Source organism: Trachymyrmex cornetzi, unplaced genomic scaffold (genome assembly GCF_001594075.2).
Source record: "Trachymyrmex cornetzi isolate Tcor2-1 unplaced genomic scaffold, Tcor1.1 scaffold97, whole genome shotgun sequence".
Classification (NCBI taxonomy): Eukaryota; Metazoa; Arthropoda; class Insecta; order Hymenoptera; family Formicidae; genus Trachymyrmex; species Trachymyrmex cornetzi.
The window spans coordinates 1-52,494 of NW_017300322.1; the positions used below are offsets into that span (position 1 = coordinate 1).

At 32.8% G+C, this 52,494-nt stretch overlaps 6 protein-coding genes across 7 annotated transcripts in view; 5 read left to right on the forward strand and 1 right to left on the reverse strand.

Moving 5' to 3' along the window:
* The first annotated feature begins 6 nt into the window (after window positions 1–6).
* On the forward strand, window positions 7–754 carry Faa (fumarylacetoacetate hydrolase). Its single transcript, XM_018521171.1, has 4 exons — window positions 7–58; window positions 163–308; window positions 471–588; window positions 663–754. The coding sequence occupies exons 2-4, from the start codon at window positions 210–212 to the stop codon at window positions 734–736; spliced, it is 291 nt and encodes a 96-aa protein (XP_018376673.1). The 5' UTR covers window positions 7–58; window positions 163–209; the 3' UTR covers window positions 737–754.
* A 496-nt stretch (window positions 755–1,250) lies between these two features.
* Window positions 1,251–2,899, forward strand: LOC108769943 (fas apoptotic inhibitory molecule 1). 2 transcript variants are annotated; one of them, XM_018521170.1, is made up of 5 exons: window positions 1,251–1,273; window positions 2,087–2,319; window positions 2,389–2,514; window positions 2,578–2,627; window positions 2,738–2,899. In XM_018521170.1, the coding sequence occupies exons 1-5, from the start codon at window positions 1,254–1,256 to the stop codon at window positions 2,897–2,899; spliced, it is 591 nt and encodes a 196-aa protein (XP_018376672.1). In that variant the 5' UTR covers window positions 1,251–1,253. The 2 variants fall into 2 exon arrangements, with proteins under 2 accessions (XP_018376672.1, XP_018376671.1); XM_018521169.1 differs by having other exon boundaries at window positions 2,087–2,514.
* A 538-nt stretch (window positions 2,900–3,437) lies between these two features.
* LOC108769923 (coiled-coil domain-containing protein 113) lies at window positions 3,438–5,245 on the forward strand. The gene is made up of 7 exons (XM_018521146.1): window positions 3,438–3,483; window positions 3,547–3,669; window positions 3,792–3,990; window positions 4,069–4,305; window positions 4,404–4,636; window positions 4,703–4,902; window positions 5,126–5,245. Exons 2-7 carry the CDS (start codon window positions 3,549–3,551, stop codon window positions 5,243–5,245), a joined length of 1,110 nt encoding a protein of 369 aa, XP_018376648.1. The 5' UTR covers window positions 3,438–3,483; window positions 3,547–3,548.
* Window positions 5,246–7,107: 1,862 nt separating this feature from the next.
* On the forward strand, window positions 7,108–14,362 carry LOC108769960 (angiotensin-converting enzyme). The gene is made up of 15 exons (XM_018521217.1): window positions 7,108–7,239; window positions 7,332–7,490; window positions 7,672–7,771; window positions 7,862–8,005; window positions 8,123–8,426; window positions 8,526–8,678; window positions 8,813–8,937; window positions 9,000–9,175; window positions 9,413–9,573; window positions 9,682–9,804; window positions 9,887–10,071; window positions 12,261–12,555; window positions 12,632–12,777; window positions 12,855–12,934; window positions 13,250–14,362. Exons 1-15 carry the CDS (start codon window positions 7,168–7,170, stop codon window positions 13,340–13,342), a joined length of 2,316 nt encoding a protein of 771 aa, XP_018376719.1. The 5' UTR covers window positions 7,108–7,167; the 3' UTR covers window positions 13,343–14,362.
* Window positions 14,363–16,143: 1,781 nt separating this feature from the next.
* Window positions 16,144–23,537, reverse strand: jub (LIM domain-containing protein jub). Its single transcript, XM_018521216.1, has 6 exons — window positions 21,147–23,537; window positions 19,642–19,732; window positions 17,401–17,570; window positions 17,246–17,308; window positions 16,976–17,158; window positions 16,144–16,876 (listed from the first exon to the last, which is right to left on the reverse strand). Exons 1-6 carry the CDS (start codon window positions 23,067–23,069, stop codon window positions 16,655–16,657), a joined length of 2,652 nt encoding a protein of 883 aa, XP_018376718.1. The 5' UTR covers window positions 23,070–23,537; the 3' UTR covers window positions 16,144–16,654.
* Window positions 23,538–43,515: 19,978 nt separating this feature from the next.
* The window catches only part of rau (RA domain-containing protein rau), a 33,649-nt gene continuing 24,670 nt past the window's right edge, over window positions 43,516–52,494 (forward strand). The window contains exons 1-2 of the mRNA XM_018521157.1: window positions 43,516–43,956; window positions 45,548–45,767. Coding sequence (XP_018376659.1) covers window positions 45,564–45,767 — 204 coding nt within the window. The 5' untranslated portion in view covers window positions 43,516–43,956; window positions 45,548–45,563. The remainder of the gene's footprint in view (window positions 43,957–45,547; window positions 45,768–52,494) is intronic.

The window sequence follows — 52,494 nt, forward strand, 5'->3', positions numbered from 1 at the left end:
TATTTGCAACATAAAGAGTCTTGTAACTTCGATATCAAATTGGAAGTTGATCTTAAACGTAAGTTGTCTTTTTTATTACTTTTCTTATAGTTATTCATATTCCTGTATGTATTGCTTAAACATTTTATTTTATTGTATAAAATAATTTTAATTTTCTTGTAGCATCAAGTGGTGTAGTCACGACCATATGCCGGAGCAACTTCAAACACATGTACTGGACTCCACAACAACAACTGGCGCATCATACTATTACAGGATGCAACATTAAACCTGGAGATTTAATGGGGTCCGGCACTATAAGTGGAAACGTGCGTTTAAAATTTAATATTGCTGTAATCGGCATTATTAATACAATTAATGTATTAAATTAGCTTTTGTCATATTTATCTGTTGGCGTAATTTCTATTTTTTTTAAATTACGTAAATTATGAATTTTATTTTACATTTTATGATATAAAATATTTATTTAGACTTCGGATTCTTATGGTTCAATGCTGGAATTATGTTGGAAAGGCACACATACCATTGCGCTAAAAGATGGTACAACAAGAAAATTCCTTCAAGATGGTGATGAAATAATTATTCGTGGTAAGTAAATAAACTATTTATTATAATATATGTCCATATAAAATTATATAATTATTTATTTGATTGTTTTCTAGGTTATTGTGATGGCGATGGTTATAAAATTGGTTTCGGAACATGTACGGGTAAATTGTTATCTGCTAATAACTAACAAGTGAAATTGGTGCACAAGGCAAAATTATATTCTATATGTAACTGTCTTTTATATATTTTATATTAAATTTTTAATACTTTAAAATAAATTACTTATTATACACTTATTTCCTATCTAATTTATTTTTCCAGTTCATTAATAGCGAGATTTGAAAAAAAAAACAGCATTTATTCTTAAATTAAAATTAAATCGAATTTAATTATACACGTATTAATTAAACCGCGAATTTTCTATCAAGAAACCCTATATATATACATAAAGATGTTTACCAATTATATTTTTCGTTTCATTAATTATAAAATGATTAATTATTTATATATATAATATTTTGCATTTGCTAACAAAAAAATTTATATAGCTAAAATATGTAAAAATTAAACGGTTTACCACAATGTGTTTAAAGAAATAATATGTGTGGTATGACGTACAAAATAACCCGATTATTGATTGCGAGGATAGTCACAGTAAAGTCGATCAATAAGGAGGCCAGTACAGGTACAAGTATAGAAGAAACATGGCAGGCGTTCTACTTCGGTAAGTAAAATACACAAATTTGAGTTATAACGATGTTCTTATTCTTAAAAGATTATTTAATATACATTATTTTAATCTGTCTCGCTGTGTTATCAATATCTTTATTTTCATAAATGTAAGTTACGCAATATTAAAGAGTTAATGCACTTGTGCTCGTAATTGTACTGTAGCAACAATACATAATTATCTTAGTAAATGTATATTTCGTTCGTTTAAACACACGCAAGCACGTATATGCACAGACTTTCTATTATTTATAGAAATAAAATATATATATACATATACATATTTTTAGAGTTATATTTTTGGAAAATAACATATTATTTGTAATGTCATTAGTCATAAGCACTATAGATCTTATTCGATCAATTAGTGACATAGATAAGTGATTGTCACACTAAAAAACCGTTATTAAAATTTGATGAAAAAATAATGAAATTATAACGATTCATCAAATTTTAAATAACGATAAAGAGGTAATAAATTATTTTTTAAATTAGCAACGAATAACGGCAACAAATTACTTTTATAAAATAACTTTCCTAATTCTGCACATTCTAATCATTATCCTAACTTTAACTTTATTACACAGTCTTTAACGTTGTTTCCTGTAATTATTGTCGAAAGTGATATATTGATTGCTACATACAAATGCTGTTTGTAATAATACTTTATGTTTGGCATTAATTTACAATATCAGCATCTACATATAATCTTTTTATATGTATATGCAGTATTTATATTACATTATACAGTATTTTATTATTATTGAGTTTTAAATACTATATAGCGTTTATTTTAACGTCTATTTAGAGGTCTTAATAATCTGGAAACTTCACCAAACGAACCTACTGCCAAATGGACCGTTCCTTTGAGTGACGGGAATCATGTGGTAGAGTTTGAACATGGAACAGCAACAGGCCGACGTGTGGTAAAAATCGATGGAAATAATATACTTCATAGAGATTGGATGTTTCGTCTAGTCGGTGATGAAGTTTTCATGTTTAATAATATCAAATTTATAATCAGAGTCGATCCAATGCCAGGTAAAACCTTGTTATTATTTTATCATTGCGATGATAAATGTATTATATCGTTACAACGATTATATATAGGTCTGAAGTATTCTTATTCGTTGTGGGTGAATGGAAAGAGCTACAAGCAATTTGTTCAGTCGCAATCAAAAATACTAGAAACTTGGTTAGCCAAAGTTGGGAACGAAGAATACAGAGTTGTATTAGGTAATTCATCAAAGCAGTTAACGTATTGTATACAGAAATTTTTCTATTTTATAACAATTGCAGATAAACACGCTCACAGCGTTTGGGTGAATGGACAAGAAGTGGAAGTTGAGGTAATAATAATAAGAATAGAAATATCCATCATTATGCTTTTATGTATCCAATATTTAGCAAATGTTGCTTAATATATAAATATATAAATGAAATAACGATTTGTACATAGAATGAATTTATGGACGGCGGCGCAGAAATTCTTTTCTCCGTTGGTGATTTACCGGCCGCTATTAGATCTTACAGTTCGGAGCAAAAAGAAATCGGTATAGCGTACGTTTTATACATCAATGACGTTGAAATACAACAAGAAGCTTTAGTAGAAGAGTCTTAGATATGTTTTAACTCTTCTAACTAAATTTTTCGTGTTTGATATTAATCGATAAGTCGATGCACATCATCGATAATTAGAATTTATGTGCATCATTAAATAACTATAAATAACTAATAAATGTTAAACACAGTATTAAAAAAATGTTATTCTTGTAATATTTAAATTTAATATTAGCACTATCAAAAATGTGTGCCATATAATTTGTGTACGTTTTTTAAACTATAAAATAAAGTTGCATGTAAATGTACTTGTGTAAATGTACTGCATTATAAATGTACTTGTTTTAATTTACCCAAAAATATATTTTATTATTAAAAAGTAATACTTGAAGATAGTTGGAATTTATATTTTTGTTTGCGTGACATAAAAACTGTGACATAAGCAGAATTGTTCAAATATATATGTGTATTATATGTAATTTTAGGTATTTATAATAAAATGTCAAATTTTAGATGATCTAAAAAGATTATGTTATGTAAAGATTAAACGTGAAAGACTAAACATGTTACAACAACAAGATAGTGCTTTTAGTATCGGATCTTTAGTTTTAACTCCTAAACAAGATGAATTCTGTTATTATGAAGGTATAAAGAAATCTATGTAATTTAATTATATCTTAAAAATCACGAAAAATTTTGTTGATCCAGATATGACGGAAACGGAATTACGACAAGTACTTGAAAATGTTATTTATTCGAATCTATTCCTGAGGTTAGAAAATGACATTTTTGAACGGTACCTTGCGCGTCGAAATCCTGAAAGTGTTCAAAGTAAATTTTTATTTAATTCATATATATTTCAAGTTTTTCTGAAATTCCGATATTCCCATTTTAGATTAAATTTTTCGCAGATATATTGATATTAACTTTACCTTTTAATATATCTTGTCTAGCAATAGCGCAAATCTTAGAAACCACTAAACGCGTACAAAAAATCGCACCTCAACACAGTCGCACATCACCCGTTATGAGCGCAAGCGGAAGTCTTGTGAATGTTTGCGACAAAGATTCAGCGAGCGTCTCCAGCGTCACGCCAAGTCGACACGTCACGCCGAGTCTTTTAACAGCCACAGTACCAAGTGGAGGAACAAAGTCCGTCCGCTAGACATTATAACTTCTGCTACAGTTTTATCAGTTACAATTACAATTACATTTCTTGCTGAACCGTAGAATTACATATATGGATCGTATCGAAATGGTACACACCGAAATCCGGGAATTACAAAAAAAACTAGAAAAAACCGAACAAACGTCTACAAAGAAAAAGATATATTTGCGAGCACGAATGGAAGAAAATCAGATCAGCATTCGTGAAATTTTTAAGAATAGGGAAGAATTTGAAGAAAATGTTGTACAGAAAGGCATAGATAGCATTACGGGGAAAATACCGGCTGAAAAATTTATCAGGTGTTATAATAAACATCTTACAATTATATATATGTTAACTCTTTGATAATTATAGATAGATCATATAAAGACATAAAAGATCTAAATTTATTATGTAGATTTATAGAAGATTCCTTGAAAGTAGTCGACATAATAACAGAACAAATCAGATTGAAGATGGCTACCATAAAGTGTCAGATAAGAAAAGTCAAGTTACAGCTGAGGCATAGAAAAGAACTGGGCGAGGCTTTACGCGTCATAGACTTCGAACAATTGAACATAGAAAATCAAATTTGCGTACAAAAAATCGACGAGAAAAATCAGTATTTGCTCGAAATGAAGAGAATCGCGGGTAAGAGACAGATTAGATTTTTTTTGCAATAAATAAATTAAATCAACAAAGTTGAATTTATTATAGGCCGTTATAACATTACATTAAGCAAACATAAGAAAAAAGTGGATGGCCTAATGTTAATTATGAATCAAGTGAGAAACAAAATTGTTTCCAAGAAACAAGAGATTGTAAAATTGCAATCAGAACAAATTGCTACAAAAATTGAAATAGATAAAGAGGAAAAACAACTTAAATCGATAATGGAATTAATAAATAACTTTGAGGTAACATTTGTTTTTATTGTCTGTAACTTGATATATTAAATCTAAATATATATATTTTTATAGAGAGAGAGAGAGAGAGAGAGAGAGAGAGAGAGAGAGAGAGAGATTTCTTTTAGAACAATATTTAATTTTTTATATAAAAGATTATAGGACTTGTAAAAATAAAAGAATATTCGTAATTATTTATTAACCCATTAATTATAAAAAAATATTGTATATGCAGGTTCCGAGTGTTATAGATTCTATTAAATTGCGTATAAAGCTACAAGAATTACAAAAAATCCATAAGCGACTAAGCAGACGACGAGAAATTCAACGAATAACACTCAAGTCTCGGAAATAAAATGCCTTAAATGCATTTTAATATGCACAGTAATAGATTTTCGTAATTGTTAAGGAAATATTTAATAAATTTAAATAATGTTTTATGTTGTTTAACAAATGTAGTATTGCTAATCTTTGTTCCCAGAGCTTTTTCTGTTTTTAAGAAAGAGTTAAAATATTTATCCGCTATACTGTATTGACAATCTAAATCGCATAAAATAGTAGACACAATTACATGAAATCAAGAAGATATAAGTCTCTCTTTATTTTTGTACCGTAAAAAATAGATTTAAGTATTTTAAGTATACCGTTGTAGAAAATACTCTGAACAGTTGAAAGCAGTGTAGTGTAGTAATGTAGCAGTGAGTTAAAGTCTTGTTACGAACTTACATTTAAGAAATCGCAATATATCTTTTAATATTATTTAATCGATTTAAAAGTGTATTGTAAATATATTTAATAACTGAAGTTAGCTATCTGAATTTATTTATTAAGTTTTATATAAATAAAATTAAAGAAATGTGTTTCGGTTTTTATTCAGTAATATAGTACAAGCATAGGATTTATATATATCCAATTACTTCTAATACATTTTATTGAGAATAATTTATTTAATTTTAATAAATATATACATGTTTATTTATATACGTATATGTATATAAGAAATCATTTTTATTAATTAACTTTATTATGTTGTACTTTTTGTTTTAATGAATATGTCATTTTAATAAATTTTCTGTAGAGATACAGGGTTGAAGTTAACATCAAATGAAGACTTTTTATTATTAGTTATTGTAACACATATATAATGACGTAATTATAAAGTTAAAGCGATGTAGAAAGATTTTGGCGTGTGCTACGATGCGTTAGGCAGTTACGCTTCACGCACCGATAGTGCCTGTCCCTTCCTCTTTTTGCCTATGGAATATCCGTCCCGGAAAAGCCCATCTCTCTTTCTGCCACGATTCAGTTTTACCGCGACGACAGCATCGAGCCTTGGCTCTTTAATTCAGTTGTCGAACGACTGATTGATTGTTGTGCTAAAGTCTATAAATTTAAGGAACATTGTGTTTATATAGTAGGATGTCGCTTATAATAATTCAATTTTCTTCAAATTTTTGATACATGACGTTATCTGAGTTTGATTTAAATTATGGTTTAGTTTGTGTTGGAAACGGCATAAACTTTTATATTATGCAACTTATACAAATATTAACGAGAAATATTATTCTTCTGTTATGTAATTTAAATGTGAAACAATTGATATCAGAATATTGGCGCAATAAAAAACTCTAAATAGAATTGTTTATGCATACTTCTCTAAGTTATTATTGTGTTTATGTGTTTATACTGTAGTAAACTATAACTATACTATATAAGTATAATTACTATAAATTGTATAAGATTTTTGTTGAGAATGAAAGACATCTTAAAATATATACAAAGAGGTTTGTCATGTCAATTACTGGTGCAACGATAAATTTACTACAGAGAATAATGAAAATAGGAATTCGAAATCTTATTACTCTTTTCGTTATTCTGTTATATGGAGAGACATATGGAAAATATTTGGAGGTAAGACTGTGTGAATCAATTCACTATCATTATTTTAATTGTTAAAGTTAGATTTCCGGTTATACTTGGAAAATTATAGTTTTTATTTTCCGAAATGTGCCAGTTAACTTATATATTCGAAATTGTTATTATTGTACTATATATTTAATACAGTAGATTTTTTAGCTTATTTATTTAACTATCTTAATTTTTTTCTTTCAAAATACAACTTTGTTCGATTATTTGATACTAATAATAATTCTAATAAACTAGTATTGAAATATTCTTCTAAATATTCTTTCTTTTTTACGTCATTTAAAGGGCCTCAACGTGAATTTAGGAGATGCTCTTGTATTCCTTAGAGAATATGATAGTGCAGCTTCGTTAATGTGTACGAGAGTGATGATAGCCCAATGGAACTTTGCGACAAACGTTACTGATGCAAATCACCAAAAAATGGTGTAAAAACTTTTTAATTAATACGATATAAAAATGATTTGCTTTATGAATCTTTTAGATATGACATTTAATCTTATCTAACATCTTATTAGGTAGATGAACAAACATTAAAATTAAAATTTGAAAGATCTTCTTGGCGGAAAGCAGTTACTTTTGCTTGGAGTCGAATACCAGATCCTTTAGCAAGAAGGGAACTTAAAATGATCGCTACGAAAGGTCGAAGTTCCCTGACTGATGATAAATTCAATGAGGTAGCTAAATGTCTCTCAATAAAAATAACATTAATTTTTAATTCTTTACTCATCATGTAATTGCAATTGTTTGATCAATTACTATTATTAAATGTCAAAAAATAAATGCTATTAAATGATTATGATCTGTGATTCTATCTATTACTGCTTTTATTTATGTACAATTGTATCCAATTTACAGATACATCGTTTGATAGCAGAGATGAAAGAGATTTATGTTAAAGCCAGAGTATGTTCGTACAAACAAATTGATGGCGAATGTAATTTGAGTTTAGATTACGGTTAGTCAATCAATTTAATTTATTACATAGCACATAAAAAAAATAAATGTATATATAATACGTTTTTATTCAGAAGTAAATTATTTTTAGATTTAAATAAAATAATGGCAACGTCAAAAGATTACGACGAATTATTGTATTATTGGCATGCTTGGCACGAAGTAATTGGTCCACAATTACAAAATAAATACTTGAGATATGTTCAATTGACAAATGGAGCAGCTAAATTGAATGGTATGAAAAGCTTTGATCCTAAATATTTTTATTCTGCTACACAAAAATATTTATTAAAAGTATATTAATAAAAATGCATATTTAAAGAGCTAATAATAAAAACGTATTTCTTGGAAGGTTTTGCTGATGCTGGTGATCAGATGAGAGAGTTATTTGAAGATGAATATTTCCAACAAAATATGGCGGAGATAATGTCAGCCGTAACTCCACTCTATAAAAATCTTTTCACTTATGTGCGATCAAAACTGATTGAAAGATACGATGATAGAATACGCGAGGATGGACCTTTACCAGCACATGTTTTAGGAGATATGTGGTCTCAAAATTGGGAAGGTTTGTTCGAGTTAGTGCAACCATTTTCTGTAAGCCAAAAACTCGATGTAACTTTGGATATGATGATTCAAGGTATTACTCCAATAAGGTATGTTTCAAATTATACAAACATTTCATAAATATGTAAATTTATATATATATAAAATATGAATAATTTTCTAAAAGAATGTTTTCGTAATATTAAAAGGATGTTTCAAATAGCGGAAGAGTTTTTTACTTCGCTTGGAATGAAACCGATGCCACCGGAATTCTGGAAATTCTCCATATTAGAAAAACCTATTGATAGAGAAATTAAGTGCACTCCTAGTGCGTGGGATTTTTGTAATAGAATTGATTACAGGTGGCTATTTTAAATATTTTTGTCACACGGCAAAAAAAATTAATTTTTAATTCTTATTTTATTTTAATATATCTTTCTTTGTATTATATCAAATGGCAGAGTACTCCAAACTGCATTCTGTTACATAATTGCAGGATAAAACAGTGTACTAGAGTTACAATGGAAGATTTATTATCTACCCATTATGAAATGGCCCATTTGCAATATTATTTACAATACAAAGATCAGCCGTTGCTATTCCGAAACGAAGCAATTCCAGGTATACCTATTTTATATATTTCATGGAATTATATATTCTATTATCGACAATTTTATAACTAGGATTCCATGAAGCTGTTAGTGATGCCATTGGTTTATCCATTTTTACTCGTCAACACTTACATAAAATTGGGCTGCACAATAATTTAACGGACGATTATGATAGTAGCATAAATTTTCTGATGTTAATGGCACTTCGCAAAGTGGCTTATATGCCGTTTGCTTATATAGTTGATCAGGTAAGTAATAAATAAACAATTAAATAATTAATAATAACATAATTTCTGTATATGATAGACATGTTTTTATTATTACTTATTCATAACTAATACATAATTTCCGTATATGATAGACATGTTTTTATTATTACTTATTCATTTATAAAATAATTTTTGAAGATATAAAAATTGGAATATATGAATAAATAATTAAATCATGAAATAATTAAATCATAAACGTATTTACTTTTTCAAAAGTGGAGATGGCGTGTATTTAGTGACGGTGTGGAAAATATGACAGCGCATTGGTGGGAATTAAGATTGCAATATCAAGGCATTGTTCCACCTGTACCCAGATTTGAAAGGAATTTTGATCCAGCAGCGAAATATCATATCCCAGCAGACAGTCCTTATGCCAAGTAGAAATATAATAAATGTTAAACTATAGACAGTATTTATATAAAAATACGTATTTTTATATAAATACCTGTCTATACTTACATTACTTTTATATCTTTCATTTCTAGGTATTTTGTAAGCACTGTATTACAGTTTCAATTGTTCGAATCTTTGTGTGAAATTTCTGGTCATACTGGCGAATTGCACACTTGCGATTTTTATAGATCACGAGAAGCAGGTCGATTACTATCGTATGTAAAATTTGCAAAAATATTATTATAATAAAATAGCAATTACTAATTTATAAAGAACATGCGATTTTCGTATTTACAGAGATATTCTGTCAATGGGAGCTTCTAGACCTTGGCAAGACGTTGTTAGACATATGACAAGAGGCAGGACGAATAGAATAGACGCTGATGCCATGCTCAAATATTTTGAGCCTTTAAATGCATGGTTAAAACGACAAAATAAGATGCAACCTGTGATCGGTTGGATCACAAGTCGCGATGACAAAGGTTAGTTTAATATTAATATTTATTAAACGACTTAAAATATCATCCAATAAAAAGTGCAAAGTGTATCTTGTGAAAATAGGAATTTTTCATTTTATTTCAGAATTATTCGTACAATGGTACGAAAACAGTGCACGGAGAATTGAATTGTGGAGTTTATTTTCTCTACTGCTAACTTCTAAAATTATTATTTATATTGATAATTATATATTACATCCAGTGATTTAAAGTCTTTATAAATCTTTTTGCATATATGTTATGGAGAGGAAAAAGTTATTTTAGCTTAATTAATTATGTATGTATTATAAAAAGTAGTTTGTTTGTAAAAAGATCCTGGTGTTTTTGAGATATATTTTTACCACCTTTGCTTAATTTAATTCTTATTTTTTACTCTAACTGCAATATTTTTCAAGAAGAATTTTAAATTACATTAATTCCTGTAAAAAAAACAATGATCTTTAATATTATTGCGTTGATAATACATTTTGTTGCATCAATCTTTTTTATTTCCTTTTTTATTTATAGTTATCCATTTTTCTTAGAACATAGTATCTCTTTTTCTACTTCCTTCTTTTTAGTTTTTTAAATTTGGCAGAAATTAAAAAAAATTTTACGTAAGATGTATGTACACTCATTAGCTAAAAAATTACAACGCTTTTTTCGATGGATTTAGAATGCAACCTGCTCACCAATTGCTTCTTATGAATCTAATCATTTACGTGCTCAACATGCACGTATTATAATTGCATCAATTTATTATCTACTTCATTCTTTTTCATGGATTCAGATGGATTCAAATATTTGTATACTAATCAGTTATTTAATTTATGTCTAAAATAGCCTCAGGATTTTTGTAATCTTCTTTTAGATCTTTAGGCTTAACTCTAGCTCGCCAGTGTTATTTTTTGTTATCTTTCCGGCCACATCAAGATCTGCGGAATCCAGCAACTTTGTCACACTATATCTCTGAACTGAATGCATATTGTTTAGCTCAAAATGTGTGAAATTTATATTACAAAGACAGATAAATCAAAGAAAAATGAATCAAAGAAATAATACTTTTATTTTCAATTAATTACTATCGTATGGTTAACAAAAATTTTATTGGAAAATTTCATTGTAAGAAATTGAACCGATTGAATTGTGAGTGTAAAAAATATTTGTTCAGAGGAAATGTTTTTTAAAAAGATTTTGTTTTTAGAAAGAGTAAAAAACATTAATTAGGAATTTATTAACAGCTCTAATAATAGAATAAATTGTACAATATTTTTCGAAATTACCCCCAATGAGAAATGAAATCGACATCGAATCGATGTCGATTCGACGTCGAAATCATCAAATCGACATCGAATTGACGTCGATCCCCAGTGAGAAATGATAATGGAATCGACATCGAAATCATCAAATCGACATCGAATTGACGTCGATTCGACATCGATTTTATTGTCATTTCTCACTGGGTCTTATCTAAAAAGATACAATTATTAAAATATGTCACATCTTCTAATTAAGAACATTAAAAAATTGCTTCTTGAGAAAAATGGCAGTTTATTTTATTCAACCATCACGCGATTCGTTTTCGATATCCAAAAATCTGTAAGAAATACCTTGTCTGATTCGAAATTCGTATTGGCTACAGCAGGATTATATAGTTAAGCGTTATTCAGCAATTTCTGAACCACAGATGTCACTACTGATGCTATTGACAATATTGACGTCTAGTCTGCCGTCTGGTTGCATCATTCGAGAATCGAGTTCAATGCAAAGTGTGGTTGTGATATGATATGTCAAGGTATGGAAGTTTTGTGGTGACTGTAGTTTGAGTATTACGCGATCAAAATCGCAAACGAGCAACAATTGTAAAACTCTTATAAGTTTTCAATACTCATTTGTTGAATTCTTATTACACACGTGGCATTTCACGAAGATATAAGGTTATTATAATTTTTGGTTAGGGGGGAAAAGAAGCGGCGTTTTTCGAACATGGATGTATTTTTCGCTCGTGGACTGAGACTTAGTGTTGAATTAGGTAATGCCTCAACATTGTTAACAAAATATCTTCCATTGTCAGCATGTTGCACATGTCGTGTCAATACACGTTGGAAGTCAGCATTTCCTGGTAAGTTCAAACATGAACATGGTGTAGTTCAGTAGATTCAATATGGATTATCAAGCTTATATTTCACTTGCAGAAAGATATCATCGTTATAAGGCCGCGTCGTATAATTCCTTGGGCCTTGTAAATAATATATTTGTTTATCAAAAATCATTGAAACAAGAGATTAATAAAAATGGTATTACCCTGGCATATTATTCGGACTTTAAACAAAGCTCTGATGGTGATTGCCAAAAACCTCAAACAGAACAAAAATTGACAGTATTTCAAAAAATGAAACAAATGACTAAAGATTACTGGCATGTGTTAATACCTGTGCATGTGATTACTTCTATAGGATGGGTAGCTATATTCTATACTGCTGTTAGGAAGTATGTACTAATGGAATTAACATATCACTGTTGTTTGAGTTTAGCAATTAATCAACTTAAAACTATATATTTTTAGTGGTGTGGATGTAGTCCAGTTGTTGGAATATATGAATTTTAGCGAAAAATACATAGATTTAGTACGTAATTCGAGCGCTGGTGACTTTGCCATTACTTATGCTCTTTATAAGATATTTACCCCAATCAGATATACTGTTACTGTTGGTTTGTAATTTTAATATTTTATGTGTGTAATAGATAATTTGCGCATTATCTTAAATATTAATACTAAAATATAACAGGAGGAACGACAATGGCAATTCGATATTTGAGCAAATTAGGCTACGTGAAGGCATTGTCATTCAAGCTTCAATCAGTAGAGGTGAGTAATGTACCTGAAATGCAATGTCATTTTCTGAAATTGAAGAAATAAACTGTTTAACATATAATTATATCTGTGTTTGTATTTGAAATATCTTGTCTGTTTTCTTTTTACACGCACACGTGGTGCAGCCTGCGGGCAAAGCTATGAGTAGGTTACCGATCACGATTAATCTCAAGTATATCATACTGATCTCTCTTGCTTTTATTTTTGGCGAGGTGCTCTTATCGCGTAAAGAGTAGTATTTAGTAGATTTTGTTCTCGATTTTACGGCGACATGTATACTCTTCGTAATCGCCTTTAATCGTGTTGTAGCCAGTACAGTCAAATAAATGTGCAGCAGAAAACAAGAAAAAATTCAAGGCAGAGTGTAAAACGGATCGACACTCGGAATCGTCAAAACCATAAATTACTGCCGCACTATGTCGGACTTACTGGTCGGACTGGGCTTGACGTAGCTCGGGGATTTGTTGTATATTTCTGTTCATAAATATATATTATATCATTGTAAATCATTTCCTGCATTAAATATTCCTTCATTATTTATCCCGTTCATCATTCCTCATACAGTCAAAGTATAATATATCAAAGAGTACAATGGATCAATGCAAAATATCGAATAAAAAGTGCATTTACTGCAGTTTGTCTTTATTGAAGGATAGTCATTTATACACACTGCATATGCAATTTAAATAAGATTATACTAGTTATCTACAATATGCGCGCGAATTTAAAATTGTATATAACAATTACGCTTAGACCTGAAGAATAACAATAGTTATTTGGCAGCTCGAGTTGTGCGTCTTTCAATGCTATAATATTGTATATTGATCGTTATAGCACGTTTACATGTTTTTCCAGTCTCGATTCTATGCTTTGTGCGAAAACATTAAAGCAGTCATTAAAGACTACGAAGTGTATTTTGACGAACTTTAATATTACGAGTACTCGCAGCGAATCGATATATCTGACTTAATAAATACTGTCAATGAATGCTATATGAAGTACAATGAAACTTAATTGATAGAGGAAATTTGCAGGAATGTTCCTGAGATTCATATTTCCGTCATAAATTTGTATAATATTACAATAAACTTTAAAAAATGTTATATACACATGTTAAAAAGTATAAAGTTTTTGCTTAAAAACGCATAATTATTATGCTACTATATCACAGTTGCCTGCGCAACTAGTCGTTCTAATGAAACCACTGCATTCGCAGAATAGTACCTTTACTAAATATAATAAATAAGAATCGCATATATTAAATGTACCACTTATCTAGATTCTAAATTATCTTCGATTAAAAAGAACTTGTACTCATAATCATATGCTACGTGTACTGACATGTCAAATTGATCCCAGAAGACAATATAATATTGCAATTTCCTAATTGAAACTAGTTTTATTATTTCAAATTTATTTTGTTTAAAAATCGGAATAATTAAAATCACATTTTTTCCTACAACAAGTGTTCCTATAAGGACGCGACAGATTAAATATTTTTATCGTACATTAATTAACAGCCTATTATGTATTGATTCGATAAGAAATATTGATAATTATTCAGATAGCAAGGTGTTGTCTATTTAATAACATTAATTAGTCATTCTTATGACGAATGTGATGTTTAAAATGATGTCCAAAAATGACGTGGATTTGTCACAGGTACATAACGTCATAAGTCGACGTCAAAAATATGTCATTTTTTTCGTGTTATTGACGGTAGCAAGGTGTCGTCCATTTGAAGTTATTAATTAGTTATTCTCTTATGACGAATCTATATGGTTCCTGAGACAAAGTGAAAATTACAAAAATGAACAAATTTGCTAGGTGTTAAAGTTATAAATATTCGAGTAAATTCAATTACTTTTGTAATTTTTACTCCATTTTAAGAAACACAATCAATACTAGAAAAATGCCTATCACGGTCGAAGCTGAATCTTCATTGCTTTAAATAATTCAATGTTGAATTATTTATTTTGTTTATAAATCGGAATAATTAAAATCACATTTTTTCCTACAACAAATGTTCCTATAAGGACGCGACAAATTAAATATTTTTATCGTACATATACCAATATACACTATATATGTACTTACATATTATTATATTGTAGTCTTTTCAAACTGCGCGTCGAATTGTTTTTTCGAACTATAAACGCAATTAAAACTACTCTAGTAATCGCGAATTAAATTGACAAACAATTTAATAATTTGATGCTACCATCAAGCATCATATTATAAAGATGTTGATATGTTGAAACTGTTAATAAATTTATTGCGAAAAATATTACCTCGGCCGGGACTTGAACCCGGATCTCTTGTATTCCGTACGAGCGTTCTAAGCCATTAAACCACCGAGGCTTCATTTTAAGAATAATAAATTCCTTGACGTTTAAATATCGTAAAAATGACGTGAATTCTTATATTTCTTATCACTCACGCAACGTCATAAACTGATATAAAAAATACATCATTATTTTCGTGTTATTAACGGAACAAATGTAAGAAGTTATTAATTGATCACTAATAATTATGTTACTAGTACGTCGACAATTGGCCATTTATTCGATGTTATTAAGTATGTCATTGTGAAGATGTCAGAAATAAATGACGTCATTATATCTTAAATATCACATGACGTCAATAATTTAAAATGATTTATCAATGTCAAAATAACGACAGCTTGCTACCTGGGTATATTAGCACATACGCGCCGTGATAGATTAACAGTGACAACTGATAGCAAGAATCCTGTGTGATAAGTAATGTAAAACGTGATTAAACCGATGATCAGTTTTTACTAACGTTATGAATAAATATTTAAAGACTCATGGATAATCGTATTTGTTGCGAATGTCTTTTATACAGTTCTATTTCTGCCGATCTGTGTCAATATTCACCAAATATGTCAAAGGTCAGTTTCGTAGTTCGTTTTTATTTCAAGATATTCAATAATATCTTGAGATGCTAATACACCTAACAAGAGATGACCATCGAATCGACACATAATTGATATCCTACCATCGATATTTGTATTGATGTCGATTCGATATCAATTTGATGAGTCATTTCTCACTGGGACAAGTCTGTAATTGATTTACGATATCTCAAGATTGATTTAGGACAATCTTGAATATAAGAATGTACTGTATAAATACCATTCTTGAATATAAGAATGTACTGTATAAATACTAGTCAGTCTACTTGATTTTTTACCATTAATCTGCTTTTAACAAATTTTGACATGTTTCTTGCTAGATCCTGTATCTGTAACTTTTTGCCATTTTCTAGAATCTGTTGTCGATAAATTTTGATTGTCTGGGAGTAATCGAGAAAGTTTATAATTAAAGCGATATGATAGTAAATAGATCATACCAGTTTTGCAAAAAGTTTTATCTTAGCTGTTTTTGATGGTCTAAAGATTAGAATTGAAAGCTCTTATCTCAATTACATTAAAAACATTAATTGATATCACGCACTGTCGCTTTTTCCTGTTTTCTAATCAATTTTGTTGAGAAGATCTATTTTCAAAGCTAGGCCCTAATTATGTATTACAATATATACGTATGTATGTCTTGATTCTATAACATTCAGGAATATATGTTAACATTGATTCCTTCGTTTTATTTAACTGATTTTCATAGTATTCTTTATCGGATTAGTGTTACGTGCGCAATTCGAAAAGCTCCGACAGATGCTTGAACGTCAGTACACTTAGCCCATAAACTGATAGCTAGCGGACACTGGTTGCGGTGCCCTCGGTTGCATATGCGATATGCGTTGGATGTGACACGCACGACACATAAGTCTGCCATCAAGTGGGTAGCACCGTTTATCCGGCTCGTCGGTCAACTGCATGCCACAATCCTCACAAACGTAGCAGTCCACATGAAAGTCCTTGTCCATCGAGACTACCCTGACCGTTTCCTCAGTTCCCTAAAATAGAAAAGAACACAGCTCGTAAAAAGAGATTTTATCGGAAACGCCTGCCATGCGCCTTAATGACGTAAGCGAGTTAATTTCCAGCGCGCATACCTCAACCGGCGTGATTCCCTTTCCACAAGATGCACACTTAGGCGCGAACATTCTGTGGTAATCGTTTACACAATAGATCTTATTGTCAACATCGACCGTAAAGGGAACGCCATCGAGACATTCGTTGCACACGCAACACCTGAAGCAGCCCGGGTGATACGATTTGCCCATGGCTTGCAGTATCTGCGGAAAGCAAAAGGTGACGTTACACTGAATTACAATAGAAATCTAACGGATAATAATGATCGACTCTCCTCTCTCGTCGCTTACCATTTCCATGATAAGGTGGCCGCAAATCGCGCACTTCTCGGCCGTCTGTTGGAAACCAGAATACTGCGAACCCAACAATTTATATGAGTTACGTGAATTAAGTGTGATTTCAATAACTGTTATTTCCGTCATCAGTATTAAAATAGCTCACATACCAAGTAATCCTCTTCACAGTAAACCCTGCCATGAACGTTGTAGAAAGCTTTACCGCGGAGAGCCCTTCCGCAGGAACAGCATATGAAGCAATTGGTATGATAGAGATTACCCATTGCTTGACAAGCCTGTCCGGCACCGGTCACTTTCTCACCACATGTATGGCAAATACCTATCATCAAGAAATATTAATGTGAAACTTTATGCGCTACTTATCATGAAATAATAAAGAAGAAGTATGAATTCTTTCGTTGCAATATATACATATTTATCAAAATTGTCGAACAACATATTACAAATGTTTCTAAACTTTTACACTTTTACAAACGAATTATAAAAATTGCCTATATCCAACAATTCATATAATTCAAATGATTATAATAAACTAGAAATATAAATCTTAATTCAGTGGAAAATTGATTACATCACGAAGCGATAAGTCCGAAAATCATTTGTAGCGCAACGTATTCGTGCGGAGTTTAAGAACACGAGAATTGAGGTTTACCCATTGGGGAGTTAAAAATATACCCATCGATGAACGTGACAATGCGGCACATTCATCATGTTCGCACGTTCACACACATAATTTAAAAATCGTTTAAAAATCACCCAGTTTATTGTGAATGAACAGATAAAAAATGCGAACTCACAGCTCTCGATAGGCAACAGCAATCCTGCCATCCCTTAGCACAACCGTTTCCTAAAACTGTACCCACACTGTTTATTGCAACTTGGTTTCGTTAGACTAGATTGGACTAGAATCCGAGTTGGACTGGTCTATCTATAATGAGATTTGCTCCCGAGCACAGCGATACGGCCACGCGTATAGGACGTTACACGAAGACTACTAGCTGTCTAAGTATGAAAGCGACTAGAGAGACATTACATTCGCCTAAACGCTTGCCACTTCTCGACTGACATTGCTTCGCTCAACCGAGGTTCCTGTCTGGTCGTGCTCCATTCTTTATTGCGCGATTTTAGGCTGCGTTCACATTTATTTTCTAAAATTATTGTGATAATTTTCTAATTATCTACATTATAGCATCTTCCTTTGCCTTTCTTTGTATTGCTAGTTTAACATTTTCGAGAAAGCAAAGTTAATAATCTTCATCATTTTGATACAATATTTTATTAAATTATTGTAGTATCGATAATTTTATTCTACTATAATCGAGATTTTATCCTATTAATAATAGATTTATTTGATCAAATTTTTTTTTTTTTATATCATTATTTTTTTGACACGTAAATATTTAAAATACATCATTTAATTTCTTCAGATTTTTTATAGTTCTTAAAAGTGAAGAAATTAAAAAACTATCTTATTTTTAACATCAAAAATAATCTATTATATTAAAGCGCAAAAAATATTAGATTTAAAAAAATATATGATAATAATAACAACATAAAATGGTTTATTACGAACAAAGAATTATAGGAAGAAATAGATTCAACAGAATATTTTTATGAAGTAATTAGCATAAATAGATATAACAGAAACAGAGGAAGAGAGAAAGACAGCAAGGGAAGCAAAAAATTTAATTCTTCATTCTGCGTCAAGCGTAATATTGTAAACTGCGTAGTTGAAAAATATATACCGTTATCGTACTTGACACGAAGAAGTCATAGAAACTACTAATCGCATATTGTTGTATCGATTCAACACGTTGCGTCTACCGATATTAGTACGAGTGTGACTTTAAAGAGTCGTAAGATTCAAGTAAGCTATCTATTTGTGTATGCACCTATGCATCGCATTCGTCCTCAGCCCTTTACGCAAGAGAAAGACGTGAGAGAGGTACGTGGGTGGAAGCTAACACAGCACGTAAGAGAGTGAATGTCAACGAATTGTCGCGCTAAAAAGTATTGCGACGCACCGAAACTCGATTCCGTTTTCCGAAACCGGTCTACTGCGAACTCACGCCGTGAGAATTGGCACAGCCTTCGTATCGTGCCTTTTAGCGTTTCAGAGAAATATCTAAAATTATGGATTTACTCGGGGCGATCGTACCGTGCGAACCTGCGATCATCGTTTCCTTAATATTTCTCTCTTTCATTACAAATATAAAAGAAAAACAAAACAAAAATGTAGATAACGCCAAAAAGCGTTCGAAAGCGATAATTTAGATTTAGATTAAGTAATACGTCTCTAGAATAGCTCGTTATCGCTTAAAAATATGAAACACGAGTCTCGGTTTACTGAGACGAGTGAATAAACATTGCGTAAGCAAATTTTTTCTTACCAAAATATTCTCCTTCTTCCTCTTGTTTTTCCATTTCTTCTTCGAGTTGTCTCGTTAATTCCTCTATTTTTCTTTCCGCTTCTGTTGGTCCCTGAGAGAAGTAATTTGTATGAAAAACATTAACTATTAACATTAAAAATTAATCATTAACAATTAAATATCGAATCTATGCGTACTTAATGTATACGACAAAAACTGTTGCCTACACTGAAAAAAAATATAGTCAATTTTAATAAATATTTAGTTGAATACATGCCAACTAAATATTTATTAAATATAAAGATATATTTATTTGATACAAGAAATATTAATTTGATTTAACAATCATTTTTTTACTAAACAAATATTTATTTACTGTAAATAAATATTTAGTTGGCAGTATTGAACTAAATATTTATTAAGATTTACTATATTTTTTTCTCAGTGTAATTATTATTTTATATAAAATTGAGTCAAGAAATTAGATAGTAGCGGTTATTATTTATCATTTTATTATATACAGATTACTTATAAAGCAATATTAAAATTTTTAAAAAAACATGGATTATTATATTTTTTATGCTTAAACGCCTGATATAGTACTCCAAATATTATGAAACGCTATTTTTCTTTTAGTTTCCTCGTTGTTTTTTATTTTGATGTGTGAAATAAATAGAGAAGTAGAGAAAAACGAAAAGACGAAAACAGAAAATGGTAAAATAAACTTACGTGTAAAATATTCGGTGAATGCACGTCGCTGTCAGCGATGAGCAATTTACCGGTTATGACTCATTGAATATGTATTCAAGAAGAAGAAAGAATTTTTTGGGGATGAAATCATAAGCACTTTTTCAAATTTTATTGCGTTACAGAATGCATTATGTATACTTAAGCAACAAAGAAGTATAAAATGCTAAGAAATAAATGTAGCATTCGCAAGTTATATTTTTATTTCAAGTACGAGATAAATGGTAGATTTGTTTTTTGTATTTAAATTAATGTACACTTTTTGCACTTAAAATAAAATAGATATATTTGATAATTGCGAAAAGAAAAATTCTAGTGCGGTGTAGCAATAAGAAATAAGTCTCTTATTGTCACAGGGCAGACGTAAAATAAATAAAACTATCGGTATTAATGAGATAATCGTTAAAACAAAATAGAAAAGATATCTTAAAAATTATCATGATCTTTAAGAATTTGAACAAATTACGTTAACAAGTGTCGATAATCTTTACTTTTTAAATAGATTGCATTGAATGCGATAAGACTAATTGAAACGGAGTAAGATTACGCTTTGTTGTGTTAAGAACATCGCCTATCTTTCTTGTAGAATATAATGTATACATCACAATAATTCAGTTATAATTATTTTCATTAATTTTTAGTAAAACATGAAATAATATATGATAAAAGTATAGAGAGCAGGAAAAAATACGTAGATATAGGATTTCTGGAATAAATTTGTTAAGTAAATAAGAACACATAGTTTTTAATGGACATTTTGCAAGTAATAATAAACTTACCGAAGGTCTAGAAATGACGTTGTAGGGTAACAGTCCCTTGCCAGGTGCTGGCTTGATTGGCGGACTAACAGATTTTCTCTCTTCTGCTTTCGAATCCGAAGGTCTTTGCAACACAGGAACACCAGCATTTAAGAGTACAGGTCCTGCAACTCCACTAGTAACACCAGGAGGAAGGCTCGTGATCCTGGGACCAGCATTAGCATCAATTTCATTGGTTGTAGTTGAAGCACTATTGACAGGAGCTTGTACCTGTCCACGTATAGGACTTCCAATAGAATTGGTAGATGAAAGAGATAGTCCGTGTCTTGGCGAATTAATTATATTTTGCGAAGCAATATCTAATGGTATTTGACCAAGCGTTGGGCTTGTTTTCGGGGATTCTCTCACTGCATTATTGTTGGCAACAATAGCTCTAGCAGGATCACTTCGGTTTGGAGAGTATAAAGATGAACTCCTTGCAGGTGGGAGATCTGACACATCTGATATGTAGTTTCTATCACTTTGTTGTAATATGCCTAATCTCAAATGTTCTGCTGAGCGATTTGAAGAATAAACAGGAGAATTTCTGGCAGGGAAATTTTCTTGATGATGATAGTTTCTGTCACTCTGAGGCATTGAACGATTTGGAGAATAACATGGAGGATTACGACATGCTGTCTGTTCTCCTGGACGAATTCCATATACTGGAGAATTTCTGGTTTGCGAGTCTCCTGTGAAATTTGTATTTGTAGTCCTTGAAGAAACTTCATACGGTTTATAATTGATTTGCGAATTATCCTGTCGAAATTGAGGAGGTTGGTTATTATCAACCTGATTTGTAGCACGAAATCCTTGTTGTCCACTTATAGTATTTTCCAATGAACCGCGATAATGATGAGGTTCTGGTGGTAAACGTATCGGAGGGGATTCACTATGGTATGGTAAACCAGATCTCGAAGATTGTTGCTGCTGCTGATCAGTGCTGTAGTTAAAGTTTCTATTTGGTGGTTGCAATTCGGAGGGAGGTACGTAAGCGCTTCTACCAGATTGAAGATCTGAGGAAGCAGAGGATGAGCTCTGTAAGTACTTAGCTGTAGATGAATCGATTGATCGCTGTAAACTTGAACCATCGTAACTCTGACCGCGTATACTTCCACTTCTTTGTTGGGTATACGATAAACTTTGAGTCATTCCACGTTGATTTTGAGATTGACCTACTTTTCCAGTCATAACAACGTAGTCACCGCCATTGATGTTTGCTGGATGATAATAATTCGGTGGAACTTGAGGTCCTGGCTTGTTCTGCATGCTCTCAGAAAAATGCACTTCCTGTATGTTTTCGTATACTGGTGGTGCTTCATATGGCGGTAATTCTTTTGCTGGTGATGCACTTTGATAACGATTGCCAGTTGGTACTTGCGGTTGAGCTTTCCTGTAATTGCCTTCATAGGAATCGCCAACTAGAGAACCTCTAGGACTACCTTTGGGGCTTTTCCTACATTCTATTGGATGGTAATAAGGAGGATGTGGTTGACTCTGCTGCGGATAGTAATCTATATTCTCATAAACAGGAGCCTGTTGATGGCTTGCACGAGTCTGATTTTGTTGTTGTTGCTGTTGCTGCGCACTGATTTGTTCTACTGGTTTCGGTGTAGCAAATCGTGAAGCAGCTATTATGTTTTCACGCTCATATAATTTATATTCAGTGGCGGCTGCCTGTCTAGAGATATCCGAAGAATTGCTTTCAATAAAGCTTTCAATAGCGCCGACCGGTCTGCCAGACACTCTAGCATCGTTTCTGTTAATCGCATTTCTTGACACGGGTACTTGGGCTTCGGGTCTCGAACCCGAGCCTCTAGCGGTACCACCAGCATCCGCAGTATCATCTCCAAGATTCAAATAACCTAATTTTTGTACGTAAGAAGTATCTGCCGAATTGCACATTGGCAGTGATTCTCGTTGGCACGATGATAAGTTAGAATGTCGTCAAATCTTTCGCGTGCACTTTAATCGAATTTCAAGGCACTGTCGACGAATTCGATTCAAAGCTACTGGACATCATATATGTAATGTTACAGTAACTAGGTGATTTGTTTGTCAAAACGATTTCGATTCGCTCTTGCCTCGTTCTTCTTCTTCTCTTTTTCTCTTTTCAATTCTTCTTACGTGTACGGTCTCATAATCTTCTCACGGGTTAGTACACGAAATCCGATGTAAGATATATGCTACGTGAGGCCACTAAATCCTTTTTTCTTCTTCGATTTCGGACTACGCCCCTCGACCAGGGCGCCTCAGATTTGTGTTGTTGCTCCTCGAGTTTAACACGCCGACCGGCGCACACCTCGGGCTTCTCTCGTTTCGGTATCGAAAAATCACCACCTGCGAAAATTCATGCGACAGCGCAAACGCACGTAGGAAAGCAAGAATATTAAGTCAGCATCATCGTCTCTTGTCAAGACAGAAACCTGCGACAGGTGTCGTGGTATTATAGTACTGTTTTCTTGCTACTTCTTATCATGAAGTGGCGCTAAATGTAAGTTCCAAGCAATGTAGGCTATTCAGTAACGTGGGTAAACCGTTTCTGAATAGTTCTCTGTACAGAACCGTTCAGCGATTAGTTGCTGGTGCCATCAGTGGTGCGAACGAAAACTAGAGATGTAACTCTGATTCTATACGTGTTTAACCATTTGTGGGATTACAATAAATTTCTTCATGTAATGAAAAGAAAAATATTAATTATAAGATTCTAAACTTTTTTATGTGAACTATTTTTTTGAAAACAGCTTTACAAATTTTTTAAATCAAATATATTTTATTTTATTATTTTTTAAAATGTCTTTACTTCGATTAATTCTGTAAATTGTAAATTTTATTATAATTTTTTTCTAATTAGAAAACTGAATTGTTTTTATTCCACAATTTTTAACAGAGGCAGATCTTTTTAATATTAACGATATCGGAGCTAATAAGCGAAATAAAACAAATAAAAAGATTAAGCGAAATGCAAATGATGATAGAAATAGATTTTGCTTAAGATTACCTAGAATATGTTAGAAAAGCATGATAGTGTTTGTATAGTTGTAATTGTTGTGTGTGGAATAATATAATGTTATTTTATTAGATTTTTATTATTTTATATTTACTTTGACATGTATATCATTTTTTTTTAAATGAGGATATTTCAACATGACAAATAAATTACAATAGATAATATTTCAATAAATATATCAGCAAACATATATTTTTTAATTCATTAATTAATTAATTGCTTTGACACACAAGTTTACAGACTGTGTTTACTAATTCTGGAAACGGTATCATATCCGCTAATGTATACTTTAATCCAAAAGAAATATTTTGTCGTTCTTCTTACTAACTCTGCTTTCATTCTAATTAAATTTAATTATGCATTTTCGCGTATGACCTATAAAGATAATTTCCAACGCAATTGCACTGGGACTCAAGATCCAGGATAATCAAGGGTTTGTATGCAGTCGCGCGGTTCATCTTATAATCGATGAATTCTGAGAAATGTGCCAGCGATGAAACTAATTGCGCTAAATTCTTATTCTTTATCTTTTTATTCTCTTCATCTTGAACTGTAACATTTTCAGATGAATGGATTAATTATCGCATTAAGTTTATTTATCATATCAATCAAATGCGATCTACATATAGTTTCTGAGATCTAATTACTTGAGATCAAAATTCTCGGTTAATTAATAAATAGATAATTTTGTATCTAACAATCCTAATTGTTATAAGTAGGTAATTCTACAAATATCTGTGTAATTTATGTTTAAATTAATATATAATTTGTAATTTTATTTATTTTAATAAGAGTGAGAGTTTATTAATTTGAAAATACAAAATTGTACATTCCTAATTAAAAAATTTATAGTTTACAATTCTATATTGGTACAAATTATCTAATTAATTATGAACCAAATTAATAGCTAAGAAATTAACAATCTTACGATTTACGATTACTGATAAACATAAAAAAATATGAATATATCTAATCTGATCGTTACGAGAACGTCGCTTAATACTTGTCGTAATCGCGTCTCGCTGTCGTCCTACGCAGGAAAGTAACCAAGTTTTCACCCGTCGCATATCGCAGCTGTTAGCCGCGCGGCGCGATAGCGTGGGTGTCATGACCTCGCTCAACGAAAACCTTATATTTCCGAAAGGTGAGTAAAAAACAGACTTGAAGCCCTCTCGTACCACCCACGAGACAGTCGGCACCCACGTTTCGCCAGGCACCTGTGCGACTAGCCGGTCGGGTTGGCCAATACCGGTTGATCGATCGATCGGTCCAGCTTATGATGCAATCTCTTCTATTCAAGATTCGATTTCTGATTAATTCGCGAATATTGTCGAGGCATCTGTCGCTGTCCATATGTTTCTCTTTAATTGTGTCTGTTCAAAATAAGTTTCTACGAAATGCTCAAAGCGTACAAGATAATTGACATCTTTACTTTTATTTCTTTGATAATCGCTAGATAATTTATTATTTTCCGATAACAAAGTTTTTTTAAAACTGTAATTCAATTATTTGTGTGCGACTTAAATAAGAAGTTGCAAAAGTGTTCGTTATGTATACTTATTTACAATGTTGGAACGTATCTAGGTAAAAGTATCTAGATACAGTATCTAGATACTTTAATTGTACCTAAGTGCATTACTTAGATTATACCTATCTAGTATACGTATCTAGTTACTTTTTGGTACGATATCTTTTGAGTTTTAGATACATAAGTACAAGGTACTTATACATTTTATTTTATGTCATATTAGAAACTTAATTTTTTATTACTGTAAATTGTCTTTCTTCTCTAATTCTTAACTTTGTACAAGTGCTACCATTTGCTTCACTGGGAGAAAAAAAGTTTTACAAAATTATGTAATTTCATATTAGTTATATAAAATGATATAAAATTATATATAATTATATATAGGGTGTCCTCGACCTACGGGATTGCCTCTCACGAGCTGATACAGCGAACTGAACTGAATCAAAAAGTCCTTTACCATTTATAAGCGACCGTGACCAATGGGCGTATACTTGGTGGTAGTCCGCGCCGATACGTGCTTATATTTAATATATTTAAAAATTAATATCTCCTAAAGCATTAGCAAAAATTCTTAAATGGTAAAAGACTTTCCAACTCAGTTCAGTCTGCTCTACCTGCTCACGAGAAGTGATCTCGTAGGTCGGGGATATCCTATATATGAAATATGCACATATTTAAACATATTCTATATGTAATTATATTTAATTTTACATAATTTTACACACACATTATATAACTAATATAAAATTATATAATTTTATAAAAATTCTTTTTCCGGGATTCTAGATACCTTTTAAACGGTATCTGTTTCAACACTACTTATTTATTTCTTATCGTTGTAGACATTGTCAGGCAGTATCGCGTGAGCGTGCGTATGCAAAGTGCGTACTGCAAGATGTATTGCAGCTCGAACGGAAGTGCAGTGACCAACATGCACGACATGACAGCGCATTCTCGTCGCGTGGATCTTTATTTGACATAAAGTCTGATACACGTGTCTCATCGATACGACAATAAATAAGCTAACCATGTTTATGCGAGCACTTTATATATACATTGAACCGCGCGTAAACATGTCTAATGATTTAGGTAGGAAATGCATCTTTTCTTTTTTTACTCATTCCGAATGCACGAAATAGTCGATGTAGAAGAGTGATTTATAAAAAAGTTTGCAATATAGAGTCGGAAATACGCACATGCATATATAATCGTAAAAATATTTATTTATATGTATAATAACGTGTTGTATAGAAAATTAAATTGATATGATGTAAATTTGTTGTTTGTATGCATGCACATTTTGAAGTATTGGATAATTAACTATCCAGATAGCACTGAAGAGAGTCCGAAAAAAATTTTTTTATTCCCGACTTACGAAATGAATTCCTGTTTCATCCAATTCATGTTCTAAAAGTGTTTTTGAGAGTGCCAAAAGATTTTGTTTTTATGCCACCAATTGTAAATTCTTTTTCAGATTCAAAGATAAAAAGACAAAAGATATTCTTTTTCTAATTTTTTTCTATTTCTTAATTTTATGTAAGAATAAATTATACTTTATTTTTATACAAATTAAATATCATTTTTGTTAAAAATAACATATTTTTGTTAAAATAACATATTTTTGTTAAAATAACATATATACAAATATAGTACATAAATGTAATTATACATATATTATTAATATATATATATATGTAATTATTAATACAATATATATATTTTTTGAGTTTATTTCTACTAAATTACGCTATTCCATGAACTTAAAAATACTTTGCAAGTTCAAATGGATTAGTTGTGCTATCTAGGTACCTGCCTCAGGCAAGGCGGTGCTTATGCAGCGATATGACTTGTTTTCCGATGCTGACTAGGCAGAGAAAGATTTCATCGCGAAAAGCTAGTATTATGGCGAGATCGTTTAATTAGCTGGCAATGTAATTAAGCAGAGAGTGTTATATATTACTTGAAAGTAAGCTGATTAGTATCATCTTTTGAGGTCTTATAATTTGATGAAAATATGCAAGATTTTTAGATAATAAAAGTATATCGAAAATCTTATACTTTCTTTGATTATTTTTATTAAAATTATGTTAGTAAAAATGACATTTATTTAAAATGACTAATTAAAAATTTAATAGTATTCTCTCGTAAATGCTTGATAAAAAAATTTCTAATAAAAATATTATAATAATAATAGTTAAAATATAAGATGTTATTTTTGCTTTATTGTAAAATGTTTTGTTTTTTCTTTTCTTTTCTTTTCAAATTATAATTTCCATAATTTCCGTTTGTTATCGAGTAAAGTTATCCTTACAATTATCTCAATAAAAATCACAAGCATACAAATTACGCAAAGCATCGTTATAGGCAAGTCGTCCAAACAAGTAAACAGAGTGTAACGAAAAATGAAAACGTACGCAAGACACATGATCGTAAAACATGTATTATGAAACGAATGCTCGTCAGCTATGTAAAGTGTGCGAATTTCGTCGGTACGACACACGCATCTGGCAATATATTTCTTCACTCGTAACAACGTTGCATTCCGCCGTCGTCGTTTTTTGTGCCATCGAATCGAATTCTTGTACCTTCCAAGTTGCCTCGAGCAGCGGAAACCTTCTGCGTTCCGATAGCAAGTATATGCGAGTGCACGTGCTTTCGTTCTACGATCACGAACTTCCACATTGGTGTCGGTTGACACGTACGCGTGTATCGATACATATTTCATTTCTTTGTAATTATTTTGACAAAAATTTGACCTGAAACCGGTTCACGCCCGTGAAACGTGGCCAACATCGCGATTTTTTATGCGCTTCTGCTGCAGAATTTCTCTCTCTTTCTCTACTCCTTAACGTGAAAAATCAGGTCCTTGTCAAATATTTTCATTATTATTTCGATAGTTGGATAATTAGGTTACGATATTGAATATTTTCTGATTGACAATGACAAAAAACCCTATTATCCTCGCGAAGATATATGAGAGAAAGGAAACAACAAAATTGAGTTTAATGGACGTAATGATGGCAAAATGGCGAAATTCGTATTTCCCTCTGGCTAAGAAATACTTGTCATGATTTACAGCCGTATCCAGAATCTTTCTTACACGACAGATTGAGAGAAGATTGGAATGGAAGATGTTACAGATGCAGAGAAATAAGATGGTAAAGTGATATTAGTTTGAGTCGGTTAAATTGATACTAAAAGATTTAATTTGTTATTTATACGCGTCATTAAGTAGGAATTATGTAATTTTCTTAGTAAGAAATATTTTTCGACTTGTTAAGAATGACATAAAAATATGCACTTAAATTTTTTATGAATGTAATTAACTAGCTTTAAATGACGTGAAAAGTGTGAACATATTTGGACGTAAGTAAAGGCGTTTACACAAGATACTATATATACTTATATTTTTATTAAAAATAGATTTACACAGATTTTTATATCTACAAAAATGTACGGAAGTAATTGCTCAATATATTGTAACAAAATATATTGTAACAATATAGAAGTCCGAGTTAGTGTATCCGAACTGTACATCTTTATTGATGAATCTTCCGCTGCAAATGCCCGAAGAAATATCCTGAGATGCATCCAGTATCTGCGACCGCTGTTCCCATCCATCCTCAAGAGGACAATAGGTTCTTCTGACAAAGAGAAGAGGTTGCTTTCCTTTCTCAGAGTTCTATACGAGCTAGAACCGCGACCGACTCGCCACGCTGGCTTTCGAACGTCGTTGTCTTGAAACCAAGAGCAATCCACAGTGAGATAAATAAAGAGCAACAAAGATAAAAAAAAGTACAACAAACACTATTATATAGATTTGTAGAATTTGAACCTATACTTTTAGAACAACTTAAGAAATTATTGCCAGACATTTGAATAGGTTTAACGAGAATTTGTAGTTTAATTAAACGATTGATATTGTAGAAGCAAATCTTTAATTCGATATCTGGATAAAATACTGCAAAGTGTTTATCAGTTACTATTTAAAACTAACGGTTTGGGAAGGAGAGTATAGAAAACAATAGAACGAAGAATTGTTTGGGAACGCGGAAAATAAAGAGAACATAACTTCGCACTTCCAGCAAGATGATACATACGTGTTATGAAGACTTAATTTGGCTGTCTCACGCGACTCAGAAAGGCCGTTATACGCGAAGGACGCTTCCCACGTTATATCGTGACAGATGTGCGGTACCGTCTGCCTATTTCGTACGGGCGTGTGTATCGTGAATACGGTCAAAATAGCGCTGTACACATGCGGGCAAATCTTGATTTTATCAGCGAATTCCTTCGTTTATGTGCTAAATTTGCTAAAGATATTTCCACGAGATCATTAATATCGTTGAAATAAATTGTATATTAAGGATTTTTTTATAATACCGTTCTTGGAATACGGTAACTACAATGCCAAGTGAGATGAGAGACAGTTATTATTACAATTAGTTGCTAATTCTGCTTTTACTTCTTTTTAACTGTCGCACCGTTAGAAGTTATTAAAAGTTAGAATACGTCAATGAATGACAGCGACAAGTTTTACTTAATACGTCAATGGAGTTACGGCAAGAGAATTCTGAAAACTGGATTACGCAATTTGTATATGTGTAAGATTGGAAGAATGTTGTGGATCGAGAATCGATGAGATTCAGTCTCGGTTCGTCGAGGTCACACGAGACGGTCACGCGCCACCAACTCCACGGTATGAGTGTCGAAACACTCTGAAAAGTCTGATACATTTTATAATTTTGTCAAATATAAAAAAAAAAAAATAAAAAAATATTAACACAAGTATCACAAAACAGCATTAAAGTGAAAGTTATGATTTATTAGACTTTTATCGGAATTATAAAAGTGACAATTATGGAAATAGTAATTAACAAATCGAGAAGTTACAAAATCTAAGAGTATAAGGACTTTTTAGCGAGACATAGAGAGTCAAAACTATAATAATAGTGCATTTCATATTTATGTTTACGCGCGCATCAGAGAAAAGTTCAAATACTATCTCGCAGAGTTCTGCTTTCTCTTATCATTTATATATCACTGTCAGTCAGGCAGTAGGAACGTTCAATTTCCTCTAGTCGCTTTGTCGACATAAATCATAGATCGCGTACAAATGAAAGCGCGCGGAAAGACCCTCACACGCCTTGCCCACCGGAAATATTAAACTCGTACGAAACACAGGTGCAATTCGGAATGCAGAGCGAATGCCTTCGCCGGAACTGCATAACCGTAACGCGGTGAAAACTTGATCGTATAATTTTGCGATATCCTGAAATTAAGTGGCAGCAATTAATACGATCTCTCGAAGAATGCGGGAAAGGTGTTTTAGAACAGTTCTAGCATGGGGAATATCGATGCTCGGCAAATGCTTGACATCAACTGCTTATTACACTTTTATGTTAATTATATAATAATTACGCATTACATCTTTGTGTGAAAGCGACGATTTTACTTGCTATTTTGTTCCCAGATGATATAGAACAAAATATATGTAGAAACAAAAAATATATAAATAATATTTTCATAATTAAGAATATATTCTCATATAATTAAGAATATTTCCAGGCACTAATCGTTGATTAGATTTTTCCACAAAAATGATGTCTCGTAAATCAAAGAAGAATGAAAGTACTAAATTAGAAAGTAACGAAGTATAATTCTGAGAAGTATTAAGAAATAACCAGATTGTGACGTTAATTTAGTATTTCCCACGACGTCTAATTCTTAATAAGCGTTGTGAAAATATTTTAAAGCAATATTATTAAAGAAGCAAACTATAGCACAAAAGAAAGTAAAAAATTATGAAACTATAGTTTTGATCGATAAAACTAAATAACTTAATTAAATGAAAAAATATTTTTTTATATGATACATTCATATAGTATAATAAAAATAAATATAATATATATATTTCAACAAAAAAATTTCTGAATAACGGAAATGTTTATAAAAAGATTTTATTTGTTGAATTTTTCTTTTTCTTTTTTTTCTCGTTGAAGGGAAAGACCGGAATTTGATTCATTTACTTGATGATGTCGAACAGAACTTGTTTTACGGAATCGAACGAATCATTTAAGTTACTTTACACGCGATCGGTTTGATTGAGGCTAACCTGAGAAATGTTCGACTTATCCCAAGAAAACAGGAATTACCTGTACTTTTAACTCGCTACACGGAAGAATTTAGTTGTAAGGACTGTCAATTATTATTGATTAAAGTTATCCGGAGGCCAGTTGATAACATTTTTAACCAGTCACAGATTTTTTTTTGCAATATATGTATAATTCTTTTAAAATATATATAATATATATGTATAATAAAAAATTTAATATTCTTCCATTGATGAATATTATTTAATTGTGTATTACATGAAATTTCTCTGCTCTTCTAACATTTTTTTATATTTATTCGAATTGTTAATTGATAAGGTATAATGACAGAAAAATTAACTGAAAATGCAACAAATTTATTTTCATATCAACTGCTCATTTTATTTCGTATCTTTACTAATTTCTAACAACACTCTTAACTTGCAATTTTATGTTGTACATTCGGAGATTAGTCTCTAAATTACTATATTTTATAATCGACATTTATAGTGATGTAATCTCTTTTATTGCTATGATAAAGTAATCATCGCAGGAAATTTACGTAACACTGTGAGAAAATGAAATCTCAGCGTTCTAAGTACTTAGAAATCGCAAAATACTTTACATAACTCAAAATGGACACATTATTTATGGTTGACGAATATATAAATTAAACGTGAAATATAAACCAAAGATGCACATTTTTTTATAAATTCCTAAAATTATGATATTCCGTTTATATAAAACATTGCTTGTTTATATTATCGTTATTATAAATATATATGTATTTCAACAATATATTTAAGTAAATGTATATTTAATATATTGAAAGTATGGCTGAGAATCATACTTATTAATTAGTTAGCATAATAGAGACGTACATTATTCTAAGCACGATAATGTTTGTAATAAACATCATCAAATTTCTATGCATTTTAGTCACACATACTTTGTTTCTAGACTTTAATCATTCGCAAAACAATTCAAATAGCTCTTGGGACAATGATTAAGACAAGGAATTAGCGATTGCTTTGTGATTTATCGCCTACTAGTGCGTGCCTATTGTCCATAGAGACAAGATTAGAACACTTGCATCTAACAGTAAATTGTCCCTGAACGTGACAAAATGAACGGCAGCAACTTAACACGCAACTTCAAATGTCGTCATGTAAATAGACGCGCGCATAAATCCAGCTTTGCAATGGATTGTCGATATTTACTTTCCATTAGTTCTCATCAGCCGTGTAATTGCTGGCGATAAATCGTAACTGCAAATATTCCCTTTATATTTAAAGCATAAAAGTTCCTAGTATATTTACATATTAAAAAATAGATGACCTAAAAAAGGGCTAAAACGTTTATGTTTTTATTATGATTACTGTTATAACTTAGGACTACTGTTATAACTTTTATTTGATTAAGCATTACATGGGTATTAAAAATTTAATGAATACATCCAGTGTTGGCTTTTTATTGACATTAAACGTCTACATTTGGTTTACTTACATATTACTTTTCCAAAATAAGAAAAACTATTTTAACGTAATGAGTTAAGTAGTTTAATTAGCATACCGATCCTTCATTCATGCGACTTTCTCTTTGCAATTATTGCGACGAGGATTTTCCCATCGTTAATTTAAATTAGGCTGAGATCATGGATTCCGGGTCAACGACGAAAAATGTACTGTTCCGACGTGCTTCTCCCGTCATTAAGTACATCCTGCGTTAAGAGCAAATCATCAGTAATGAACAATGCATTGCGACAAATGGATAACAACATTGCTCATTGCTGTTACTGCATTTGTTATTCGATATTAATATGCAGCGCGTGTCAAGATAACATTAATTTACTTTATTTAAAGATATAGTTATCGCTATATGTAATTTTCTTATATTGAATAAAAATAATTATATTAGATTACGTGAGATTTGAAAGATTGAGAAAAGCGGAAAAGTTCAATTTATTGAAGATTATTGACTTGATAAAACTGGTTGGATTGTAGAATTCATTGACCAAACGATACCGTTGGCAAGTTGTTCACGGATGTTAATGCAAATTTCAAGCTGTGCTCGCGTAAGAAACGTGGTAGCGAGCGTTAATCTGTTTTCTCGTAACATTATATCGCTGTAGCTTTTTTTTTTTATCGTATCGTACCGTTATCTGCGAAAACGCTATATAGGGCGTTATATTTATTTTTAGGTTATCTTGGCGAGTGACGCTATCAATGGATGAAATCATCTGTCTTCGTTTGGCGGAAATCATGCTCCCGTTCGTCGGCTTACACGCGAGCCTCGCCTCACACGTTGCACAACATTTCGTATCCCGCTGCAGCCGTGTCGTTTGACGCGGGCTTCTACAATCGTGCGTGGGTACGTGAATACAATCCAGTAATGCAAGTGCGTAGACGCAACTTAGCCGACGCGACGATGCAATTCTTGGTATGGCATGAAACGTTAGTAGGAAGTTGCGGCAACTTCGATGCGGTTCTGAGAGACATTTTTATATTTACTGGTTAGTTACAAGTGAGAATTATTTATAATAAGACATAAAGAATAATTAACATGATTATACGCTTGAATTAAATATTATTGGCTAAAAACCTGTCTGTTGTAAATATATCTCCGTTGTAACAGAGTTACTTCGGATTATTAAAATGTTGGAGAATATAATGATGTAGTCATTACATAAAACTGGATTGAAGTCGTCTGAGAAAAATAGAGAAATTTCATTCATTTCGTTACGGTTTGATAGGTGTGGTTCCGCCGGAAGTGGAAGCGAATTAAGCGTCGTCGTGCCGGAAATGCACGGCAAGACCACGTGAAACAGATCAGGCCGTCATTGTTCTCCACGAAATCACTATTCCGGAAGCACCGAGTTTCCGGAAACAGATGAATATGTTTGACAAGGAGGATTTGATCTTACTGAAGATAGAAAGTAACTTCGCGGTATAATTAATTAAAAATAATGCGCTTTTGCTAATTATATACTGCATTCTAGATCGATCGCCTCTGCTGTTTTTTAAGACTTAAAGATTAGGAATTACGTGCAGTTGAATAATAGCAATTGTTAATAAATTCATACAATACGTATATTACGCATGTGGAGAAAATGAAATTAATAATTTTACATTAATAGAGATTAGATAAGATCAAATAATGAAATCAATTATAACTAAGGAATCTCTTTAGAGAAGGTGTAGCGATTGAGCGAAAGCATGACTGTATCTTAGCAATATTAGGCCATCCAGTATAACAAGTTGAAGTAAATGAGAGTATGTTAGTGAACGAGTTTTATATTAAAATTTAACTGGATTTTGATCCCATTCACCGTAATGTGCGTAAAATATAAACAGGATATAAGTATGATACATAATTAATTTTATGGTCGATTACGCCACAGAAGTACGATACAACACTTATATGACTTTGCATGTTTTCCATAATACCGTACCGCAATTCCGCTATTATTTCTCCCGTCTCACGAAGTTTTAACTTTTTCCACGAACATGACTGTCTATCCGTCGCTTCGTCTTTCATCGTTCCATATAATCATGTCGAAGTACTTTATCACGTGAAAACACGAACTAATGGTTCGTGTTTGCACGCGTCGTTCGTAAGGGTGGAAAGTGCAATATTCGACCGCGCCTAAGTAAGGGCGCGGCTTTCGAGGGTGCGGTGTTTGCTGCACGCACGTGTAGGCAGCCTTATTCTTCATCCCTATGACAACAGACTGGGGCTATTTAATTTAACGTCATTTTCTTAATAAGCATCAACCAAAATATTCCGGTAATGGAACTTCTACAATTAGGAACGTCTACAGTTTACACCGTTAGTTTATAAAAAAGGTAATAATAATGTGTTTCAAGAGCACATTTTCCTTTCTCATATTTCAACTTTAGAGAGTACAGTTTTCGTTGCCATAAGTTATAAGTGATATAGCTGCACGATTTAACAGTTAGGAGGTTTCAAACAATGTATCAATATTTATATCCGACAAGAATTATGAATATGTACGACCTTCTGTGAGCAGTTTTCGCAATCACTTCTTCACATCGTTTCTTTGTCTTCTGTGATTAGTGCCTAATATTCCGTAATAAAAAAAAAACGTTATAATGGCATGGTTGTTTACAATACGAGTTAGAATTGTTTAGTCTAATATCATAGACGATATACGTTTCCATGCGCGATAGTCTTTCTTATCACTGTATACATTTTTGTAATTTATATAGATTTAAGTTATATTGCAACATATCTTATTGCAGTTACATAAGTTGTAATAAAATGAAATAGAATAAAAATGAGCATAACAATAACAATAATAAAATTATTTCAAATTTTTGTTTTAAAGATTAAAGATAATTTTTAATATTCTATTAATGTATTGACATTTCTTTCAAAATACAATTTTTCCAATCTTTTGAGAGCAAGCTCTTGTTTTGTTCATTGCCCCTCGTTGCCCTCTGTCAATTATCTTAAGAAATCCGAAAGTTCATGAAGCGTGTAATGTAAGTCAATCATCTTAGGGATAAGAGCTGACCTATATGTGCGCAACCACTCCCAAATCTACTGCCACGTAGGAAATAATTAATCAATTATATAACCAAAACGGGTGGGGCATGGCATTATTACAAATTCGATTTAGTTTTAACAATTCAAGTACAACGTTATGTGTTGCAATTTATACCTAAAATTAGGGTCTTCCGTTATTAATTTATGCATTTCGGATAACATTAATCTTTCACTGTCCAACAAGTTTGTATTAAAATTACGTATCATATTTACATAGATTATTAATCTCCATAAAGATAGATTATTAATCTTTATAAGTGTCTTTAAATCTAGAAGGACGGGCGTGTTTTAATTCGCAAAACGAATTGATTAAATCAACTGATAAAACCTATAAAATAGATGATTTATCGTTGTTTAAATTATCCAATTACATCTAGAAGTAACAGTGACTTTATTTCCGAAAAAATGTTTAAAGTATTTATTATCTTTTTCTACGGATCTTTTTAGCTTCATATTTTCTCTAAAAAGGGATTATATGGAACTGTAGGAACTATTGTACAGAACATACGGGATGGGCAACTTTTATTAGAGATGCAAAGATATTTCCAAAATTCTTCCTGAAATCGTGACAGATGAAAATAATAATTAGCTAATAATATATACACTTGGCTCATTACGTTTATACAAAATGTTTTTATTTTTTAAATAAACAAAAATATAAAATTTATTTACAGCGTATTGTCTTTGGTATTATCTCGAAAATGAGATATTGTATCCGACATGCTGATTTAGGTTTAATAATAATAATAAGATATGTCAGGTAAACTTTTCGTACAAAAAGGGCTTTGTGTTCCACCGAGAGTAAAAGATAAATATATATTCACAGTGTGTGTATGAAGTTTCATAGATGCGGCTGTCGTATACAAATTTGATTCTCGGATCTCTTAACGCTTCTGATGTTTGTCAGCTTTTGCGTTATCACATATGTAACGTGAGGAAACCTACAAGATTAGTATTTATTTTTCTTCTCGCTCCCACCGACAAAAGGATGACTTTGAACCCTTTGTCTGCCTAACTCTTTTCTTGCCTAATTCTACCATAATAAATTTACCTAGTATAATGCCGGTATAGAATATAATTTTTATCTTTATTTGATCTACTATATGCAAAATATATTTTTATTGTTCTGCAAATAAAAAAATATTCTTATTAATTAATAAAATTATATAATTGTTAATCGAACATATTGATATATTTTTTAATTCTTTATTTTATCAATAACAATAATAACAAGTCAGTAATATCAATAATAATAATAAAAAAGAAAGAATACAGAAAAAGGAAACAGTACCTAGACGTACTATTTCTAAAAGACAATTATTGTTCTTTCCTTTAAGAATCGAGAATACATTCTGACCGCGATCGATGTACTTTAATAGCAATTCCATGATGCGGCAAGGTCCAGCTTCCGCTCTGCGTGACGAAGCTCATTTCCGGCACAATTCCGTGCCCTATCAAAGGGGATCCCCTAACAAGTATTTTTTCTCCCTTCATCGACGATTTCAACTACTATTTTCTATAGACTGTATATAAGTAGTATTTCTTAAAAAAAAAATTAAAATATCTGTATGCATAAAATAAGAAATATTTATTTTAATATTCAAATTTTATAATATTTTTGTATTAGCAGTTGTACCAAATTCAATTTTAATTAAGTTATGCAAATATATATTATTTAGTACCGAAGTTTTATACATTTTTTAAGATGAATGATTATTTTTGCAAATATCAAATATAATACAGTTTGTTGACATGACAACCACATATACTTCGTTAATAAATTCCACTGTTCTTCTTGCACCCTATCAAAATTTGCAGTTACAATACATAATTTTACCCTTGCCTCTTCCGGACAGTCCATCTTTTTCCGTGAGACACAGAATGTCTCTCAGTTTCCTACATCACCGAAGTTGATCCCAGAAGGTGAAAATTATTTTTCAGGCGGTAACACACGGTTACGTCGATCTTCTCTCTTTCCTCTTTGGTTTCGGTGAACTGACGAATAACAGGTTCGCCTTGCAAGGTGAGATACATATCCCTTCTCGTTGTCTCTCTCGCCTCGAGCACGCATACACACAGGTCGGTGTGTGCAGGTGCATGATGGATACACGTCTGGAAAGAATCGCATACGTATACATGCAACACGGAGGAAGAGCCTCGCCTGTGGGAAAGTAATGCTACACCATGAGATCCACCGGGCTGGACCGCTGCTCTACCAAAGTCCCATAGTAACCTGCGCATACTATAGTCCGTCATGGTCGTTGTACTTTCTGCTCGTGTACACGGCCAAAGTAACTGACCACCATGGTTCCGATTTCTCCTCTTGCACTCCCTCCCCATCGTCGGCCCCGAGTGGTTCTCGAGTGGTCATCGACTTCGTGGAATTTGCATACGAGCGAAGGTATTGATGTCTTTATCGTCGGTCACTTAATTCCATAAATTAAAATTCGTTATATATATATATATGTTATGATAAAATCCAGACAAACTGGATCATAAAAATTTGCCATAAAAATTATAATTGTGAGGAATGCTGTAACATTTTAATGCAATATTTTGACCATATATTGTGTTTGATCATCTTTATGATGACTGATATAAAGTCGTTAAATTATATACTATTATCGGTGAGTATAAACAGGTTCCATAGACTAAACTGATAAACTGCTATGCACTTGACGATAATGACATGTAATTCATATAACGTCATTACGTCACTATTAGATTGAAAATGATGAAAAATGTGATTGCAGTCTCATTGAAACGATGCAGTGGTTGCTCTTTCATATCTATAGTCCAACCTGTCTTAATATAAAACGCGATAATTATTCAACTGTAATTATGTAAAAGGAATATAATAACTTACAATTTATTATGTAAAAAAGGAATATTAAACAGGATTACTAACCTTAAACTTAAACATTAAATCTTAGAAAAACATTAAATCCAAAAAAATTGTATTAAAGAATTGTGTTAAAAAAAAAGAACAAACATAATTGATTTAAAAAATTACGGAGAAAATAATTTTGCTATGAACGCAAAGAGATTGCAAAATTTAATTATCAAGTTTGTTTGTTTATAGCAAACAAATTTGATACATTGAAACCGATTAATAATTCCGATATAATTATTCTGCGTACATAATACTATAGAATCCATTGTATCTTCCATTATATCAGTAACTAAAAATGACATTAATGTTATAATTTCATACTCAGCAATATAAATGTAATTTAATATATGGCGTTACATAACAATTACATTATTGAGTGCAAAATTATAACATTGATATTATATTACTTTTAGTTTTTATCGAATGGGATAATAAAAAGAATATTCGCAGACTTACAAAAATATTCATCATGACAACGAGTTGACGCGACAAGTCGACGCTCATACCTTTTGCATGTCAGCGATAAGCCTGTGCCACTTCATGAAACTCAACGCACGTACGTGCACATACATTTCGCATTGTCGGCAGTCGCCGCTGCACGCACATGTACTAGCTTATCTGCCGATTGCAGCTGCACCGGCGCAGGCAATCTAGCCTGGCAAAGCTAATTGAATTTTCTTCCCGAGATCATCGTAAGAGAAGCCAGAACTCGTTGGTGGAAGGACCTTTCACAGAGAAGCCCCTTGTCCGCGACAAAAGGCACGCGTGTTGCACGACCGAATCGCGATAATACGCGTGGCTGCTGCCGTGGAACTCTTTAGCGTCGCAAGTTGCAACGCGCCGCAATCTCGCGTCGGCTCGACCAGACCGAAGTCACTCGCAGTTCTTACAGACATGCCGCCGTTAGACTAGTGACGTTTTTCCACGGCGATCATGGGTTCTCGACCCCGGTGAACTCAATGGAAAAAATTCAAGAAACTAAGCATCGATATGCGTTCCTGGAAAAGTAGTCATTTATAAATAATTGATGGATGTAAAATGTGATCTGTAACTTTTACTGATAGTAGAAATTTAAAGATGCCTATTACAGTCGAAGCTGGATCTTCATTGCTTTAAATAATTCAATCATGAATTACTAATATACACTATGTACTTGCATATGTACCATATTGTAGTCATTTCAAACTTGCCTCGGTGGTCTAATGGCTTAGGACACTCGTACGGAATACAAGAGATCCGGATTCAAGTCCCGGCCGAGGTAATATTTTTCGCAATAAATTTATTAACAGTTTCAACATGTTAACATCTTTATAATATAATGCTTGATGATAGCATTAAATTATTAAATTGCTTGTCAATTTAATTCGCGATTACTAGAGTAGTTTTAATTGCGTTTATAGTCCGAAAAAACAATTCGGCGCGCAGTTTGAAATGACTACAATATGGTATATATGCAAGTACATATACATATAGTGTATATTAGTAATTCAAGATTGAATTATTTAAAGCAATGAAGATCTAGCTTCGACCGTAATAGGCATTTTTCTAGTATTGATTGTGTTTCTCACATATGCGGTCTAAAATAAAGATTTTTAATATTGTTTTACTGATAATGTCATTATTGTTATATTGTTGTTGCGCATTATATAATACAAAAGCTGCACAACGATAATAAAACGATAACAATAATATAACGGTAACAAATTGTGAAGAGTTACAGAATGCAGGGACACTAGGCCGAATCGATAAACTTTAATTAAATTTGAGATCCTTTTTCTACTTCAATATTATTTATGACTATTAATTTTGAGATTATAGTTGAAAACAATTGGAGAAAGCTCCAATTTTCTTCGAGTATTTTATAATCTCGATTTCAGCTCTTAAATTATATATAAATGTGCCGAAGTATTTGAAAGACATCCCTTATTTTCGACACGCCTACACGTCCGAGATTGGCCTCGAATTACACGTGTCGACCACCCCACGTTGTATCTGCTGCATCGTAAATGCCACCCAGGTGCCTAATCACGCGCTCCTTTCCTTTCAAAAGCCTACACCTTCTCGAGTACCTGCGGACTGCTTGGCAAGTGTTTCTTTCAACGGCTTTATTAAAGATCATTTTAATGAATCACCATCGGAAAATGTAATGCAGTTACGACATTATAGTTGGAAAACTCAATCGTGAGACGTAACACATCGGAAGACGCGGGGTTTTACTCCTTCTTCCTTCCTCTACGAAAACAAGCATGATCGCATCTATGCAAATGCAAATATACACTCCGATTTAGATCGTGAAGTATAATGGCGGCTAGATCGCTATAAATACATACGGCATATTTTCCTCGAATCGACGAATATCTCAAGCACAAGTTATTGTTTTTGCTGGCCGGCACGTATAACTAGTTTATTAAATCGAAAGGAGAAGCGTACACAACGTTATTGAGCGAATCGAGCCGACTCCCACGTACGTCTCTCACTTTTCCTTCGCAAAGACGTAAACCCTTCTTTCTTCGACGTGAGCTCGACGCCCATGCAGTCGCTCGTCGGACGATCACGTAGGATGCGACTCTCGCGTGTTTTATTTTTTTCTTCTTCTTTTCGAATGTGACAGGTACAGGCGTGTATGTAAAATATCGCCGTGAGGAGACAAGAATGAAGATTTGTTGGTCGAGCACGAGTCAAATAAGCAATCTCTTAACTCTCTCTATGAATGATTCGATTGCTTAAACATCAGCTAATCAGCTTTGTCGGAATTTTGATTAATTTTCACCATGGAAAAAAATTAATTAATTTTTATAACACGTTGAAAAACATTTTATCCATAAAAATGAATATTATAATATTAAATTGTACAAAGTTTAGCGTTAGATTTTATTATATTTGATATCATAAAATTCTTCTCTTTCTCGCAATCATGATTGTACGACAGAACGGTTCAACAGACAAAAGAAAAGGAAATTCACAGGAACTTAATATGCCTCGGATGTTAAGTCGCTGTCGCCACACTCTTTGGTCCTGTGATGATGATTACCTTAACGAGCATACGCTACTGCCATTGCATAATGGCTCCTACGCGTCTCTTACCTCAGACACAAATCCGTAGAGACTCTTACACGCGGAACAGCTAATATAAGATAAAATTGCCGGACGTGCTTATCTGTAACGACCGAGGAACTGATCGAGGACCTCTTTCCCCACGGTGCGAAACTCAGCTGCCATATATGTATGTGTAGTTCACTTCTTTTTTAACAATACAACCCGGAACTTGTTGTGCCATATTATATTATATTTTAATTTCTTTACGTAATAAAAAATAATCTCAGATCACTGTTCCAACTCGAATTAACTATTTTCACGAATTACTCTGCGTGATTGCTGCTATCGATAACAATTTCTATATATAAATCATAGTAAATGTACAGTAAATATTATAAATATACAAAATTATTACAAAATATAAAAAGATAATATTCTACAAAAAAATAATCACAATATAGTTTATATCAATTTTCTCCAAAATTCTAGTTTATATTTGTTTCAAATTATATATTTTATAAATTGTCATTTATAAAATATAATTTGGAATAAAAATATAAATTGGAATTTTTAAGAAAAGTAACATTTATCATTATTACACTTTATTAACAATTCTTAATATATTTTAAAGTAAATGTATAAAAAAAATATAATCGCAATATAGCTTATATTCATTTTCTTCAAAATTCTAATTTATATTTGTTTCAAATTATATATTTTATAAATTGTCATTTATAAAATATAAATTGGAATTTTAAAGAAAAGTAACATTTATCATTATTACACTTTATTAACAATTCTTAATATATTTTAAAGTAATAAAGTGTATAAACGCATAATACGCGATGAATTTATCAATTACAACCTCTCTATCTTGCGCACAAGCACTCAATTTACAGTCTCATTAACCCCACCTTTCTTAGGTGGGTATTTCTCGTCTGCGACGCAAGAAAAAATTCTGAAGCAAGAGTAGGGCCCGTCTCTTGGAGCGAATGGCTGGTTCCGTGGATATGTGCCCTTCTTCTTACAAACGCGGGCACCGTCATCACCCCCGCAGTTCCTCGGCGGCGGCGGCGCACGCACACGATGGCACGCGGACGCGTGTACATGCAGTCGCGTATACTACAAAGAAGGTCGTTCTCTTTCCTCTGCCTCGTCCGTTCGCTGGCGCTCGTAGGCTTACTATGTCGATTTACTCGCGCGTTCACCAGTCGTGACAGAACGCTCGCGGAGCGCGCACACTGCGGTGCATCCATCTCGCCGTGCGTTTCAAGTCGGTCTCAGGTCTACCTCGAACTCTGTCGAATTTTCTTCGAGGAAATTCTCGTTATACTTTAACATTCATTACACGATGTCTGTTTAAATAAGACAATAATTCGAGGACCATTCACTTCGCGTGAAATGTGCGAAGCGATTTATCTATGCGGGATCTTATACCGAAATGCGCGCCGGCAATCTTTTATCATTCTGTCGACGCAACGCGATTGTGACTGGTGGTGAATCCGTTCGTGTGTTGTGACCGTCGCGCGTAAATTGCTCTCTGGGTTTGAGACAGTGAACTTGGATGATGTCAATGCCGCACGTTCGTCAACTTTGAATGTTTGGCGCGTATTGACGCGCGGGCTATCGCGTGTGCAGGCTGTTCAGCTGTGAATTTAATTGAAGTAAGTATACAATACTGAGAATAATATATAAAATTTGCGTTTGATATTCACGACATATCGCTTCATTTTTCTTCTCTTTAAAAATCAGAAATGTGCGTACGAGCTTCCTTCCCGCCTCTCACTGCGCCCGTAATGATATGCCGATGCGTCCTTCGGATGCACGTGACCGCAACACATCGGTCCGCCGATGATGCATCGCAGGAAACACTTCTGTTTCCTATTACAATTCTAAATGGAAAATTTCGCAGCGCGTAATTAATATACATTGTACTCCGAAGCTATGCAGAATGACTTCCATCTTGAATTAATAGTAAAAAAACATGTGCGATTGTTTATTGTTTATTAATTTAGATGTCTAAAGAATATAAAAAATAAACTGTTACTTTATATTTCTTTTTTATAAGAAGAATCTTGAATGAATATATAGGTACAAAAATATATAATCGGGATTGGGAAAGTTACTTTACAAGTTACTTTTTATTATAGAAATTGAGTGTAATAAATTCGAGTATTTTTTATATTAGATATTTTATCATTTGCTTCAATTTCGTATTACTTTTTGTATTCAATTTCTACTACACATATAAGGTAACCTAAAAAGTGACTTATAAAGTAACTTTTTCAACTCTCTGTGTACAACAATTATAAATAATGTGGTACAATGATACAAGTATAATTTGCAATGACAAAGCCAAGGAAGAAACTATTTTCACTGGGTTTCTTTCCCCGCAACATCCCGCAGTTAGCGGAAAAGCATCCGTTTACTCTGCACATGCGATCTTTAAGCTTCTGGTTTCCGTACCTGCAGTTGACTTTAATGTTTATTCGAGCGCGTAGGCTTTTTCTTGCTTTCCACACGTGGTAGGCGTGCGTGGACACCGTTTCGGACATTGCAATCGTCTGGTTTCACTCCGACATCAAATTACATGGACGCGCTTTTAAATGTGTACCGTTGGGAACGTCCGGTTTTTCCACGAGCGAGCTTCCCGCCACTTTCCACGTTTGTTGAGCCTAGCAATCACAGTAGCTGGACACTACTTATCGAAAGACCGCCACTCCAATTACAGTTTTTCTACGACCTTGCGAGAGGAAACGCACAAAGAGATTAATTCAAATGTAGGCTGTTCCATGCGACTTCCAGTAAATGTTCTTAAGAGTCCATTACATGGGCGAAAGCCCACGCCGAGTGAAACTCAGAGCGACAATTTCGCTTGTGTTGCTTGTAACGTCCCTAAAAAATAAGTAGTTCTTAAACCTGCAGTAGGTCACGAGTTTTTTTATCGCAATCTTCTTGTATTATGTATTCTTTACATATCGTTCTGTATATCGAAGCTCCTATTATGCATATCTTTGCTGATTTGCTATGCAGATCTTTTAACGTAAAACGACTATTTAGACATAATTATAGATAAAGAGGTGAAAGGAACATTTGATAAAATGCGCGAGTTGAGAACTGTTATCGCATTGCTTCCACCCACATCCGAACAAATTAATCGAATTTATAATCGGTTTATAGTTGTGCTAGTTATGTTGCTTCCTCAGCTCAACGCTCACGATTTAATAGCAAACGATCCGTGGATCCTGGTTTCAGGTACGAACAAGGAGGAATGTTGAAGCACGTGTCTATCTCGCCGTGGAGAGGGCGGGCGGACAGCGTGAGCCTCTCTTCCAGCGGCGGCGCGAGTAGCTGCGGAAGCGGAAGTCCTACCCCCGGTCACACACCGCCACCCTCGAGAGCATCCTCATGCGCGTCCCTAGCACCCTTAACCGCCCTGTCGAGCTTCTCCCCGGCTGATACCGCAACCCAACAGGTGAGTACCCTGTGATTATGTTCCCACATATTTGTGGGATTTACTATTTATAACGAAGGCTTCCGTAGAATCGTTAATCCGGAAATGAAAACCTTGAGGATTCCACTAGACCCCCAGCACTCTAAACCGCTCACACGAACAAGATCGCTTCTCGATTAATATTCTCGATGAATTTTTTTTATTTATACTCAGATTGCCTGTTGCGATAGAGAAATTTATTTGATAAAAATATGTGAAGATTCTTGTAATATTTTTTATATTTAACAGTAAATGGAATAATTCAACTGACGTATAATGCGAATGAAAGCGCGTGATAGGGCTATTATTATAATATAAACGCGTGACGGTTTCATGTCGCCTGCAGGAGATGGTTAAGAACAACGCGGGAGAGTGTAAAAAGCAGTGATGTTGCGTCCAATAAAACAAATGAAGAAAACAGAACAGCATTCACGGGCGATCTGTTAAGTGACGTAAAGCGGTTTAGCGAAAATGAGAGCAGTATGTTTTCTGAACACTTATTAACAGCTGGATCACGTGTGTTCGCTTGATGGCGCTTGATGGATTCGTCATTTTTAATCCATGATTATTTCTGCTGCTTAATCTGTAATAACACGCCATACTTCCGTTTTGAATGCAATTATAAATATAATAAAGTGATAGATTATATATATAAATGAATAGATCAATAATAATAGCAGTAAAAATGCTTCTATTGTAATAAAATATTAAATAATCTGATTGTATATTTATATAAGACAGACTCTAACGATTAATATTGTTAAAATAATAGCAGTCTTGTAAAGTCGAATATTTGGAATATTTGTAAGTTGACCGCTTTCAATGACAGCATAATTTCTCACGGCTTCGTGCGGTTTCGCGTCCCTTTTTGCGCGAATAGAAACATGAGTCTCTCGAGAGTCTTCATCCCGGCAAGGGACGTTTAGGAAGGGCATATTTTTCTTTACCATCTGTACAGATTGCTGAACACATGCTTTATACTGTCATTCGAAATCTCGCCTTCTCCTTCTCGACCGAAAAATACCGGATACTATTAAATATTATTATCTTTAAATCGAATTTTAAATGCAAAATAACGACTTTAGAGTAATTTTAGGAAACAGATTTATCCGAAAGAGAATAGTCTCTCTCGTGGATATTTTTCATGAGAATAAAATAATGCAATCGATTGTAAGCGACAGGAATTTCCTAAGGCGATTAAATACTTTTTGCAATTTTATACGCTTGATTATGATCAAGGTCGACGTATTTAGAATTTTTAATGTATCCATGCAAACGTCTCTATCCTCGTTTCCACTTGAGCTCTAAATATTACACGCGCGATTTTCCTCCATGCCTATGCGGCAAAGACTTTTCATTGTATTTACGCTTGTCTGACCCGTTTCGCACGCGGGTTGCAGAGGTCGTCGCGGAATATATAAGTCGCTTCCGTTAGTCCGAGATACCGTGTATACTTCTTCATATGATTATACTGCATAAATAATTTCTTAATAATGTACGAAATATAGATATTTAATTAGCATTCCAATTATAATTGTAATGACTTCATTTAATCCGATAAGTATATTCACGGATTATGTTAGACAATACTTTATACGATGACGACTGTTTAGAATTAAATTTTTAATTATGAGATATTATGGCGCTATAAATTCTGCAAGTATCTTTATCCCAACAAGAAGTATCTTCTTTTTATTGTGGGAAGTAATAGAAAGCAGCGACGAGATCCCCGTTTTCAAAGCATAAGATACATATACACTGCAGTTTTTGTCACTGGAACCGAGGATTCTCTGTGAGAACCCCGCATACCGTGATGTCACACATACTGCAACCACGTTCACAATGCGCAGTGAAAAACTAAACGAGCGACTGTAGCCATAGCGGATCCACTTAATCGAGACTGCCGGTCTACGCAGAGTTTTTTTATTGCCCGGTCACGATTAGGCGGTATGTTTGAAAAGAACCTTGGCCAATTACTAACACTTGAATTCCATATTTTTCGCAATTAACGCTGTAATACTAGACACGTGAGAGAAGCGCCATCGCTTGGTAGTCACGCATTTGGAATCTTTATTTTCAATGCTTTCTGTACATTTCTTTTAATTTTTGATATTAATATTAGATCATAAAATTGATTAAATATCATATTGAGATAATGCTATGCGTCTTGCACAAGATGGAAGTCTATATTTCGTTACGCCTTTAATCCCGGACCTGTCCTAGCCCTTGCAATATCCGGTGCGGTAGGCCATGTTTCCGGTTTCTTTGTGATTCTACAGTTTGTTGTTGGATGATCTCGATAAGCTTAATTTCATTATCCCAACTAAATGCCCAGTTTTTATCGAATACGCACTATTTAATGCAATGTCGCATTAAATCCTATATCGTCAGTCATTTTTTCATCGCAAACGTCAGATTTTTAGTCATAACATTTAAACAATTCCATTTTTTTAAATTGAGTATCTACTATATTTGATTTTGTAATGTCTAATTTTTTTAGAAAGGGAAAATTGCACTCGTCTATCTATCACTATATATCATGAAGATAATAAACGGAAGTGACGAAATCATCTTTGGCACGACATGTAGAAGATTGTGTATAGATTTCGAAAACGTTCGTTGTCCCGTAATTTCCCTCGGAGTAGGAACGTTTCTCGCTTCGGTGACTCTAGGAAGGTCGAATTCACAACGTAGTTGACCTCTCTTATTCGCGACCAGGTGCTCATAATCAAAGAACGCGTAGTTGCAAACTTAGCGAAAAAAAATTTACCTTTTGAACAATAAAGAACAGTTTTGTACAGATTTTATCTCGTTTTTATTTTTACAGTTTTAGTGGGAAACTTGTGAAACACGGTAATGCGGAAAGATGAAATATTATACATTCATATGAGAGATAATATTTTACATTCAACAATGTATGTAACTGTTACTTGTGTTATCTTACATTTATATTGTTGAGTGTGAAATTATAACTAATATCGACTGAATAGATAATTTTACATTCAACAATATAAATTGTAACTGTTATTTACTACTTGTGTTATATTACATTTATATTGTTGAGCGTGAAATTATAACAAACATCGACTGAAAAGATAATTTTACATTCAACAATATGAATTGTAACTGTTATTTACTACTTGTGTTATATTAAATTTATATTGTTGAATATAAAATTATAACTTTGTTAGTTGATGTTTACTTTTTTTTACTGGGCTATTATGCGACAATAATACAATAAATCCTACGATTTGGCTATCATGCGACAGTGATAATAATAATAATAATATGACAGCAATAATAGAGATATTATCATAAATATCCTTCTCTATATCCTGATTAACTTCATAAGTGGTCGCGCCGCCTCAGACCTGCAATTATACAGGCATTTACTGTAGCGAGTCATTGGTCATTACTTCGTCACTCGCATAATCAACTTAATCTCGGGTTCCTTGGAACATCCAGGTACGTACGGTTATATGCACGTACGTGTGAGAATAAAAACGTTCATCTAAGATCGTTTCCTCCAATATTCACGACCAACATTGCTTTTCCTCTTCCTGCTCCGATTCTCCCTCTCACGGAAGACGGGATGAAAAGCACACAATAAAAATTGTGTGTTTGCGTTAATTATTACGTGCCGCCTCGCCCGCATAACGATGCGACGCAAAGAGAAGAAGACAGGAGGAAGAGATACAGAAAAGGAGCGGGTAATGTCTTCTTCGAAATTTTCTTTGTGGAAGAAGCTCCGTACGATGACAAACGGTGGTTCACAATAGCCTATAATCAGGATATAACTCATTAAAGAAGCATTTCCTATATCTAAGGATAATTTTCTCATATTTTGCCGAATGTCCAATAATGTCCGAGAAAAATAAAAAAATATAAAACACAAAATCATAATAAGATCAAGATAACATCAAATAAAAGTAACTTTAGGGAAAATCATAATGATGTCATTTGATACACTTTTGACGATGATTTTATGACGAATTCTGGACACGATAATAATTTTTTAATTAGAAATTACTTAAAAATCATTATGCTATAAATTCATTAAAATTATCGTTATATTCTGTATCGAAATATTATTATTTTTTCTGAAATAACTTCTACTGTGGAATCTTGGAACTTCTTATGATTTTGTGTTTTAATTCGGTATAAAAATGATGTTTCTTTCTGTGCTTATGTCCGATTGACGGGTCCGTCAGTTGCATATTGGCAACTTTTCGTGTCGACCGGCTCTCCGATCCGGTTTTGTCGCCATCTTTAACAACTATTTACGGAGCATCAAACGCGCAGCGTCGTTTCTTCTGTTACGCCGAAGATAATTATAGATTATTATCCGCCTGCATTTTCTGAGGGGAACGTGAGATGAACTCGTCTGCTCGGATGGATTGGAGGCTTGGGAGTCTTTACCGAATGGACGATCTTAAACAAACACACTACAACCGTACGAAAACACTTCTGTCACGGTAAAAAGTAGGAATTACATCTGGTTTTTCATCATCATTGATGAGGAATTTCCCGTTGTTGATGTAACTGAGATGACGTATTCAATGCATAATCTTTCCAGATCAAGACTTCATTTACACGTGGAAGCTCACGACACCAGACGATATCGTATATGTGAGAGATAAAAATTTTTTATTACGACAGAAAGATATTTCAGACGTGTAATTCTTCAAGGATATAGGTGGTAATTGTTTCTCTCCGTCGAAAACGTGGAAATATTATCGCAAAGTCTGTTGTATCGCAACGCATTTATCACATGTTAGGGAAAGAATAACTGTATGCTAAGTTCAAGATTACGACCGGAAGTACTATGTTAACTACTAACAACAAGGACCAATCTTCTATTGCATGCGATAAGAATAATCGAGTCCGGAAGCGTCATTGATTGAGCCTTTAAAAAACTATCTGTTCATTTTTTTTAAGAACAGTTAATGAAAAGGATTTTTCTGATTATACAGAGATTTGATTTAATAAATATATATTTGAATAATAATAAAGGATAATTTTTATACATATATAGTGTATTATAAAAAAGTAGATCAAGATTCTCTGTCTTATCGTGCGGTTACGCAGAAACCTTCAAATGATTATGGATTCCCTAACGTAACGACGTTCTCTTTGAAACATTTTCTCGATGGCGATTTAATGTTCCTCAGACGCAATGCCCGCGAGAATCCATCAATCGTTTCATTCATATTTAGTAACGAATATCAGCAAGCAAGAAAAAAGTTACACCGCACTCGCGTCGTTATCTCGTTCGAGTTTGAATCTCGTTCTATTCTTACAAACAACGCTAATCATTAGTTTTATTTCTTTATGAATATGAGGGCAGTTCGTGGAAAAACGGGTAAACGGCACCGATAAGCCAGTTGAAAACCGTCGATTGAGTCGAGACGCTAGCAGATAAACGAAAAGGAGAAGCTGTTCTACCAACTTATTTATAGAGAAAGCAATACGTCCAGTTTATTGGGGGAAAAAACAGAAGCTGGACTACAAATTCCATTACTTAATCACCGGAAATCTCTAAAAATAGTTTTCAAATTTATCTCTGTCTGTAATCGAATATTGGTTCTTTGAAAATAAATGTTTTAAAAGAATTAAAACAGTTATCTGAAACAGAGCTTTCACAAAATTTCTAAAAAAAATAATTAACTCTTAATTACAGATATAAAACTATACCTAAGTTCTAAAGAGTCCTATTTGAAATAGAGAATGTAAGTGACTTCACTTTACCACGACTGATAGAGCAAAATTCTTTTTACCTACAATTTAGAATATATAGTACCAATCATATACATTGTATACTGTTTACAATTTTCGCTTCGGCTCCAAAGGTGGTATAGTCGAGGATTAAATAGATTATAGAAGAATGCGTAATGAAATGAAAGACATATATCATTTAATATATGGCCCTAAAAATATAAAATGATGCGATAGATTTAATAAATGGATGAATAGTTAGAAACTAGATCGTTCTCAGCGAGACTTCTCCACTCGGCAAAATTCATCCGGCTCGCCCGATCGAGCATTCTCGTCCTGTTCAATGCCACCGCATGATAATTCCTAATTGAAATGCTTGACCATTATCACACGGGAATAGTGTAGCGCTACATCCGCGATTTAACACTCCAGTCGACAGTGAACCGGAATTCGTTGCTTAACGCCCGAGATAATCAACATATTACGCAATATGACGCTTATTCACTTCCCAAGTACGCACCCAACGATCACTCAGCATTTTGCACGATCGAATTATGCACAATATGACGCAGACGCAATGAAACTGCAGAGATGTACGAAAATATCAATATGTCTCACGAGAGTACAGGCGTTACGTGATTCACATGTGATCCGTCGCGGATGATTTCATCATGTCACAGGAAACCTCTCGATATGGTATGAGAAAAATATCGATGATTTATTTTTATAAAATGTAATAAAAAAGTCTTTTTATTATGTTCTAATTATTTCCGCGGGTACTAATAAGAAAGTTAATAAATAATAGAAAAAAAAAAAGCTTTTTTATGTCTTTTTATTGGTACCTATAAAATATATAAAGTACTGAAAAGAATTCACGAATTCTGCATCCACACTGAGAAAAATGGTCTGGTTGGATTAAACAGTAACTCTGGTAGAAAATGGACGAATCAGAATTTTCTGGTTATGTCTATTAGAATTCTAGTTGAGATAACTA

Bases quoted from the DNA above. Each gene is read 5' to 3' on its own strand.
- jub (XM_018521216.1), bottom strand. From the start codon at position 23,069: ATGTGCAATTCGGCAGATACTTCTTACGTACAAAAATTAGGTTATTTG. The intron at 17,309-17,400 runs GTATGTGAGCTA...TTGGGTTCGCAG, and splicing joins ACTGTGAAGAGGATTACTTG to TATTCTGGTTTCCAACAGAC. The intron at 16,877-16,975 runs GTATGCGCGCTG...TTTCTATTTTAG, and splicing joins AGGGAATCACGCCGGTTGAG to GGAACTGAGGAAACGGTCAG.
- LOC108769960 (XM_018521217.1), top strand. From the start codon at position 7,168: ATGTGTACGAGAGTGATGATAGCCCAATGGAACTTTGCGACAAACGTT. The intron at 9,805-9,886 runs GTATGTAAAATT...TCGTATTTACAG, and splicing joins GAAGCAGGTCGATTACTATC to AGATATTCTGTCAATGGGAG. The intron at 12,778-12,854 runs GTTTGTAATTTT...AAAATATAACAG, and splicing joins CAGATATACTGTTACTGTTG to GAGGAACGACAATGGCAATT.
- LOC108769943 (XM_018521169.1), top strand. From the start codon at position 1,254: ATGGCAGGCGTTCTACTTCG. The intron at 1,274-2,086 runs GTAAGTAAAATA...ACGTCTATTTAG, and splicing joins ATGGCAGGCGTTCTACTTCG to AGGTCTTAATAATCTGGAAA. The intron at 2,515-2,577 runs GTAATTCATCAA...TAACAATTGCAG, and splicing joins AGAATACAGAGTTGTATTAG to ATAAACACGCTCACAGCGTT.
- LOC108769923 (XM_018521146.1), top strand. From the start codon at position 3,549: ATGACGGAAACGGAATTACGACAAGTACTTGAAAATGTTATTTATTCG. The intron at 4,306-4,403 runs GTGTTATAATAA...TTTATTATGTAG, and splicing joins CCGGCTGAAAAATTTATCAG to ATTTATAGAAGATTCCTTGA. The intron at 4,637-4,702 runs GTAAGAGACAGA...AATTTATTATAG, and splicing joins CGAAATGAAGAGAATCGCGG to GCCGTTATAACATTACATTA.
- Faa (XM_018521171.1), top strand. From the start codon at position 210: ATGTACTGGACTCCACAACAACAACTGGCGCATCATACTATTACAGGA. The intron at 309-470 runs GTGCGTTTAAAA...ATATTTATTTAG, and splicing joins CCGGCACTATAAGTGGAAAC to ACTTCGGATTCTTATGGTTC. The intron at 589-662 runs GTAAGTAAATAA...ATTGTTTTCTAG, and splicing joins TGATGAAATAATTATTCGTG to GTTATTGTGATGGCGATGGT.